Here is a 72,089-nt window from a genome sequence, read left to right on the forward strand (position 1 = left end):
GTGGGCTCAGATGGCCTACCGGCAAACCTGCGTCCATATCTTTGTCCCCCCTGCGTGGCATTGATGATCTCTCCAGGCCCAGAGTTGCCCAGTGACATAGTCTTTAATTTGTTGTCCATGACCTCGGCTGCAAGGCAGATCATGATTGCCTGATCCAATTTGAGATAATTTTCTCTTAGAAAACGACGTCTGGCGCCCTCATCAGCAATGCCAAGGACAAGCTTGTCCTTTATGAGTTCATCTTTAATAGCTCCGTATTCACAAGAGGCAGCCTTTTCTCTCAGCCTTGTAACAAAAGCATCTATGGGTTCTCCTTCCTTTTGCTTTAAGTTTCCAAAAACGTACCTCTTGAATGTGACGTTCTTCGCGGGAGTAAAGTATCCCTCCAGTGCCTCCAGAATAGCACCGGCATCTTTCTGTTGGTCTCCAGTGAGTCCCAGGTTGTATTTGTAAACATGGAGGCAGCCGTTCCCCATTAGCCGTCTCAGCGCCGCTGCTTTGACGGGCTTCTCCTTCTCGTTGAGCCCGGTTGCCAGCAGATAATCCTCAAACTCTGCTCGGAAGTTTTTCCAGTTGCCGTGAGTGTCCCCAGCCATCTTCATGGGCTCCGGAGGCGGGAATGGTCCGATTGTATTCCACTAGATGATGAAAGTGATATATTAAGAGCCATTTCTTTCGACGCACTTTTGTTTTTTCTCTGACTTTATTACTTTTATGAGCCACTTCTTTCAGTACTCTATGAAAGCTCCTTCCTATCTCTCTATTTGAATGACTGGAACACCCGAGAACAGAACAGCAATACGTTTTTTTCTGCTCAAACTCTACACTCCTTCCCACTTGCTTTAATGCTATGTTCAAGCTGGTTGACAATCATGTGAATTAAGCCGCAAAGAAGAAAAACAGACTTGACATCATATGCAAACCAGCAATTCTACATTAATTATATTAACATTTGTATTATCCCAATTTTTTGTTGTTGTAATTTCTGTTATTGTTTACAAAGTCAGGAAATATGAGTCAGTTGTCATTTTTGTTCAATTAGGCTGCGCTATTGGCTTTACATGTAATAAAAGGTAATAAGGTAATAATTCAAATGTAAACTGATATTGTCGGATTACCGATAAAAATGTAATTGTTCAGGGCCCTATTCTCCCATTTGTGTTTAAATATTTATCTACGCGTTTGAAGTTACGTACATTTCTCTTACTTGTAATCTCCCTTCCAGCCTATGGACCAGCCCACCAAGTTAGGCTAAAATCGTAAATGAAGGCGGTTTATTTACTAATGGGGCTGATTCTCTGTGACACATTTTTTTTTTCCGGGTGTGAGAAAACAATACAACATGGAGTTTTACTGACACTTGTGAATGTCAGTGAAATCTATGAAAAAGATAAGACTTTCAATTTGAAAAGGCAATCAATGAATTCAGGCAGGGCTTTGAACGTGTGTTGCCATGGTAATACACAGCCTGTATGCGTGCTACAACAGCATCTTCTTCATGGCTGGACGTGAATAATAATCTGTAGAAGAAACGTTGTTTCACTTGTTATTATAACCACCCTGACATTTTTGGGATATTAAGAGTTCTGTTTAGTAAAGAAATGACTGTGAAGGCATGATGCGTCTGAGGGGCTTGACAGCTGTTTGTGTGTGTGTGTGTCCTTGCAAGGGGGAGCCTGACAGTTTGAACTGTCAAAAAATCAGTTGAATCAATTGATAAATATGTTCTAATAAATATTGATACACACTACATTTATTTTCTGATAAATAGTTACATATTTCAATGATCACAGTCAGGGCTGTAACTAGGATTTGACAAATACAGAGATCAAAAATTGGTAGTCCAAAAGGAATTTGAAATGCTAAAATCAGCACCATATAAATATTACCTTGAGCAACACAATGAATTTCCAGAATAACAAACACTTACATTGAGGGAGAACTATCACGTGTTATACGGACCCCTCTGTGTACCAAGACGGATAGACCTATTTATTAGGTGGTGTGATACCAACCATCTTATTCTAAATGTGACCAAGACACAGGAAATGGTTTTGGATCCGAGGAAAGTGACTGACCATGAGCCAGTGGTCATCAAAAATCAGGAAATCACCCAGGTATCCTCATATAAATATTTAGGGGTTCATATTGATAATCTTCTCTGCTGGAAGACACATATTGACAAACTGTGCAATAGACTGCAACAGAGGTTATATTTTTTGCGAAGATTAAGATTGTACGGCGTAAGCAGCCACATCATGATGATTTTCTACAGTGCCATTGTAGAGATCATCGTTAGATACGGGATCACCTCATGGTTTGGCAACCTAACCGTTAAGCTAAAAAGCAAACTGGCCGACATGCATAAAACGGCAATGAAAATCGTAGGGAGGAAAGAATATGAGCCTATACAAAGCACCTATGAGCAGGCAGTTAGGAAAAAAGCTAAGAAAATTATTTCCAACTCACAACACACACTCTTCCCTGAATATGGAATCCTGCCATCAGGGAGAAGACTCCGGGTCCCACTAGGCAAATCTAACCGCCTTAAATTATCATTTGTCCCAGCCTCCATTAAGCTGACCAACAATGTGCAATAGAATGTTAATACATAGGTTAGCACTTTTTTAGCACATAGCACTTTAGCACATAGCACTTTAGCACATAGCACTTTAGCACATAGCACTTTATCCATGAGCTCTAGTGCAATGCACACTGGTACTTTATCTTTATCTCCATGTTGTAGATTTTATGCCTCCATCAAAGTGCCACCTATGTCTATCAAGCTCCATGTTCTGATGTGTAAATGTTAGTTGTCTGGTTGTGGTTGTGTCTGTGCTTGTGTTTTTGTTCTGTTGTTTTTGTGTATGTTAAGAAAGCAATGATGCACTGTGCCCAAGACAAATTTCCCCGCGGGGACAATAAAGTTGAACCTTGACCTTGACCTTGATATTATCTTGGATCTTTGACAATCAGCATGATTTTGTAACAGTCCATTTTTTTTTAATATGCTAAAGTGCACTGTTTTAAACTGCAATATTGTTAATTTAAGGCAGTGCTTCTCAATTATTTTCTGTTACACCCCCAGGAAGAAGAGAACATTTCAAGGCTCCCCCACTCTCTGGACGCCTCTGTATTACATTGTATACTTAACAATAAAGGAAGAAAAGAGAAAAAAGAAAGAAATGTAGATGAACTTACAAGATAAAAATAAAATTGTTATTTAGTTCGTAATAGAACATATTTAAAGCGCATTAATTTACCTGAAATAAAATACAATGACATCCTTATTTAAATAAATAAAAATGTGTCCGACTTCAACTATACGATACTGAAATATTAAAATTAACCAAACTCAATGAATAATAATAATAATAATAATAATAACACATTCAAATTGATCTCAACATTAACTAAGGAGCACAATAAATATGGTAAATGGTAAATGGGTTGTACAAACCAAGTTTCCATATGAGTTGGGAAATTGTTTTAGATGTAAATATAAACGGAATACAATGATTTGCAAATAATTTTCAACCCATATTCAGTTGAATATGCTACAAAGACAACATATTTGATGTTCAAACTGATAAACTTTTTTTATTTTGCAAATAATCATTAACTTTATAATTTGATGCCAGCAACATGTGACAAAGAAGTTGGGAAAGGTGGCAATAAATACTGATAAAGTTGAGGAATGCTCATCAAACACTTATTTGGAACATCCCACAGGTGAACAGGCAAATTGGGAACGGGTGGGTGCCATGATTGGGTATACAAGTAGATTCCATGAAATGCTCAGTCATTCACAAACAAGGATGGGGCGAGGGTCACCACTTTGTCAACAAATGCGTGAGCAAATTTTTGAACAGTTTAAGAAAAACCTTTCTCAACCAGCTATTGCAAGGAATTTAGGGATTTCACCATCTACGGTCCGTAATATCATCAAAGGGTTCAGAGAATCTGGATAAATCACTGCACGTAAGCAGCTAAGCCCGTGACCTTCGATCCCTCAGGCTGTACTGCATCAACAAGAGACATCAGTGTGTAAAGGATATCACCACATGGGCTCAGGAACACTTCAGAAACCCACTGTCAGTAACTACAGTTGGTTGCTACATCTGTAAGTGCAAGTTAAAACTCTCCTATGCAAGGCGAAAACCGTTTATCAACAACACCCAGAAACGCAGTCGGCTTCGCTGGGCCTGATCTCATCTAAGATGGACTGATACAAAGTGGAAAAGTGTTCTGTGGTCTGATGAGTCCACATTTCAAATTGTTTTTGGAAACTGTGGACGTCGTGTCCTCCGGACCAAAGAGGAAAAGAATAATCCGGATTGTTATAGGCGCAAAGTTGAAAAGCCAGCATCTGTGATGGTATGGGGGTGTATTAATGCCCAAGGCATGGGTAACTTACACATCTGTGAAGGCGCCATTAAAGCTGAAAGGTACATACAGGTTTTGGAGCAACATATGTTGCCATCCATGCAACGTTAACATGGACGCCCCTGCTTATTTCAGCAAGACAATTACAAGCCACGTGTTACATCATGGTGGCTTCATAGTAAAAGAGTGCGGGTACTAGACTGGCGTGCCTGTAGTCCAGACCTGTCTCCCATTGAAAATGTGTGGCGCATTATGAAGCCTAAAATACCACAACGTGGACCCCGGACTGTTAAACAACTTAAGCTGTACATCAAGCAAGAATGGGAAATAATTCCACCTGAGAAGCTTAAAAAATGTGTCTCCTCAGTTCCCAAACGTTTACTCAATCAATCAATCAATCAATGTTTATTTATATAGCCCTAAATCACAAGTGTCTCAAAGGGCTGTACAAGCCACAACGACATCCTCGGTACAGAGCCCACATACGGGCAAGGAAAAACTCACCCCAGTGGGACGTCGGTGAATGACTATGAGAAACCTTGGAGAGGACCGCATATGTGGGTAACCCCCCCCCTCTAGGGGAGACCGAAAGCAACGGATGTCGAGTGGGTCTGACATAACATTGTGAAAGTCCAGTCCACAGTGGATCCAACACATCAGCGGGAGTCCAGTCCACAGCGGGGCCAACAGGAAACCATCCCGAGCGGAGACGGGTCAGCAGCGCAGAGATGTCCCCAACCGATGCACAGGCTAGTGGTCCACCCGGGGTCCCGGCTCTGGACAGCCAGCACTTCATCCATGGCCACCGGACCTATGCAACTCCCCCTCGCAAGGGACAGGGGAGAAGAGGAGAGAAGAAAAGAAACGGCAGATCAACTGGTCTAAAAAAAGGGGGGGTCTATTTAAAGGCTAGATTATACAAATGAGTTTTAAGATGGGACTTAAATGCTTCTACTGAGGTAGCATCTCTAACTGTTACCGGGAGGGCATTCCAGAGTACTGGAGCCCGAATAGAAAACGCTCTATAGCCCGCAGACTTTTTTTTGGCTCTGGGAATCACTAATAAGCCGGAGTTCTTTGAACGCAGATTTCTTGTCGGGACATATGGTACAATACAATCGGCGAGGTTTACTGAGTGTTGTTAAAAGGAAAGGCCATGTAACACAGTGGTGAACATGCCCTTTCCCAACTACTTTGGCACGTGTTGCAGCCATAAAATTCTAAGTTAATTATTATTTGCAAAAAAAAAAATAAGTTTATGAGTTTGAACATCAAATATCTTGTCTTTGTAGTGCATTCAATTGAATATGGGTTGAAAAGGATTTGGAAATCATTGTATTCCGTTTATATTTACATCTAACACAATTTCCAAACTCATATGGAAACGGGGTTTGTACTTGTATAGCACTTTTCTACCCTTTTTAAGGAACTCAAAGCGCTTTGACACTATTTCCACATTCACCCATTCACACACACACATTCACACATTCACACACCGATATAAAACACTTTCACCTACAAAACAAAATTAATGACACCTATTACATATGTAAAGCTTGTGTGCTATTGTGTCGGTGCTAGCGCCTAGTAGCCTACATGTTTACCTTTTTGTAAATGACTTGACTAAAATAGAAAAAAAAAACCTTGTGTGCTTATTGGAGGACATTAAGCTGTTGACTGGCGCAAGTAGGACTGCTTGTATCGGAGACTTCAGATGCAACCCAATAGGGATGTGCGTATCGATCCTGTGGTATCGATATATAGATACTCACACGCTACTCATTTGGCATCACTTTTCTGAAAAAAGTATCGATATAAACCAAAAAACGACGTGTGGGGGGTGCAAACATCACTTTCAGATGTTTTTGATGACTTACTTAACTTACTATGTGCTGGGACACCCCTGTACCTGGCAGAGTATAGAGCTGGCCCAGTCACGTCACAAGAGACAGCGAATGAGCGTCGTCAACGTGCAACACACACAGCCAGCCGACAGCGATGCAGCCAGGCATATCCAGTGTCAGGCATTGTTTATTTTATTTTTTTATTGAATATTTTTGTTTAAATGATTATCCTAAATTCAAATAATTTCCACACAGGGGAATTTACTGTTAGTTGAAAATTGCTTGAGTATTTAAAACAAGATAAGAAAGAAATACAATTTGGAGATTCTTCATCTTTGCATTACAGTTTTATTTTTTTCCAAGAAAATCTTGAAATATATGATTGAATGTGATTTTGGTTTTAATCTGTAACATGATTTCTTACATTTCGAAAACATTAGCCTATTTCATATTTCATTAATTGCTAATTATATCACAAACTTTAAAAAATAACTGCAGCTTCTTGCGATTCGGATTTGACATTTAATTGGAAAGCCCTAATATCTAATTATTATTATATATCATATATAAGTATTATTATATATAATATTTAATTTATTTTTCATATTTATGTTATTTATTTTAATTTTACTTTTATTATATATTGACCATAATACATGTGGTATAAATGGTCAGTATTTGTCTTGTGATTTGTCTTAAATAATAATAGTAATAATATTTTTGACTGACAAAAATTGCCAATAAGAAATTAATGGTATCGGTATCGGTTTCGATGAAAATGCAAGAAAAAGTATCGGTATCGTATCGAATCCTAAAAGTGTGGTATCGCCCATCCCTACAACCCAATGCTTGTGTTTCTGCTGGTATCGGGCCAATATCCGCCGATATAAATATCGGATTGGGGCACCCCTCCTAAACACCCCCACCCCTCCAAAAAAAACAAAAAAAACAAACAGAAATGGAGAGACATGCCCACAAATACAGTCCAAAGTCTTGGAGGAAGCCATTATTGTCATGATCTGTTGTATCAGATCATGCTTTCTCCTGAGTTTATTGGTGTTTTTCTGTGTGTAGTTTTAGTTCCTGTCTTGCACTCTTTTTTTGTGTTTTTTCCACTTCCTGTTTTCTCCTTTCCTGCAGCAGCTTTACACCTACCTTTTGAGCACTTTGCCCCGCAGCTGCTTTGTGTTAGCAATTAGGTCTATTTAAGTTGAGTCTGAGCCATCATGTGTAATTGTGACCCAAGTGTCGCAATTATTGTTGCAATAAAGGCCAGTTTTTCCTACTTCCTGTAGTGTAATGTCCAGTAGGTGTTCAAATTCCTTCTGTATGACTGTATTTTTTTGTGTGTGTAATGTAACTCTTCCACTTCTGGACCACTGCACACAAAAGAGTGAAAATTGGTCAAGACTTGCACGCTTGCTGTGTTACCTGTGCTATTATATTTCTGACAAATACACCACAAGGTAGCACTGTTATTTAACCTTGAAGTTTAACTTGTATTCTGAATTAATCACACAGCCCCAAAACACATCCATTTTAGTGTTGTGGGATCTGAGCCGAGGATGTCGTTGTGGCTTGTGAAGCCCTTTGAGACACTTGGGATTTAGGGCTATATAAATAAACTTTTTATTTGATTGATTGATTGAGTGTTATAAACCGAATCGCTGCAAATATTTGTATGCACCTTTAGGGGCCTGACACGCATGTGTGGAACATTTAAGCAAGCAAAACATAGCTGCCATCAAGGAAAATGTTTGCATGGGCACAGGTAGTGGTTAGCAACTAATTGTCCGTGAGTCAATTGTGAAAATGTCAACATATCATGTGTAAAACCCATAAAGTTAGTTCGGTGGGCATTAAAGGGGGACTGCACTTTTTTTTGGAATGTTGCCTATCGTTCACAATCATCATTAAAGGCATGACAACGGATGGATATTTTTAATGCATTCTAACTCTTAAATAAACATGAATACAATTCTGCTTATAGAGGAGCCAATGGGAGCTCCTCTATTCCGCCCATCAAATCCAATAAATAACCATTCAAAAAGCGGCAACAATACTCCATTTACATTTCATGACTTGCATATTAACCAAGTATTAATGATATTGTTATCATAAGTGCTAACGCAGACAAACTATTTATATCACTTCCGTGTGTCCCTATGTTTACATCATTGAGTGGTCTGCTTCTTTCTCGCTTCCTTGCTCCCTGGAAGTTTATTGTAGATAATAAATAATGTCTCTCATCTGGACAGAAGAAGTTTGAGGAGGCATGCCGACAAGTTGGGACACTTTGAGGGCCTGGAAATGGTGAGAATGACACGAAAAGACGCTTGGTTCCTCCACCGGCTACTTCCACCCTGTTTCTCCTTGAGGATTATGGTCATTCTTCATCTAAATGGGAATATATGAACATCCTAGCAGTCGGCATCCTAATGACAGCAGACATCGTACAGTAAATGATGAGTTATTGAAATTAATGCACTGCGTATGCTTAAAATGAACAAAATACAAAACCTAAAACCAGAGAAGTTGGCATGTTGTATTCATCGTAAATAAAAACCGAATACAATGATTTGCAAATCCTTTTCAACTTATATTCAATTGAATAGACTGCAAAGACAAGATATCTAATGTTCGAACTGAGAAACTCAATTGTTTTTTGCAAACAATAAATGATAAATGGGTTATACTTGTATAGCGCTTTTCTACCTTCAAGGTACTCAAAGCGCTTTGACAGTATTTCCACATTCATCCATTCACACACACATTCACACACTGATGGCGGGAGCTGCAATGCAAGGCGCTAACCAGCAGCCATCAGGAGCAAGGGTGAAGTGTCTTGCCCAAGGACACAACGGACGTGACTAGGATGGTAGAAGGTGGGGATTGAACCCCAGAAACCAGCAACCCTCCGATTGCTGGCACGGCCACTCTACCAACTTCGCCACGCCGTCATTCACTTAGAATTTAATGGCACCAAGAAATTGCAAAAAAGTTGGCACACTGGCATGTTTACCACTGTTTTACATGGCCTTTCCTTTTAACAACACTCAGTAAACATTTGAGAACGGAGGAGACCATTTTTTTAAGCTTTTCAGGTGTAATTTTTTCCCATTCTTGCTTGATGTACAGCTTAAGTTGTTCAACAGTCCTGGGTCTCCATTGTGGTATTTGACGCTTCATAGTGCGCCACATATTCTCAATGGGAGACAGGTCTGGACTACAGGCAGGCCAGTCTAGTACCCACACTTTTTTACTATGAAGCCACACTGTTGTAACATGTGGCTTGGCTTTGTCTTGCTGAAATAAGCAGGGGCGTCCATGATAACGTTGCTTGGATGGCAACATATGTTGCTCCAAAACCTGTATGTACCTTTCGTTATTAATGGCGCCTTCACAGATGTGTAAGTTACCCATGCTTTGGGCACTAATACACCCCCATACCATCACAGATGCTGGCTTTTGAACTTTGTGCCTATAACAATCCGGATGGTTCTTTTCTTCTTTGTTCCAGAGGACACCGTTTCCCAAAACAATTTGAAATATGGACTTGTCAGACCACAGAACACTTTTCCACTTTGCATCAGTCCATCTTAAATGAGCTCGGGCCAAGCGAAGCCGGCATCGTTTCTGGGTGTTGTTGATAAATGGCTTTGGCTTTGCATAGTCGAGTTTTAACTTGCTCATACAGATGTAGTGACAAACTGTAGTTCAGGGGTCACCAACGCGGTTCCCGCGGGCACCAGGTCGCCCGTAAGGACCAGATGAGTCGCCCGCGGGCCTGTTCTAAAAAAATAAAATAAAAAAAATAAAAAATAAATAAAAATTAAATTAAATCTACATAGAAAAAACACAAGATACACTTTCAATCAGTGCATCAACCCAAACAACCTCCCCCATGCACACTCATCCACACCCACTCACACAAAAGGGGTTCTGCTACCAATATTCTGGTTCCCACAACATAGACAACACATCTGCAAGGGACACAGTCCCTAAAGCACACATGATTGTATAGGCTGCTGGTCCACTAACATTTTCATTAATTACTATTTTTTATGTAATTTTTTTTTTATATTGTTTTACTTTCTTTTTTATCCAAGAAAGTGTTTTTTTATTTATTTATCTTATTTTATTTTATTTTTTTAAAAAGGGCCTTATCTTCAACAGACCAGGTTGTCAATGAAATTAGATTTGTTTAAAGGGTTTTTTAAACCAGGCCCAGTCCAGATAATGTCCAAGTCGGACTCAGCAACACACACCTTCATTCATGTACACAGAAAAAAATTAGGGAACACAACAGATTGCATATAATTTATAAACAAAATTACATTTTCAAAATAAGCATTTATGTACAGTCCAGATTATGTCCAGGTCACTGAAATTAGGGAACACAACAACAGATATCATATAATCTATAAACATAATTCTACTTTCAAAATAAGCCTTTGAGGACTTCTCATCTTTTTTTAAATGTTTTTTGGCATCATTATCGTTTTCAACCATGTAACTTTCTAAAGTTAGAAAATACTGAATAAATGTTTTAAAGAAAGTAATACTAAGTGAATATCTGTTTTTGGCCTTAAAAATAAACATTTTACAGAGTTCTATAATTAAATTGACTAAATCATGATTGTCAATGAACTCTCCTAAAATAACAGAAACCACATTAAGCTTCATAAACAAACCAATCCTTAAACACATTTTTTCAACTTCCACCCAAAACAAAGACACAATATGACAATACCAAAACAAATGCAGGGTGGATTCAGGCTCCTGGCAACAAAATTGGCAATCATCTGATTCTGTCATATTCCATAATTTTAACATTTTCCCTGTGGGTAAGAAGTTATAAATAATTTTAATTTGAAAATAACGATTTTGCACATCGATAGTGGTTTTATAGATTAGTTTGAATATGGCATCCCATGGCAACGGGCAGTCAAAAAAGTCCTCCCATTTTCCATTTGTGTTGTATGAGGCAGCCTTCAAAGATTTCTTTATTAAATAAAAATTATATATTTTTCTATTTATTTTAGTTCGTTTTTGCCAACTAGAATTTCTTATTAGAGGTTTACAAACTAATAATTTAGTAGTTCCATAATTAATTATTTGTTTCCATCTTTTCCCAATTACTCCAGTTAGTTGATAAAATGAAAAGCTTGAGCAAGCATCACCATACATAGCTCTAAATTCATCATACTTCATAATTTTACCATTCTCATTGATAATATCATTGACAAAAATGATTCCTCTTTCAAACATATTTTTCCAAAAGAAAGGCTTTCCATCTATTACAATATTAGAGTTCATCCATATTAACTGCTGCAAAATATCGTCTCTTTTTTCTGGCACATAAAATTGAAAACACCACTATGAGTGGATTGTTTCCTTTATGAACCCCGCCATGTTTCCCAGCAGACTCTCTGGGAGGGGATCACTTGTAAAAAAGGATACAATTTCTTTTGATACAGTACATGTTTTTTGTCCAACAGGACATTTGTGTACCACTCAATGTTTAAATACATCTTTGGAACAATTGATGCTTTTAAAGACAGACACATAGCTTCAAGGTTGAGAAGTTTCAGGCCCCCATATTCATACTCTTTGTACAAAACCTTTCTTTTAATCTTTTCTGGTTTGCCGTTCCAGACAAAATCGAAGAACCTCCGCTCATAAATCTTAAAAAAGTTTTGTGATGGAGCTGGTAACGACAAAAACAAATAAATAAATTGAGGAATAATTAACGAGTTGGCAATAGACATTTTACCATACAAGGTTAGGGATTTCCCGTTCCATAATTGCATAATTTTGTCCAGCTTTCTTAGTCGATTATCATAATTTACTGAGCCTAGATCTTCCAGATTTTCTGGGACAACAACACCAAGTATGTTAACTGGTCCATCTGTCCACAAAACAGGCACTTTGCATTCCATTCGAAAGGATGTTCCCTTTATATTTCCGATCCTTAACATTTTACATTCATCATAATTAAGCTTAAGGCCAGATTGCTGTGAAAATATGTCCAAAAGATTAAGAAGGTTCCGCAAACAATGAGGAAAAATCTTATCTTTGTGAATCAGCCTTTTCTGACATGAACTTCATCAAGAACACGCCTCACTGATGCACATCTGCAAGATTCACTCAGAGTTGCAGTGTCAAGTTACACACCAGAGTACAACACACTAGTTAACAGCATGCAATGCCAGGCTTCCCACTAACTGACAAAGAAACAGATAACAGATTTGGTGTCTAGTTCAAAGTGTGACATGATTTAAAAATTTGAGAGTTTACTTTTGGATTTTACATGAGTTATTATTTGTACAAACATGGTGCAAAGTAATTCATGATTTGTTAAAAAATGTTAGTGGCTAGCTAGTTAAAATGGGATATTGTGATTTCACAAGACTGTCTTAGAAGTGATCATTTGAAAATGTTCAATTTGAAAAATGTGCACTTAGAGAAAATATAAAAATAAAGTGTTGCATATTGATATTTATCTGTTTCTATATATATTTATTGTGAGAAATCATTAAGATGATCAGTGTTTCCACAAAGAAAAATATCATTAATTATTAATAATAACAGAGTTAAAGGTAAATTGAGCAAATTGGCTACTTCTGGCAATTTATTTAAGTGTGTATCTAACTGGTAGCCCTTCGCATTAATCAGTACCCAAGAAGTAGCTCTTGGTTTCAAAAAGGTTGGTGACCCCTGCTGTAGTTACTGACAGTGGTTTTCTGAAGTGTTCCTGAGCCCATGTCTTGATATCATACGCACATTGATGTCGCTTTTTGATGCAGTACCGCCTGAGGGATTGAAGGTCACAAGCATTCAATGTTGGTTTTCCGCCTTGCTGTTAATGTGCAGTGATTTCTCCAGATTCTCTGAACCTTTTGATGATATTACGGACCGTAGATGGTGAAATCCTTAAATTCCTTGCAATAGCTCGTTGAGAAATGTTGTTCTTAAACTGTTGGACAATTTGCTCACACATTTGTTCACAAAGTGGTGACCCTCGCCCCATCCTTGTTAGTGAATGACAGAGCATGTCATGTCTGTGTGATCATGTTTTGTTTTAGTCATGTTTTGTTTTGTTTAGTTATTGGACTCTTTAGTTTCTGTTTACGCTCCATTGTTTTTGTTTCCATGACTACCCATTAGTTTTCACCTGTCCTCGTCACGCACCTGTCTCACGCTTTGCCCTCGCACACCTGTCACTAATCATCTCACTGCTATTTAAGCCTGTCTGTTTCTGTTGTTCGTCCTGGTGACATCATCCTTTCATGCCATGCTATCTACCTATCCATCCATGCTACTGCTACCCATGATATTCATGTCCACTATCATGCTTCATGCAATGCCACAGTAAGTGTTTTTGTTTCGTGTTAGTAGTTAATTGCCTTTGTGCTAGTTTTTTGGTTTCATAGTTTGTTCTCCGCCATTGTGCGCGCCATTTGTTTATACCTTTTTGAGCTTTTTGAGTTACAATATTAAAGATGTCACTACCTTCACGTCAATTCCAGTCCAAGTTCACTTGCATCTCGGGAAAACAACCACTCCATAGTCCACGTCCTAACAGAGCATTTCATGGGAGCTGCTTTTATACCCAATCATGGCACCCACCTGTTCCCAATTAGCCTGTTCACCTGTGGGACGTTCCAAATAAGTGTTTGATGAGCATTCCTCATCTTTCTCAAGTCTTTTTTGCCACTTGTGCCAGTTTTTTTTAAACATGTTGCAGGCATCAAATTCCAAATAAAGTTAAAGTACTAAAGTACCTATGATTGTCACACACACGAGGTGTGGCAGAATTATTTTATGCATTTGACCCATCACCCTTGATCACCCCCTGGGAGGTGAGGGGAGCAGTAAGCAGCAGCGGTGGCTGCGCCCGGGAATCATTTTTGGTGCTTTAACCCCCAATTCCAACCCTTGATGCTGAGTGCCAAGCAGGGAGGTAATGGGTCCCATTTTTATAGTCTTTGGTATGACTCAGCCAGGGTTTGAACTCACAACCTACCGATCTCAGGGCGGACATTCTAACCACAAGGCCACTGAGTAAGTAAATAAGATAATATTTGCAAAAAAAACAGTAAGTAAGTTTTCCAGTTCGAACGTTTAGTATCTTGTCTCTGCAGTGTATTCAACTGAATATAGGTTGAAAAGGATTTGCAAATCATTGTATTCTGTTTTTATTTACGATTTACACAACGTGCCAACTTCACTGGTTTTGGGGTTTGTACGTAAATATTAAATGTTATTATGAATGTGCCCGTTACTACATTACATATATACTTACATCTAGGGTTGGGTATCGAGTATCGAGTATCGATTGGAACCGGGACTAACTTTCCAATTCTCCCGGAATCGTTCAAAAGTTTAAATTTCGATTCCTATTTTCGATGCTGTCACGCCAATTTAGTCTGCCGACCGGAAAAAAATATGTCCGCCGAACCAGAAGAAGAAGCCGCTGAACACCAACGAAAAAGCACCCACCCCTGGAAGTGTTAGCATAGCCGAGCGAGTCAGTCAAGCTCAAGCATCGGCGGTCGAAAGTGTGGCTTCACTTTACAAAAAAAATTGAAATAACCGCGAAATAACAGAGCTCCATGTCCATCAAGAAACAAGTGGAGAGAGAGCTGCAGATGTACCAGGACGTTCCACCGATACTTATGTCTGACGACCCTGCAGCGTGGTGGTGGTCCGGTGGAACCAACAAAAGACTTATCCTTTGCTGTCGGATCTAGCTTTCTCCTATTTATGCGTTCAAGCTTCTTCCACACCCAGCGAACGTGTATTTTCCACAGCAGGAGACACTATCTGTCCAGAACGCTCACGCATCCTGCCTGAGAAGGCGGATATGGTCATTTTCCTAAACAAGAATTGTCTCTGATTTTATACTGTACCTGCTGCTAATCTGGACTGGGTTTTGCAAGTTGTTTCTTATTGTTTATTTGCTTTTCTGCACCAGGTTAGCCCATCAGTGGGAGCACGGTAACATGTTTAAGTACCTGCAGCATCATACACTTGTGTGTGTAAATGTGTTTTCATGAGGTTTTCAAAAATAAAGCTCTCTTGAGGAAAGTGTACCCCTGGGAAAATGTATTCATAATTTATAATATTTATATTCAAGTTCATAGACTTGATATTTATATTCTAGTTGAAAACAGCCCTGTGAGGAATTTATAGTAAAGTTCATAAAAAGTTAATAGAATTAAAATTGATGGAGAATGTCAGACTATTTCATTCAGAAAGACTAGGTTAGCTAGCTCATTTAAAATATCCTAAACTTTTTTTTGACCCTGCCTCTTAAAAGAATCGGAACCGAGAATCGACAGGAATCGGAATCGAAACCGAAACAAAGAATCGGAATCGGAATCAGAATCGTTTGAATTCAAACGATACCCAACCCTACTTACATCAGGTATATACAAGCTCAATGGAGGTATTTTGGATGTTTTTTTTGCTCGGCTGAGGCTCCATTGTAAGAAAACTTTTGATCACATTTATTTAATATTTAGAATGTAAAAAAAAACAAAAAACATCCATCGCCATGTTCCTCATAATGATTGTGAACGATAGGCAAAATTCCCCCAAAAATGCAATTCTCCTTTAAGATGCATGCTGTTGACAATGTAACAATAATTGTTTGTCATGCCCACGCCACAAAGAGTTTCCTTCCCGCCGACTGAGCGGGAGGCCCAAGGCGTAAACAATGTTGTTGATTAGTTGTAATTTTTCCAACACTTGATTTAAAACATTTGTCTCTTCTGATGAATTCAATCCGACAAGCCATCACATCCTGTTCTGTTTCTGCAATGACTTGTGTTGGGTCTGTAGTCTGCCAGAGTCGTGCTTCCTCCGATATAATAACTCCATCATTTCACCTGACAGTCTGATTGTATTCAGCTTGACAAGCAGCAGATGTTAATACCCACAACGCGTGTAAGTCGGCGTGTCATGGCGCCCAAACCCTGAAGCCCACACGAGCACCTTGAACTTACACCTTGCAATATTTGCCAAACACGATTAGAGCAATTTAATTAGACAGAAAGCTTCACTAATAAAGCTATTAAATTTGTCACCGGCGTAGGGCGACAAGAAAGGCAAGGCGAGGAATCCCGGTAATTAACCCGCCCAGCTCACAGTGCGACGCCTCCACTTGTCATTTTAGGCGAAGGCGCCCTACCACACCACGATGACCCAAACGTTCCGACCTTGTCCAAAGCGCTTAAAATCTCATCTGTTTGCAAAATGACTCACTTAGAAAGTCTTGCTTCTTTCCCTTCACTGACTACATGGCAGGTCTCGTACACTTTTTAGACATTTCATCACTTACAGACACAGACTTGTGACTGCAAAATACAAGCTTTTAGGGACTGAAAGGTCCTTGACAATGCCATCTTGGGGTCACGATCATGGATAGCACCGGATAACATTTAATGGGGTGCAAAAATCAAAGGTTTGTCAATACAGTTGTACCTTAACTAAAGATTGTTCTGAGATAAGAGCTGTCTTTCGTTTTTTTTGCAAGCATACATTTTAGATACCCACCGCTAGTTGGCGTTGCAGAGGTCACAGTGAACCCGGTAAGATACGACCAAAACATCCTGTCTTACTCGCTAGCATTAGCTTATAGCTAGAGATGGACATCATTTTGTTTTTCCAAGCATAGAAAGGATAAACCGTGGCCCCCCGGGAAGTCCTGTGGGGAGTGTTAAGAGAGTATGGGGTACCGGACTGTCTGATTGTAGCGGTCCGCTCTCTGTACGATCAGTGTCAGAGCTTGGTCTGCATTGTCGGCAGTAAGTCGGACCCGTTTCCAGTGGGGTTGGACTCCGCCAAGGCTGCCCTTTGTCACAGATTCTGTTCATAACTTTTATGGACAGAATTTCTAGGCGCAGTCAGGGCATTGAGGGGATCCGGTTTGGTGGCTGCAGGATTAGGTCTCTGCTTTTTGCAGATGATGTGGTCCTGATGGCTTCATCTGGCCAGGATCTTAAGCTTGCACTGGATCGGTTCGCAGTCGAGTGTGAAGTGACTGGGATGAGAATCAGCACCTCCAAGTCCGAGTCCATGGTTCTCGCCCGGAAAAGGGTGGAGTGCCATCTCCGGGTTGGGGAGGAGATCTTTCCCCATGTGGAGGAGTTCAAGTACCTAGGAGTCTTGTTCACGGGTGAGGGAAGAGTGGATCGTGAGATCAACAGGTGGATCGGTGCGGCGTCTTCAGTGATGCGGATGCTGTATCGATCCGTTGTGGTGAAGAAGGAGCTGAACCGGAGGGCAAAGCTCTCAAATTACCGGTCAATCTATGTTCCCATCCTCACCTATGGTCATGAGCTTTGGGTTATGACCGAAAGGACAAGATCACGGGTACAAGCGGCCGAAATGAGTTTCCCCCGCCGGGTGGCGGGGCTCTCCCTTAGAGATAGGGTGAGAAGCTCTGTCATCCGGGAGGAGCTCAAAGTAAAGCCGCTGCTCCTCCACATCAAGAGGAGCCAGATGAGGTGGTTCGGGCATCTGGTCAGGATGCCTAGGGAGGTGTTTAGGGCACGTCCGACCGGTAGGAGGCCACAGGGAAGACCCAGGACATGTTGGGAAGACTATGTTTCCCAGCTGGCCTGGGAACGCCTTGGGATCTCCTGGGAGGATCTGGACGAAGTGGCTGGGGAGAGGGAAGTCTGGGGTTCTCTGCTTAGGCTGCTGCCCCGCGACCCGACCTCGGATAAGCGGAATAAAATGGATGGATGGATGAAGGAAGGATAAACGTGACTGTGAAGGACAGTGCTAAAAAGAAATGTATTGGTATTCATTGATTTAAAGAAACAAATCATCAAAAACATGACAGAGTGTAGTTGGAGCGTGGCACTACTAGTCCGAACCATGCTGAAGCAGAATGAATCAATATCGCTAACGCCAAGTTTTTAAAACATTTTTTATGTTACATGTTAAAATCGTGCTTTTTTGAGGGACCAAGCACCGATTGTACAAAAGACTGTTTTTGTAACGCTCGTTTTTTCTTTGTGTCATTGGGTTGCTTGAGTGGTATTGACTTTTACGACACGGGAGGGGGCATTGGAGGCGTCATTGCATCAGCAAGCTCTGAAAGTTAAGGTGAATTTCGTTGTCAATTGTTTAATTGGCAGTGTGCGTCAATACAAAGCGAGTTACTTTATATACACTTTTTGCTATGTGCTTAAAACTGTATTGCAACTCATTTTGTCCGTTTTATTGTAGTGTAATGGATGTTTGGCATCAAGTTCAAAAGCTAACTGCTAGCTGAATATCATACCCTGGTTGGGGCCTGTTTGTAGCGTTGGACATGTTTGTTAGCCCCAATTTCCAATTTAGAATTATTGTTGTGATGCTATTTACATTCTATTAATCATCACATTACTTAGGGCTGGGATGTTCAAATTCTGTGCATTTATGCATATGTGTATACACAGCTAAGTGATGTATATTTCAACAGCCCTGTAGCAGGCTTGTGACTATATTTCATTGCATTGTGGTCACTTTAGTTGATTCATAATGATTGTATTTGTTATGTATAGGAAACCACACACACGCAAACGAACAACTCATGCATGTCTTCAATAGACCATTGAAACTACAAATCTGGACTTGGACAATCTATTATTTCTCCTGCACTCAACTGAACGCATAATTGCTGTCCTGAACCGACACCATGAAGTGATTGCTAATCCATATTAAACCAGTCATAGTCGTCACTACACCAATACAATTGATTTTAATTCATTTCAATTGCCATTGCTTTGAGATACAAGTGTTTTGAGCAAAGAGGTCTGTCACAGAACCAATTAAGCTCATAAATTGAGGTACTACTGTACATAATTTTAATGTGAATAACAGCCAAACAATACAGTAATTGTTTTGGTCACCTGTTTTTTTTTCTTAAAATGAGGCATTCAAGGACAGAGTATCATTCCTTGTGTTTCGAATGAATCGGTCACTATTCCATCACTAGAAAATACACCTCCTCAGGCTTCGCGACACAACTTAAACTAGGGCTTTGAGCTTTGCCACTTATTAGTCTGTCAGCCACTGACAAAGTAGCAGTAAGTTACAAAAAATATGCAAAAAAATCATCCAATGACAATGACACCACAAAGAGTTAAACTCCTTCAACAGGCTCTGCTACACATCTCAAAAAGAAGCTCAGCTGCAGGAGTGAGGGCTTTAAGTTTGATCATGGTGTTTTTCTTCAGTGAACAAGCTAAGAATATGTTGTTAATGTGAGTCGCTAACGTTTGTGTCCTTCTAACCCACTCCTAACATTATGTTGCTGTATGTGATATATGGAAAGTGAAAGGTTACACTATATATGTAAAAAAAAGAGGGCAAAGTACACACGAGCGCTTCGTGTTGGAGTAAGGCGTGAACAAACACAGCATTAAGCTACAGACACAAAATGGCATGTTCCCAGTAAGACTTGCAAAAAACACTTCAATAATCTATTAAGAATATATTTTGGATAACATACTTCTTTTTTTTATTTTGTATGTATATCTAATCAATGTATTTAATGTATGAATGTTTAATATTTAGTTTAATTATTGAATTGATTATTTTCAACACACTTCCAATGCAGATCAAAAGTATCAAGGGGACAAACAATTGCGCTGGTGGCCTGGTTTGAATATCACAGCATTGGGATTTTTACTACTAGTGCTACAAGCGGGTTAATGTACACGCGCGACAAACAAATATGGAGGTGGGTCAAAGAGATGGTCAAGTATTTTTGTTAGGGGTCAGTGAATCATTCTAAATGGAAAATTGGGTCATTTCACCTATTACACCAAATAATTGCTTCAATAACGTCACTTCCTGTTTCCCACGTCACTTCATGTTTGGAGTTTGCGCGCGTCTGACTGACTATTTTCGACGTGGGGCTGTCGAGTTTGACGATCACCTTGTGCAAAACCAGCACATCTTTTTTGTACTTTTTTGTACATTATTGTACTTTTTTGTGCCTTTTTGGCTTCGCTGTGTCACTGTGCCATGACACTTGCAGTTTGTGTCGATCGGTGCTGCGGGCTAGCACACCGAAGCCGGCTAGCATAAGCAGCCGGAAATACGGAGGTGGGATTTTTTTCTTCTGTTGCTGGATGCTTCGACATATAGACCATCATAATGCCTCCACCAAGGGAAAGCCCGACATCGGAGGAGTTCGAGGAGATGAGGAGGGGCGTCACTAGCTTTTAAGGACAGGGGGGCTTAGCCCCCAGGAGATGCACAGGATGCAAGCGAACGTAGCGCACAAGCACAAAACTTCACAAACGGCTAACAAAGACTTAGAAATTATTCATTGTTATTATTATTATTAAAAAAAATGCACAGGACGAAATAAAATGCTCCCCGGGACGATGGCTTTTAACCATTGTTTTTCTTTTTCTTTTTATGTACCGTAATTTCCGGACTATAAGCCGCTACTTTTCCCCCTCGTTATGGTCCCTGCGGCTTATACAAGGGTGCGGCTTATTTACGGCCTGTTCTTCTCCGACACCGACGAAGAGGATTTCGGTGGTTTTAGTACGCAGGAGGAAGACGATGACACAATGATTAAAGACTGACTTTTCATATACCGGTAGGCTGGTTATTTTGATAACGTACAGGCGAGCACTTTGTATTACTTTGCACCGTTGTATTATTTGTACTCTGCACAAATGCTGTTCGCCATGTCAAAGATGTGAAAGTTTGATTGAATGATTGAAAGATTTATTGTTAATAAATGGGACGCTTTGCGTTCCCAAACAGTCATCTCTGTCCCGACAATCCCCTCCGTAGTAGCAGGAACCCCTATATACTACGGTAATTACACATCAAAACCCTGCGGCTTATAGTCGGGTGCGGCTTATATATGGAGCAATCTGTATTTTCCCCTAAATTTAGCTGGTGCGGCTTATAGTCAGGTGTGGCTTATAGTCCGGAAATTACGGTATTTATTCATTTTACATTTTATATTAAATGTCTTGATTTTTCCTCCCTATGAAAATCCTATGAAATGTTTAACAAGCCATCCTATAATAATACAACAGCTATTAATGGAGCCTGCAATGCCTCAGACTGGAAGTCTCTCCAAATAGTGGTGAGGACGGCGGAAAAGATCATCAGGACTCCTCTTCCTCCTATCCAGGAGATCGCAAAAGGAGACCGCAAAAAGCCGCTGCCTGACCAGGGCTCAGAAAATCTGCAAAGACTCCTCCCACCCCCACCAAGGACTGTTTTCACTGCTGGACTCTAGAAAGAGGTTCCGCAGCCTCCGAAGCAGAACCTCTAGGTTCTGTAACAGCTTCTTCCCTCAGGCCATAAGACTCTTGAACACATCATAATTAAATTATCCCCTCAACTCCCCCCAAAATGGATTAACTCGCTGGAATAAAAAAGACAATATAAAATACATCCATAAACGTGGATGCATGTGAAAAAGTGCAATATATTTATCTGTACAGTAACCTATTTATTTATATATATATGCACCTTATTGCTTTTTTATCCTGCACAACCATGTGCTTATGTAACAAAATCTTGTTCTTATCTGTACTGTAAAGTTCAAATTTGAATGACAATAAAAAGGAAGTCTAAGAAGTCTAGTCTAGTCTTTATTACTCCGGTACTTTTGTCTGTTCCGTATATTCAAGATTAAAGATGCTTTATTATTGTCCATTCTTTAACATGTACAAGACACATAAGAACTGAAATTTAATTTTCGGCACAGTCCCACTCAGAGCAGACATACGTTACAGGGGGACAAGACGGGACCGCCAACGGATCAGCCACTTACAGCGCTCCTTAAAAAAGGTGGGAAAAAGGTGATATTTGGAAAGGGGGGAAGAGTAAAAAAAATATCAGTCTAAGGCTGGACCCTCGGCAGGGGTCCAGACTGAGTCCAAGGAAAAAACCTCAAATAGCATAGCACACATAAACATGATACATATAATCACAACAACTCGCAAAAGGGGGGGGGGGGATTTGGGACCCTGGAGGCCGGCTGCTGCTATAAAGCGCTACTCAGCCGTCCACAACCCCGAAGAGGAATTAAGCAGTGGTGAAGGCGTTGATTGGGGAAGGGGCGGGTGCGTGCATGTATGCCCAATTAACTTGGGTGATATGTTGAAATGTTTTTGTGGACTGGGGCCGATCTCATAGTTCGACACCAGGTGTTATTGAAAAAAAGGAAGGTCAAAAGTGTCCATCGTTGAGGACTCCACGGGGGAGTTTTTCAGAACAGCCTGTTCCTGCGTCAAGGCCATTCGAGGGAGTCAAATCGTAGATTAGGATGTTGTTTTCTTCGAGCAGTCAGAACAATGACTTGCCTGCTCTGTGTCTGTGCTGGTTCTCTCAAATTCAATTTAATTCTCCTTCTCAGCAAGCTTTTCCATGATGAGATCTATTTTGCGATTCAGATCAGAAATCGCCACAGTCTGTGTTCCCACAGCCCGACCCAATCCTTCCATTGCGACGAACAGCCGTTGGGCTCCTTGAGTGGCTGCGATCGTCTTCCGAATTTGACGATACACCAGAGCAATGCCCAGCCCAATCAGCTGGTGCCCCACGATCACGGTTCCAAATAGGTAGATGTCTTCCACGCCCTCGATGGAAAGGACTGAGAGACACATGATTCTCCATTTATCCCAGGAGTCTCTCACGTACCCCGCAGCAATGGTTCTATCAGGGCAGCCAGGCTCCCCCGAACCTCTTTTCCTTGTGGAAAATACTTTTTCAATTGCGTCGAGAGTCCAGCTGATCATATCCATGTTTGATGTTTAGATTTGAGGACAGCGCAAAGAAAGAGGCTTCAAAAAAGTTCAGACAGGACAAAACGAAGAAAGCAAGCAGGGAAGGAGGGAGCGGAGAAAAATGCATTTTACTACAAGCAGTGATGAATACTTACTTTCTTGTTCACGTTCTTGTTCTGTAGCACTGTGTGCTTCAAAACTGCACACTTGCAGGACCGCAAGCAAGGTAGCAGAGAAAATGTGGACTGGATTTTGAGTGATGTGGGCATTTTCTATATGAAGAAGTGGAATGGATTGGATACCGACGCACTAAAGGGGCTCTCTACCTTACGCTATGAAGTGAGGGGAAACTGAGTGAATAATGACAGGTAATATGATTATTTATTTAAACTCATATTCGGGCCACTTTATAATGAATATGTCGGCATGTATTTGTAAAAAAAATAAAATAAAAAATAAATAAATCAAATATAACACCAAATTATTTAGGGGGGCTTAAGAATATTATAAATAGGCCTAACAACGCCAATGGGTCAGAGTGCAGCAGGAGCAGCTTCTTGGCTACTAGAGGAGGTGAAACAGCTACGCGTCCAGAACGTGGAGAAGGACCGGCACATTGTGGATCTGGAGCGGTGAGTGGACGAGCTCGAGCAATACTCCCGCATGAATGATGTGGTCATCACTGGCATCAAAATTAAGCCGCGCTCCTACGCGCGTGCGGTGGCCGCGGACAGCGGGGAGCCCAGCGAGCAGGAGACACAGTCGGTGGAGCAGCAGGTGGCTTCCTATCTCCAGAGCAGGAGGATAGAGATGGACCTGGAGCACATCGAGGCTTGTCACCCACTGCCCATGAGGAACCAGAGACCACCAGCTGTCATGAGATTCACAAACAGGAAAAAGAAAATCGCACTATTAAAGCAAGGACGCAAACTTAAAGGTACAAATGTTTTCATAAATGAACACTTGACAAAGAAAAATGCTGACATTGCAAGGATCGCACGGCAACTTAAAAGGCAAAGCAAGATTCAACAAACCTGGGTAACGAACTGTAAGATCTTCATCAAACTAAATGGGACGCTGAAGGAAGCAAAAGTCTTGGTGGTGAGGAAAATAGAAGATCTTGATAAGTATTGACATTGATGCAGTACTTGGTATCAATGTAGCTTTGTGACTTGTACATCATCTCAATGCTACTCACACCAAGAACACAGACCACACCAAGTATTGATATGGACATGTTACAGACGATCCTACAAAATCAAAAAAATAACTGTAAATGTGTGAGTATCAAGAGCACGCCACAACAGAGACTGATATGGAGGTAGACCCTGATAATAATTGTTTCTCTGCGATGGTAAAAAACTGTAATTATTTTACCTGTGAACAATATGAAAGCAGTGTAAAATCAGAAGATAGTCTGTCCAATAATACATTTCAATAGTTGAAGCATGTACACTAACTTTGAGGCTACCAAGGATTACTTGAAAGAGTTTTGTCATCCATTTACCATTGTTGCAATTACTGAAACCTGGTTCAACAATGATAAATCCAATCCAATCCAATCCACTTTATTTATATAGCACATTTACACAACAAGAATGTTTCCAAAGTGCTGCACAGCCATGTTAAAAACAATATTAAAAACAATATTATGCTACACCAATGACTGAATAAAAACAAAGAATAAATGAATAGAAAACCAATGCAAAAACAATATAAAAAATAAATATGATTAAAAACGATTTTAAAGGGTAAAACCAATTAAAACAGTAAAATAGACATAAAAAAAAAAAAAAAAAAACAGAGGACAACAGAGGACAGAAGACCACACAACTCACATAGTGTTAAAAGCCAAAAAATAAAGGTATTGATTTTAGTCTGAATGACTATAAATTAAGTGCTCTACTGACTGCCATGATATCAACATTGGTTCAAAAAGTTATACTGAATATTGTAAAACCCTTAACTTATATATGTAACCTATCATACCAGACTGGCTGCTTTCCAAGTCAAATGAAAATCGCTAAGGTAACTCCGCTCTTCAAAAGTGACAGCAAACACACTTTCACCAATTACAGACCAATCTCTCTTTTGCCTCAGTTCTCAAAAATCTTAGAGAAACTATTTAACTCTCGACTTGAATCTTTTCTTGAGAAGCATCATATAATCAATGACAGTCAGTATGGCTTTAGGTCCAAACGAACAACCTCAATGGTGATAACTGTAGCTATTGAAGAATTTACTAATGCACTGGAGCATAAAAGATATGCAGTTGGTATTTTTATTGATCTAAACAAAGCCTTTGATGCCATTAATCATTCAATTATACTAGATACAATGGAAAGATATGGAATTAGGGGGCTGGCTGGTGACTGGTTAAAAAGTTATTTAACAGGGAGGGTACAGTTTGTAAAAATGGGTCAATTTTTATCTGATACTCTTGGCATTGCTTGTGGTGTCCCCCAAGGGTCCGTGTTGGGGCCAAAACTGTTTAATGTATATATTAATGATATGTTTAATACATCCAAAGTACTGAAATTTATACTATTTGCAGACGACACAAATATATTCTACAGTAGTGATGACTATAATGAGCTCATAAATACAGTAAACACAGAACTAAGCATAGTAAAAAAATGGATGGACACAAATAAATGATCTTTGAATTTAAATAAAACTAAGATAGTGATGTTTGGAAATCGCAACGTAACGCCTGAACAGAAAATAAGTATTGATGGTACCCAAATTGAAATCGTAAATGAGAATACATTTTTGGGAGTAATAATTGATAGTAAACTATCATGGAAACCTCTTGTCAGACACATTAAAACAAAAATCTCCAAAAGCCTCTCAATTATAAACAAAGCAAAACTATACCTCAATGAAAATGCACTCTGTACTCTATACTGCACCTTGGTACTCCCATACCTTACATACTGTGGTGAAGTATGGGGGAATACTTACCACAACACAATTCATCCTCTGATCATATTACAAAAAAGAGCAGTGCGGATCATTCACAACGTTGGTTATTTAGAACATACTCATAATCTGTTTATGTTTATGCAATCAAAGTTGCTCAAATTTGATGACCTTGTTAAATATAATACATTAATAAGCGTATATAAAGCATTTAACAAATTATTGCCGCCTAATCTACAACGTTTTTTTTTATAAGACGAGTGGAGGCTCATAACTTGAGAGGCTTTGGATATTTCTTATTGCTGAGAGCTCAAACCACTTGTAAACGTTTTTGTGTGTCTGTATGCGGAGTAAAACTATGCAACAAACTGGATTTACAACACAAGCAATGCCAAAATATTAATCAATCAATCAATCAATCAATGTTTATTTATATAGCCCTAAATCACAAGTGTCTCAAAGGGCTGTACAAGCCACAACGACATCCTCGGTACAGAGCCCACATACGGGCAAGGAAAAACTCACCCCAGTGGGACGTCGGTGAATGACTATGAGAAACCTTGGAGAGGACCGCATATGTGGGTAACCCCCCCCCCCCCCCCCCCCTCTAGGGGAGACCGAAAGCAACGGATGTCGAGTGGGTCTGACATAACATTGTGAAAGTCCAGTCCACAGTGGATCCAACACATCAGCGGGAGTCCAGTCCATAGCGGGGCCAACAGGAAACCATCCCGAGCGGAGACGGGTCAGCAGCGCAGAGATGTCCCCAACCGATGCACAGGCTAGTGGTCCACCCGGGGTCCCGGCTCTGGACAGCCAGCACTTCATCCATGGCCACCGGACCTCTGCAACTCCCCCTCGCCAGGGACAGGGGAGAAGAGGAGAGAAGAAAAGAAACGGCAGATCAACTGGTCTAAAAAAAAGGGGGGGTCTATTTAAAGGCTAGATTATACAAATTAGTTTTAAGATGGGACTTAAATGCTTCTACTGAGGTAGCATCTCTAACTGTTACCGGGAGGGCATTCCAGAGTACTGGAGCCCGAATAGAAAACGCTCTATAGCCCGCAGACTTTTTTTTGGCTCTGGGAATCACTAATAAGCCGGAGTTCTTTGAACGCAGATTTCTTGTCGGGACATATGGTACAATACAATCGGCGAGATAGGCTGGAGCTAAACCGTGTAATATTTTATACGTAAGTAGTAAAACCTTAAAGTCGCATCTTAAGTGCACAGGAAGCCAGTGCAAGTGAGCCAGTATAGGCGTAATATCATCAAACTTTCTTGTTTTTGTCAAAAGCCTTGCAGCCGCATTTTGTACCAACTGTAATCTTTTAATGCTAGACATAGGGAGACCCGAAAATAATACGTTACAGTAATCGAGACGAGACGTAACGAACGCATGAATAATGATCTCAGCGTCGCTAGTGGACAAGATGGAACGAATTTTAGCGATATTACGGAGATGAAAGAAGGCCGTTTTAGTAACACTCTTAATGTGTGACTCAAACGAGAGAGTTGGGTCGAAGATAATACCCAGATTCTTTACCGAGTCGCCTTGTTTAATTGTTTGGTTGTCAAATGTTAAGGTGGTATTATTAAATAGATGTTGGTGTCTAGCAGGACCGATAATCAGCATTTCCGTTTTCTTAGCGTTGAGTTGCAAAAAGTTAGCGGACATCCATTGTTTAATTTCATTAAGACACGCCTCCAGCTGACTACAGTCCGGCGTGTTGGTCAGCTTTAGGGGCATGTAGAGTTGAGTGTCATCAGCATAACAGTGAAAGCTAACACCGTATTTGCGTATGATAATCGATTTCAACTATTATACAAACATGGGGTCTGGTTCAAATATAGAGATGAGGGTCTTTAAATTGACCTGCTGTTGTACTCTGTCTCAAAGTGTTAAAATGTGCTCAATGTTTCCTTACCATTATTGCTATCTTGTCTCTTACCATGGTTGCTATGTTGTCTATTACCATTGTTGGTATTTTGTCTATTACCATTGTTGGTATATTCATTATTCCTACATTGTTGATACAAATTATTGTTACAGTGTAATAATTATTGTTACCTGTGGTAATGCCACTATGATACAACATTTGTATTATAATCCTTGAACAAAGTAACAGTGAAACTCTTGTGAATAATCACTGAATGGAGAACTGGGGGTGGGATTAAATAAATTATCTTCTTCCCTCTCGCTTTCAGGCAAAACTGGACAATCATGCATTACATACTATACATTACCTTTTGCACTATATTAATTTATTTTATTATGTGTTGTCAACTTTGTACTTTTTTATGTCATTGCCTGAAATAAATAAATAAATGAAAAAATTAAAAATTAAAATGGCTGTAGTCGGTGTTGTGTGCCCAACTTGTCACTTATTAGTTAGTGCACTCTAAGATTAACAATCCACAAAGAAAATGTATTGTCTTTTCCGCCTTTTATTCCCTCTCTTCGTTCCTTTACTTCCCGGTGTGGAACCCATAACACATGTCCTCATATCCTGTGTCCCCCGCCCTTAGGTTCCCCCTACTATGGTTCCGGTATTGTCCCGTGACCTGAGTACCAATACATGACAGTCAGCCCTTTAGTTTTTATGATTCCTCAAAGGGCTTTAATTTGACTTGGTTGAGTAATTTTTGAAAAAATAAATCAACATGATAATGTAATAGCAGCTTGCAACTCGCTTGTGTTACTTTGGATAGCAAGCTCAAGAGCCCACATTTTAATAATGAACTCTTTCCGTCTCGTCTTTGTGTGTTATTATTAGTTGATTCTTATGAATAAATCATCTTTAGTAAGCTTTTAATGGAATTGTCAAAGTGGTCTTGGAGCAAGAATGAGCTGCCACTAATGGAAGCACAAAGCTCTGGATCATATGTAAAAAATGTTTCTAGTTGAAGCATCTTGTTGTCAGCTGTTTAAGAGCAGCAAAGGTCTGTTGTCCATAGATACACTCTGGATTCTGGATTATTTTTATTTTTATTTATTATTTCATAACTTATGTATGTCTTAAATGTTTTTATTTAACATTTAAGTGTAGTTTATGCAAACCCTGAGGTGAGAAAGACTCAAACAATAGTGGATAAGACGAACTGTAACTTTAGATTTGTACGAATAAATGATGACATCACTATTATGATAGAGCTAATCCGTCTTATATGATGATGATGATGATGATGATGATGAAGTTGTGCAGTCTTGATGTGAAAAAAGGATGGCAATCAGGAAGTCGACAGGGTGAGATGGGGCGGGTGTGTTTTTGTTTCTGTTACATATTTGTGTTTTGGTGCTTCCTGCTGGCGTAGTCTCTCTGTGCCTTTTTATGTTTCAGTTGCCATGGTACCCAAGGAAAGGCGGAAGTGACGAGCACAGCTGTATCCTAGTTACCTCCGCCTATTTAGTCTCCCCTCTCACACCTGGTTGGTGCGTGATCTTTCTACTTGTGACTCCACGCCTAGTCAGTTTGCTTCCAGTTCCTCCAGCTGGTTGAGTATATTCCTGGGTTTTTTTTGTGGTTTTTTAGTTTTGTATTGGATTGCTCAGTCTTGCGTTTTTCCCCTTGTGGTCTTCTTTTGTTTGCTACTTGTTATATTTTTTCTTTTTTTCGTGTCACTGGCTGTTTCCTTTCAGTGACATTGTTTTTTGTTTCACTCTCCAAGCCTAGCATAATTTGCATGCTGTTATGATCCTGGCCTTTCCTTTTGTTATTGATCGCTTTTTTTAATTTGTGAAATTAAAAGCCATTTCCTTCGACGCACTCTTTTGTGAAATATTTTGTATTTCTGCCTTTCTGGTATTTTTTGCGCTCTGCTCTCCTGTGTTTTAAGTTTTTTTAATTACTTGCTCGGGCACCGTAGTAACACCAATTCAAAAATACCGGTTCGGTACTAATATTGGTAAAAATGTAAACGAGACCCATCACTACTATTTGGACGCATCGGAGGCGACTTTGGGTACAGCTTCTTTGGTGGCCCAGGTGTTTTTGTGACATTTCGGGTGGCTTGTGAGGTTCAATATGTTGAACCCAGGTGTTTTTTTTACCTTCCTCAGAGTGTTTGCAGGGCATTTGGTGCAGGATGTCTTCGTCTGAAGGAGTGAAGAAGTCCCGCACGATCGACGCCATGTTTGTTTACACTGTGAGCTCCGCTGCGTTCATGGGAAGTTAATGACCGTCTACCAGGTAGGAGCGCTTGATTTGTTCACCTACAGCACAGTCCGGGTATTAGTGCCTCATTGGAGCATTTTTTTATCGGTTATTGGAGCAATTTTTTTATATTATCAGTGAGACGTTATAATTCCTTATGAGTCAGATAATTATCGAACATCCCAATTCTGGATTGTATTCCACATTTTGCTAAAATACACCTAAGTGTGGTCTTGAACTTGTTTAGGACATAACCTTTTTTCTCCTGAGGAATCAAATTCTAATCCCAAAGCAGCTCTGATTTACACAGACGAGAGAATGAAAATAAATCTCGCCTCACAAATGAAAGGCAAGTTCAACAGCAGGAATACAATATATGGGCTGATCTTCTGGCAAGCCTTCATTTGTAGTCCAAAAATTACTCCTCCAAAGCCACTGGATGTTTTTTTTTTGCCTGCTCTTGGTGACTTTGCAAGATGTTTGTCATCCATCATTCACCTGAGCAAATGTTCCTCATACTGCATCTAGGAGCGAGCCGGGACAGGACGGTGAGACTGATGAAAATGTTCAAATGTTTGAAGATGACAGGTGACAGGTTTGTATGAACACGTCTTTTGACAAAATAAATGAAGGGAATTGCTGAATAAATTTGGCTCACACGTGCATATCCGCTTTGCACGATAAAAGCTGCCTTTTTTCCTATTTTTAAAATGACGGCGACTTGACAATTCACCCCGACGCTTAATCTCGGGGGCTTGGATTCAAAGCGCTGCACTTGCGAGCAACGCCGCAGCGAGAGTCAGCCAGACATGAAACACGAAATCTTAAAGATTCGACATGAAGGTCTGAGCGCCGCTTGATGTTCCTGTCTTGCTCTTTGACACCGCATCCGCTCTGGGTGGCTCTGGCTTCTGGGTTGTGCTGGAATGACTGCAGCGTCCCTAGGGAGTGCGTTCGACCTTCTTCATTGATCAGAGGCTAACAAAGTCTCCCGCTTCCACGCTGCGCCATGCCTCCTGTTTGTTAAAGCTCCTTGTTTGTGGTCACTGTCAGACAACAAGAGGGCTTTGTGATCGTGTGCTGAACGTAGATCACACAACTGAACTGACAGTTTTTAAATATAACAGATTTATGGTGGATCCTGTACAAGCAACGGCTGGGATTGGAAAAATAAACATTTTCAGGATGAAACCTATACTTCTTAATACCGAATCTTATGCACAGATATCAAAGGGCCCATAGCGTTCAGATAACCAACATTTCCCTAATAAGTTCTCGTTTGTGTATATTTGACTCCTGATAATACATTTGACAGTCGTTTCTTGCAATATCAATATGTTTTTGAGTAATCGCTAGATGACTAGCTGTACTTGAAACATCGCCCCCTCTTGGTGTAAAGTCATCTACAGAACTAGGGCCTGTTTCCCCCCATGGACAGTACAGATAAAGCCGTGTAAAACTATTTCCATCACTTAATTGCATTTTTTTTGTCGCCCTGGTCCATGATTATTTCAAAACTGATATGATTAACATGATGTGAAAAAAGAAATAGCCTATAAAAGAATCGCCATTTCCAGACTTCCCTGCTCTTCAATCAATCAATCAATCAATGTTTATTTATATAGCCCTAAAGCACAAGTGTCTCAAAGGACTGCACAAGCCACAACGACATCCGCGGTACAGAGCCCACATAAGAGCAAGGCAAAACTCACAACCCAGTGGGACGTCGATGTGAATGACTATGAGAAACCTTGGAGAGGACCGCATATGTGGGTGACCCCTCGCCCCTAGGGGAGACCGGATGCAATGGACGTCGAGTGGGTCTGACATAATATTGTGAAAGTCCAGTCCATAGTGGATCTAACATAACAGTGAGAGTCCAGTTCATAGTGGGGCCAGCAGGAGACCATCCCGAGCGGAGACGGGTCAGCAGCGCAGAGATGTCCCCAACCGATGCACAGGCGAGCGGTCCACCCAGGGTCCCGACTCTGGACAGCCAGCACTTCATCCAAGGCCACCGGACCTGTGTCCCCCTCTCTTCCATCTCTTCTTCTAAAGAGACAATAGCCTGTGCACTGCAAATTGGAATTTAGTAAAGTTTAATTGCAGACACAAGTTGGCACAATTTAATTAACAGTTACTACCATATGAACAATTTAAGGGTACTATAAGCGATTAATGAAACCTTACTTTTTACAAAGTAACGTTTGCTCCAAATAAATGAAACCTTACTCTTTGTATAGTTTACTTTGCAAAGAGTAAGGTTTCAGTAATGATTACGAGGAAAGTTCACACTAAGTCATTAATGAAGCCTCACCAATTATCACCTGATTAATGAAACTTGTAATACCTATGATAGTACTGAACAGTGTATATTGTAAAACTTTTTAATTGGTTAATATTTTCAGCTCAAAGAATGAAGAATGAGAGTAGGAAAAGAGTGTAGAGTTTCATATACACACCAATTTTTCCTGTACCAGCTGATCTGGATCTTCACCCATGGTGACACAGATTCCTTTGATGATGGACTCTCAGCCAACATCTACATCGCCACACTGCGAATACTTTTCACACTCTTAGGCCCTGTCTCCATTAAGCCGGATAACTCCTTAAACAAATAATTATTTAGCCTAAGCCCCATTTCAGCCACACTAAACCATCGTTTAAGGCCCCCCTCATTGGATAATTTTTTACACGGTAAGTGCGCCGTGTATTTCTTGAATCTCCGGCTCTTAGCTCTGTATGGACTCATTGATCGTTTACAAACTGAGTTCGGAGAAGAAGTTACATCAGAAAGACCACGCCCCACACAGGAAGTGACGTCAGAAAGAACACGCCATAACCAGCTTCGTAACAACCAGAGCTAACCACTGGAAAGATGGAGGCGAGTCATCCAGACATGCCCGTGTTTCTCATTCTTCTACATGTACAGACGCTTGTGGAAATCACACATGAATATCTTAAGAGAAGGAAACTCGCGATTGCAGCTATTTCGGATACAACACTTCTCAGACGGCAAGAGAACTTTCGAATGTCCGGGTCAGCTTTGATTCTACTTACCGAAAAACTTTTTCCATTTGTTGAAGGGGAGACAACGAGAATGCAGGCTCCCGTAGATGTGATAAAAAAGGTAGCGTGTGTTTTGTTGTACCTGGTCGACGAGGGAAGACTACGGAAAACATTGAATGCATTTGGACTGGCAAAGCAGACTGTATCGGTTATTTTCCGCCATGTGTGTTGCAGAACATGGACTGGAAGTGATTTGAATCGCCTTGTGGTGAAAAACTGAACTGCACATGCCACTTAAACTTACTCAAGTAATATCTGCATCATTTTGTTTATAAGCCTAAGTAAAATACTGACTTTACACTCATAATTTCAGTAGTTGCTGATACTTAAACACAATAAAGTATACAGTCTAGTACTCAGTAAGTGCAATAAGACCATATCAAGTAAAATTAAGTTTTTGACATGTAGGTGTTACCTTTGGTGAGTCGGTAAACAGAACACTTAGGAAAAAATAAAGTATAATCCATTTACTTATGTAAGGTTGGTATTAAGTTTTACAGTCTGTTACCTTATGCTCTTTTAGCATTTCCTCAAGCATTTTGAGGAAAACCGTAGATTGATAAAGATGCGACCAAAATACATACTATGAAATATACATTTGAGTCCCGTCTTCTGTAAGTGACATCAGCAAGCTGATGCAGGCCTGCCCACATTTTGGAGCCAAAAGTGTGTGTTCTAAAATGTGCTGAAACCCGTTAAGAAGTAAGCCTAAAATCACTACTGTATCACTGAAATAAGTGCCAATGTTGTCAGCATAAGAGAGGCTCTTTAAGGTTAGGGTTACTTGAATTCACTATGTTGGAATCTTCACATCACATCATGTTAGATCCGTTTTAAACAACTCTGAGTGGTCTCACAATAGTGTAATAGAACTGAGGTGGAATGGTTCATAAAATGCACAGTTTGGATTTTATTACTATTTTTGTGACACATTTTTCGGTTTAGGACAATGTACATTGTTGTTCTTTTTAACAGCCCAGAATAACATAAATCCCAATAATCTACCATCACCATTTATCCTTTTTTTTTTTTTAATCATTGTCTTTGGAAGGTACATACCTTTTAATTATTCTAAATAAGTATATGAATAATTAAGATAAATTAAGATTCATCTCTGTTATTAAAAACTGAACTTCAATAAATATTAAACATCTTGAAGTGCAGTCATCCCCCAGTTGGAAAACTGGATTGGTTGTTTTTTTGCCATCACTTTTCAACAAATTTGGCATACTCCGTCCGTGTTGATGGGCTTATGTTGCTCACTCGTTTGAAGCCGAAACATTTTGCTTTACAAGTATATCATCATATCCTAATTATTACCACCATGTAGTGCTTTTTACAGGCGGGCGAGTCGCGACTCCCGTGGCTCTGTTAGTGCATCTAGCGTGTGTAAGCTAGCGATCAAGCCTTCGCCCACTGAGAAAAATATTGTGGATGACTGACAAAAGGGTTCAATGTGTCATTTAATTCTGCAATTAAATGAACACATTCAGGTGCTGAGAGCGATGGACATAGTGAACCCTTTTTCACTCTGTTTGGAAGTGCCAAACGAAGAAAATAAAGACACAGGGACATAGCAATCTATAAATGCGGGCAAAGTTAATGAGTTCATTTTTATGTACTGTTCAATTAATTCAGTTTTTGACCATTTGCCTAGGCCAGATGTCGGCAACCCAAAACACTCAAAAGAGCCATATTGGACCAACAATACAAAAAAATAATCTGTCTGGAGCTGCAAAAAATGAAAAGCCGTATATAAATCTTATAATGAAGGCAACACATGACGTAACTGTCTATATTAGCTATAGTAGCCTACTATCAAAATGACTATGTGTCGCAGGCTGAAGCAAATCTTCCTTGACAGAAATGTTGAAATTTAATATTTATTCTACACACGTTTAAAACATTAGAAACCATTAGTAAAACAGAGGCTACTCAGAAGGTGAGATAACCCCTGGAAATTACTGTCTTTTAATGGCCAAAGATACAGATGTGTGTGTCCAAGTTAAAGGAAACAGCAGGCTGTCTTCTTCTAGTAGATTCATTACAATCTTTGGCAAGCTAGGTAATGTTTGCTGTGGTCTGGAACAACATGGCACACAAACAACTATGCAACGAAATGCAGCCAATATTACATACAGATAATGTGTCATGAGACATGCAAAACTAAATTATACACAAAGAGGATGAAAGTAAAGGATATTAAATGAGCTCAAATATACCTACAAATGAGGCATAATGATGCAATATGTACATACAGCTGGCCTAAATAGCATGTTAGCATTGATTAGCTTGCAGTCATGCATTGACCAAATATGCCTGATTAGCACTCCAACAAGTCAATAACATCAACAAAGCGCTCCTTTGTGCATTCACGCACAGCATAAAACTTTTGGTGGGCAAAATGAGACAAAGAAGGAGTTGAAGATTTTACATGTAAACAAACTGTTGCGTCACAGTCCACACTATGGTGAGTTCAAGAACCGCTGAAATTAGTAGGACAAAACAATGTTCACCAAATACTCTCATCAGTGAACCATACACACAAACATATTAAACAGTGGGCTTTCTAACAATTGGGAAGGTTTTTGTCATGTTTGTTCTCCAACAAAAAACATCCATCCATCCATCCATTTTCTACCGCTTGTCCCGTTCGGCCTCGCGGGGGTGCTGGAGCCTCAGCAGCATTCGGGCGGAAGGCGGGGTACACCCTGGACAAGTCGCCACCTCATCACAGGGCCAACACAAATAGACAACATTCACACTCATATTCACACACTAGGGCAAATTTAGTGTTGCCAATCAACCTATCCCCAGGCGCATGTCTTTGGAGGTGGGAGGAAGCCGGAGTACCCGGAGGGAACCCACGCAGTCACAGGGAGAACATGCAAACTCCACACAGAAAGATCCCGAGCACAGGATCGAACCCAAGACCTTTGTATTGTGAGGCACATGTACTAACCCCCTTTATCACCGTGCTGCCCAACAAAAAACATACTAAAACAAAACAAATATTTCCCCCCCATCTTTTTCCATTTTCAATAGGCCGCGGGTTGCTGACCCCCTGTCTAAACCAATTAAAATGTCACTAAAAGGGCACTTTTACATTAAAGTTCAAGTTAAAGTTAAAAAGTGGGCTTTAAGCCCAAAGAACATTTACAAGCAGCATATTTACTTATGAAAACGCTCTCAGATTATCAAAAATAATCTGCAGGGGATTTACAAAACATGATTGTACAGTTTCATGTCTTCATTCGAACAACAAACACTCTTAATTTTGCCTCCAATTTAAGGAACACTTTTATTCTTTGGGTTCTTCATGCAGATAAAGAGATATCTGCTAAAGCAAAGAGACTATTAGTCGGGGCGAAGTGCGATGATTTAGGCGGCGAGCAGCAAGCTCAGCTCATTAGCTTACCTCCACATCATCAGATCCAGCGCAATGATCTTGCCGCTCCTACCTGCAACCTGCATAGCAATCATCCCTCCCTCTGACCTGCTCAGCGACCCGTCGCTTGCCCTTTCCATACCTGCCGCCTCATTAGCGGCCTGCGAATCCTACAAGCACAAACCTTCATTTTTCCTTCTTCTTGTGCAATGTGTGAAAGTCACATTTTCCACGCTAAAAAGTATTTTAGCTTCACTGCCGCCGTGTTTGTTTGTTTCTCCTTGCGTCTTCACACGCTTCAGTCCCTCTCATCTTCCACGCACACACTCGTGAAAGGCCCAGAGAGCGCTCACCCACGCTGCCTCCCACGCAAAACATGCCGCACAGTGTGCATGTAAAATGGGCAAAAACGGCTGTTGGGAGATCTCTCGGCTGCTTGTGTCTAAATTGGCCGGTCCCGAACTTTAACAATGAGGAGAACGGCCTCCGGTGGCGAACACGCTTGCCACTCATGAGGATGGAGGAGGCGGAGAGTGTAATCAGCTGAGATGCGAGTGTTGAGCGCTACATATGTCTCATGTGAATATTTATGCCAAGCAGCCTTGAAATGAGTGCAGACGCGGCGGTGTCGCAGATGGCTGAGAAGCGAGGCATAGGGAAGCCTTGTTGGAAATCGGAGAAGTGGAGAGACTATTTAAAAAAACAGCTTGTTCACTGTCAGGAAGAAAATGTACAGCGAGTGTTCATGTTCACAATGTTCCCCAAGGTTACAGTATATCCACATGGATGTAGTTCTAATTATTGGACTCCAAGGGAGCTTGTTGTTCTTTTTCCAGCACACAAATAGGTAGAGAAAAAAACAACTACTTGAACACACATCTTAATTTATTTATTTGTCAATCGGGAGTATGGCTGAATATTTCCAGGAAATGTCTTCACGGGAACATGTAGGAAGAAAGAGGAATACCTCAATATTTGTTTAATAAATGATTCATTGTAAGGGCTTTTGTAAACATGTCCTGTAGCATCTATGGTTAAATGGTTATGGTTCTGGTCTATTTGGAACATGCATACAGTTGCAATGTGGTACATCACCTATTTACAATTTCATATTACAACATGTCCGAAAAGGAATAGGAAGATGTTAATGCTATTGTTAATGTTACCCCTTTTCTGTTTCATAGCAATTGCTATCACATTCGTTTGTCCACGTCCTGTACTCAGTCTGTAACACAAACAAACACATAAATAATCAATAAAGTTCACATGAATAAATAGTTATTAATAAGTTGTGATTCACTTTATTTCTTGGATATGTGATAAATGATAGAAGATGTCTCATTTATCAATATGTTATGATCCGTTGCCCGGATCACAGTTTGTTTACGTTTATTTAGGTTGTGATTCACTTGTGGTTTCAGTTCTGTTTTCAGCACCCTTAAGTTTGTGTGTTTAGGTTGTCATGGGTGCTGATTTTTTTCACCTGTCTCTGATTAGTGCCCGGCAGCAGATGAGCATGCCGAACACTAACTTTTTTTTCATTCTAACATGTAAAAATCGACACGTTCTAGGTAGCGAGCAATGCAGCCAGTGGGAAAAATCAATTCTACCTCCAAATCACTTTAAAAATGTATTCAGAAACTGTCTCCAATACTTCATGTACGTTCCATAACCTGTATAATAACAAAACTGTAGCAACATTGTTATTGTAAGAGCGAACACTGAGGAACTATTTTTAAATCGTAGTAACACATCGACGTGCTTTGGTATTAGCCGTAAAAAATAACTACGGCAAGAAATAACCTAGCTTTTACTTCAGCAAGAAACGCGTTTGAGTTTGTAATACACAACAATGCGACAAGACACCAATTTGTATTGACTGAAAAACATGAACAATCATATTACAGTATCTGTAAAGTATTAGCCCACATTTCATCTTTTGTTTGCAAACACACATACGCTACTCTCATAATATATAGATAACTCTCTCCCCTGCTGTGCACATGTAGATACGTAGACGCACACACAGCTGCTTGGCTTGATGCCAAATATTAACGGAGTTAAAACTGCCCAATTAATGTCCACTAATGCAACCATTTTGTAACAAATTCCTACAATTTGTGTTTTATCTTTACCAATGTGTGTTTTACCTGCTGCAAGTCTTATCTATGTACTATTAGCCATAGTTTAGTTTTTAGTATTTACTAATATGCACGGACCAGGAAAGGCAACCATAAATCATGAATAATTTAACATAATGTCAATAAAGCTTTTTATTCTATTCTAACCTAATCCTTGATTATGGCAGACTATATGTATAATGGAAAATTGTAAATTGTTCTTTGAGTGCAATAATAAAAGCCCAATGTGTTTAATGCCTTTTAATTTATATTTTAACCTTCTGAAATTGTTCTTTGAGTGCAATAGGAAACATATGTTTAACGTATTGTAAGATTTTCTATTAAAATAAAGCCATTATTAACATTTTTTATAGTTCCATTTATTTTGAAAAGTATCAATACACATTTTGGTATCGGTACCAAATTATTGGTATCGGGAGAACCATAACCCACATACATAGATAGGTACATACGCTCCCACATACAGTACATCCACATTCATCCACATGCACACTCACTGTACACACATACATTTACACAGACTGTGCATATACAAGCACATATGCATACATACACTCATGCATATAATCACATTTCATCAAACATATATTAACGTTGTTCCTCTAGGGGAAACTGGGTAAAACACGGCACACTGACAAACCTATTTCTACTATAACAATCTACAAGTAGGGCTGGGCGATATGGCCTTTTATCAATATCTCAATATTTTTAGGCCATGTCACGATATACGATATATATCTCGATATTTTGCCTTAGCCTTGAATTAACACTTGATGCATATTATCACACCAGTATGATGATTCTATGTGTCTACATTAAAACAATCTTGTTCATTCTGCATTATTATATGTTAATTTTAAACTTTTATCAATTAAGTCAATTTACCAAAAATGTATTTATTAAACAGTTATTAAGCAGTGGTACAAATATTCATGTAATTTCAAAACAGAAAGTGCAAGATTGTCAGAGACATTTTAGTGCACGTTTGTGCATGATGTCACTAAGATGACATACCAAAACAACACTAAATTAAAGTGCACTTTTTGTACAGAATGCCACTACAATATTTTAAAACAAATATAGTGCACTTTTGTGCATGATGTCACACAAGATATTTCAAAAAGTGTAAAATAAAAATGAGCTGCATAATAAGAAATCAAATAGTGTATGTCCTTCGCTATGTGGTAGGTTACTGCGGCACTATCTCCTTCTGTTGTTGACAATTTTTTGTTGATGTGGAAATGTAAGATGCCATGCTCAATTGGGTCAGTGCTCTTTGCTTCGGCATTTTGTTGGTGTGGCACCGGCCGAGATGTTGACATGCGGAGTTTCAAGCACTCTTCACTCTCTAGCGGGTGACTTTTTAAATGATGCTACAAATTAGTAATGCTGCTACTTTTTGTAGCAACGCTTTTGCCGCATTCTTGACATATTACAGTTGTCTGTTCAACATCTTCCCGCTTGAAGCCAAACCACCGCCAGATGATGGTTTTCTTGGGAATTAATTCTTCCTCCATTTGTTACCAGATTGGCATCTTTCTCTCTCTCGTATTACCACTCGCACCGCTCCGCTTGCACCACCTGCCACAGCTAACTTTACCCATGCAGCTACCTCTCTGCTCGGTGAGGGTGTATGACGTTGCACTCGCGACAGTATGTGACATATGTAACAAGGTGCGTTTGTTTTATCTCTCTGTGAGAAGGAGAGACAAGAAAGAGTGAGAAAAGCCTGTAGTGTAATGCCTGCAGCTAAAAGCAACTGCGTGAGAACGTATACTGGAATACTCACGATATAGTCATTTTCTGTATCGCACAGAGACAAACCCGTGATATATCGAGTATATTCAATATATCACACAGCCCTATCTACAAGGTTAATACATTTCGCTTCTCTTTCTTCCCCTCCATTTATCTGCTTTCTTTTGTTATTCAAGTTGTCATTACATGCACTACATGTATTGTTGCATTTGAAACAGATGTATTGTTGATAATAGAGATAATTATTGTTATTTATTATCAATAGTGCTATTTCTATTGATATTTCTATTGCTCCATTTGTAGTGCAATAATGTTCATTGTCATTTCAATAATGTTCATTGTCATTTCTGTGTTATTAATATTTACTTCACTAACTGCTTCTTTGCAATCACTTTTCGTATCATATTTGTACATATTGTATTTGCTGATGCTGTTCTGTTGTTGTTGTTGTTGTCTTTCTGTCTTATCCCCCTCTTGTCCTTGCAATTTCCCCCTCTGTCTTCCTTTGTTTCCTTCTTTCTATCCCCTCCTGCTCTGGTCCGGCTGCGGCAAACATTAATATAAATCCATTTAATAAAGTCAAAATACAAAGGCAACAAGAGAAGTGTCCCACACTTCTCTTTTGTAAAGCAAATCTGTACAGCATATGGGCATCTACATCAAAAATATGATTTGCCTGAGTGGCTGGACAGGACAAAAAAAAAAAGACCGTCCAATCACTGATCAGAAAACCACAATACACCAGTGGAAACATGAATGCCGACTGTTGTAAAATAATTTAGAAAATCACAACCGGATACGTTGTTATGGTAAGTTCATTGAAAAAGACTGTTTAACACAGCTACTGTCAAAAACATGCCAGAGTTGATTTATTTTTTAGATGATGTCTACTTGTGTCATATGCAATCTTCATAAACGTTGCCACGGGCGAGGTCAGCACCGCTTCATACGTCATACAAGCTATGTACTGTACAGGCGGGCAGTGGCGGCGACTGAATCGGCAACTTGAGTACAGTAGCACATGCGTGCAAGAGGAGGTCACCTCTGATAATGTCACTGCCAGGCAGAAATGTTCTGACAGTATTAAAAATGTTAACTCAAACACGTCGAAGCATATTTGATTTCTCCGCATCACACATTTTCTGTAACCCCCGTCCCCGGCAGCTTTTGTCATGCATGCACAGGAAATTTAAGTGGGAAACTGGGGGTATAATTTCCTTGCCTTTCTATTCCTATTCCCAGAGCACACATTGCTTGTACGGTAATTATAGCAGTGTGTTGTCAGGCATCGTCAGAAAAAATATTAATGTACTAATGTGAACAGAAAGCGGCAGTCAAAAGAGTTGCAACAAAAGCACATTTAGGACTCATCTCTGCACTTTCTTGGGAATCATTGTGTGGATTCTGACAAAGGCATTCACACATCATGCTCTAGTGTGTCCTCTTTTTTGCTTTTAATAGCACTTAAAGGTCACATATTCTGCTATTTATCAACAATAGTTAACTGGCCAAACTCAAACCTTGATGCTGGAATGAAATGGTTAAAGCAGTCTTTCAGTAAACTCTATTAAGACGATGCCTTTGTCTGTTTGAATGTTACCAAGTTGTGGTCTTTTCCACTTTTTCCACTTCTTACATATAGACTGTGGGTCTGATATACTTAAGGTTTGTGTGTATTTAAACAAAAAAAGCTGATTTACTAAGCTCTACTAAGTGTTGCTACTACAACTAATGATAAAAACCTGTGCGTAAAGTGTAAAATACTAAACCACACCTTATTCTTGGTGCACGCACTTCTGCACTAACTTACAACAATAGTGGAATAGAGCAGTGTTTTTCAACCACTGTGCCGCAGCACACTTGTGTACCATGAGATATTGTTTGGTGTGCCGTGGGAAATTATGTAATTTCACCTAATTGGGTTAAAATATTTTATGCAAACCAGTAATTATAATCCGCAAATAAAGTGCAGTTGTTGAGTGTCTGTACTGTCTAGAGCTCGGCATATCAGTAGGTGGCAGCAGGTAGCTAATTGCTTTGTAGATGTCAGGAACAAGGTTTGTCGTGATCACAAAATGCGGGAGGCAGCGTGCAGGTAGAAAGGTATCTAATGCTTAAACCAAAAATAAACAACAGGCAAGTGCCGCTAAGAAAAGGCATTGAAGCTTAGGGATGGCTATTCATAACGAAACTAAAACCGAACTGGCTGCAAAGTAAACAAAAACAGAATGCTGGACGACAGCAAAGACTTACAACGTGTGGAGCAGCAGGCGGCGTCAACAAAGTACATCCGTACATGACATGACAATCAACAACAAAATAGCAGAGCAAGAAAAAAACTAAAACCCTACACACAGGAAAACACCAAAAACCTTAAAATACGTCAGGGCGTGATGTGACAGGTCGTGACAGTACACCTACTTTGAGACAAGAGCTATAGTTATGCATGGTTGATTATGGTTGAATTGATATCCAACAATTGCGAGAACGTCTTTTTTACTGACAATAATGGCTGCGGAGTTTCATTTTTTAAAATGTTTTCTGCTGTTGGTGTGCCTCAGAATGTTTTCAATGGACTAAATGTGCCTTGGCTCAGAAAATGTTGAAAAACACTGGAATAGAGTACATGTTTCCACTCCAGCAAGAAGCACCTCCAACACACTGTTAGTGAAATTCTTATTTTTTTGCCGTTCTGCTCATTATCTTTGTGTTTTCTGACAGAGAGCAGGATCTCAGGCACATGGCTAAATTAAATCTGATTTGCATACTTAATAGGGCATGTACAGGGAGAGACCCAGCCACTCCAACATGTGCGCACAATTCCATGTTGATTGAGACACTTTATTGAATTTGTTGTTTGTGCGACCTTTTCTGGGTTTGAGTGTACACCATTTTTAGTAAGTCATCAATGCAAGTCTTAATACATGAGGCTCCAGGGCTCTAAACAAACAAAGTGTTCAGACTTTGATGTCCATCTTAAAATTTAAGATGTGTAGCGAAGCCTACACTATCAAATTCAAATGCAAACATTTGAGCGCCTCTGAGCAAACAAAGGAGGGATTTTTCTCACATTTGCTGCTCAGAAACAAGCTCTCGGGACACAAATTACTGTTAGATAATTGAAAAGTTACTCCTACAGGACTCACAGTGTGTAATCTGCCACGCCTCCAAAATCACCTGGGATAGGCTTCAGCTCCTAAGCACCCTGATCAGTATAAGCATTTTAAATATGGATGAATAAATTTCCTTTTTTTTGCAGACCTGGACAATTTTTTTGACTCGGGGGCTATACTCATAGAACAAAAATGTGCAACAAAAATGCAACAAACTCAGTAAAAAAAGAATGCAGAGGGTAAAAACATAATATCCAATAATCTGATATATTATCACTTTTCTGCAGAATTTTCTGCTACTGTGTCTGTTCATGACAATCACGTCACACGTGTCATAAGCCGGTTTGGCGGCGTATTTGGACCCCAAAGCAGAGACTCAAGCAAAAGTCAAAAATATTTATTTACAAAGGGACCACATGTGTGAAAAAACTCAAAAACTCAAAGTCCAAATGATTAACAAAAAGCGACGGCAACATACACTACCGTTCAAAAGTTTGGGGTCACATTGAAATGTCCTTATTTTTGAAGGAAAAGCACTGTACTTTTCAATGAAGATAACTTTAAACTAGTCTTAACTTTAAAGAAATACACTCTATACATTGCTAATGTGGTAAATGACTATTCTAGCTGCAAATGTCTGGTTTTTGGTGCAATATCTACATAGGTGTGTAGAGGCCCATTTCCAGCAACTATCACTCCAGTGTTCTAATGGTACAATGTGTTTGCTCATTGGCTCAGAGGGCTAATTGATGATTAGAAAACCCTTGTGCAATCATGTTCACACATCTGAAAACAGTTTAGCTCGTTACAGAAGCTACAAAACTGACCTTCCTTTGAGCAGATTGAGTTTCTGGAACATCACATTTGTGGGGTCAATTAAACACTCAAAATGGCCAGAAAAAGAGAACTTTCATCTGAAACTCGACGGTCTATTCTTGTTCTAAGAAATGAAGGCTATTCCACAAAATTGTTTGGGTGACCCCAAACTTTTGAACGGTAGTGTACAAAATACAAAAAAGGGAGTGAATCCACTGAACAAAAAGTAGTAAAAGGTCAAAAGAAAAAACTCCCTCGGCAAGTCAGTTAAACAAATCCACACAGGCAAAGGAACCAGATTTGGCATGGAAAACAGCAAGTTGAACAGGCATGGAAGAGAAACAATGCAGTGACCGGAGTAGCAACAGCAGGGCTTATAAAAACCTGATTGCAGAGTGTAATCAGGTGTGGGAGCAAGGCTTATGAAGGAGTTTGTTCTTGCTTTTTACATAAACTCGTTAATAATAATAATAATGATTGTTTGCTCCAAAAGAAGTGTTTGAAAATGCGTCAGATGCGTCAGTAATGCTGTAGTCTCGCGAGAGAGAGCGTACGTGACGCGGGAAAAAAGATAGAGTCAAGTGGCACACTCAGCTGCCAAACAATTCTGATTCATTCAGAAAATAAAGCAAACAAAACTTAAATATCAAAATCTGGAGGCACTTGAAGGCTACATCGAAGAGTGCTACGACCGTCTCGTCATGGGGAAGCCATCTAAGACGCCAACGTCTAAAAGAAGCCGCCCGGAGGACTCACCTGGCCATGTGTCACCACCCGGTACAAACTTCACCGACATCCTGGATTCCATCGACAAGAGGCTGACTTGTTTGGATGGCCGCCTCGCACTTGTTGAGGTGCTCCACAAGGAATTCCAAGCCATCCGTGAGAGTTTGGAATTCGGACAACAGCAGGTCATGTCTCTCGCCAAGGAGAACGCCGCTCTTCGTGAGACTGTAAAATCCCTCACCGACGGAGTGACGCAACTCACCCGGGACAACAGGAGCATGAAGGAGACGATGCTGGACCTCCAGGCGAGAAGCATGAGGGACAATCTGGTCTTCGCGGGGATACCGGAAAAGACAGAGGAAGATCCAGAGGAAACCATCAAGTCCTTCATGGAACATCAGCTCAAGCTTCCAGCAGACACCATCAGGAACATCACCTTCCATCGCGTCCACCGGCTTGGAGCCAAAAAGCCGGAGAACAGGAGGCCGAGACCCATCATAGCCAAATTCGAACACTTCAAGCAGAAGGAGCGAGTGAGGAACCAGGGTAGAGAGCTGAAAGGATCCAACTTCAGCATCAACGACCAGTTTCCAAAGGAAATTCTCGACCGGCGACGCCATCTGTTTCCGCTTCGCAAGAAGTTTATCACCGAAGGATGCCGTGCAGTCATCGCGGTGGATAAACTTTTCATCAACGGCCAACTTTACCGTGATCCGGAAGCCACGCCGTGGCTGTATTATTAGCGTCTGAAACACGGTAAATGTTGTATTTTGTTTTTGTTATTTCATTATGCTTCAATCCCTCTTTTTTTTTTTTTTTCCCCCCTCTTGCTCACAATACACCTGTGCGTCATCATAGCGCACACGTAAACACCATACGCTCTCTCTCTCTCTTTTGGTAAACCAACATGTTTACTGTTTTACTTTTTTGTTTTCCTTTTTATACTTATTTCACTACCTGTTTAATCCACCACTCTCTTCTTTTCTTTTTCTTTTATGTTTTTTGTTTTGTTTTTCTCTTTCTATTTCTCCACCTGTTGTGTGTGTCCCCTTGTCGTCATCAGCATTTACACTCACAGCTAATACATGCACAACTATACACACTATACACACCTACATATATGCATGATAGGCTTACGTTTAGATACAGACATGCATTATTTACACATAAAGTACACACATACATCCACACACTTAGTTACAGTCTAGTTTAGTATGTCCACTGTGCAGTTTGTCACTTGTAATGTGCGTGGAGTCGGGTCAAAGGAAAAAAATATAAAAATTCTTAATCATTTGAAGAGTATGCAAGCAGACATTGCTTTACTACAAGAGACTCACCTCTCCAAGTCCGATACCTCAAAACTGCATTCATCGCAATACCCACACACATACTTTGCTAGTTACAACTCCAAACAGAGAGGCGTAGCCATTCTCATTAGTAGAAAGGTCAACTTTACATTCCATAACTCCATTACTGACATAGAGGGAAGATACATCATTCTTAATATTTCTGTTGACGGGAGAAACTTATGTATCGCCAACATTTATGGTCCAAATGTTGATGACCCTTCCTTTTTTCACACTTTCTTCTCTTCACTTTCTCCTCACTCAAACCACTGCTTGATTCTAGGAGGGGACCTCAACTTAGTATTTAATCCAAATATAGATCGGTCCAGAGTAACTGGGAGTCACCGTGAGTCTCAATCAGTGGTAATACTTAAGCAATATATGAACGATTATGGTCTTTGCGATGCCTGCCGTTCTTATCACCACACTCTTAGGGAATACACTTATTTTTCCCCAGTTCACCACTCATTCTCTCGCATTGATTACTTTTTAACTAGTAGCTCAATTTTATCTGATATCGCAAACATTCACATTCATCCTATCATCATCAGTGACCATGCACCTGTCTCACTTTCCCTCACTAACAAAACTATAACTGCACCTATAAAACAATGGAGACTTAATACATCATTACTAAAGGACCCAGACTTCCTCAACTATTTTGAGAAAGAATGGACAGATTTTTTAGATTTTAATGATCAACCAGAAATCACGGCGTGCATTCTCTGGGAGGCCGCAAAAGTAGTTATGCGAGGAAAAATAATTTCTTATTCATCATACAAGAAAAAAAAGGAACGTTTACTAGAGCAGGAACTTGAAAATGAAATAAAAATATTAGAAATAGCTTATGCGAACTCACAAAATGAACATACTCTGAACGAACTGAGAAAACTCAAATTAGATTTAAGAGAAATCATTGATAAGAAAAGTCAATTCCTGCTCCAGAGGTTACGCTTGGAAAAATTTGAACATGACAATAAACCAAGCAAATATTTGGCTAACCAACTAAAATTAAACAAAGAAAAAAACTCCATACCATCCATTAAGGATTCAGCTGGGAACATTACTCACGTTCCTGAGGAAATTAACTCCATATTTAGAGACTTTTACAGAAACTTGTATACACCCCAGATTGACCCATCTCTTTCAGACATTGAGACATTTCTCAATGGTATAGATTTACCTAAATTAAATACAAGGCAGGTATCAAATTTAGATATTGCTATTTCTGTAGATGAACTTCACGATGCTCTTCAACAGATGCCAAACAATAAAGCACCAGGGCCTGATGGGTTCCCTGTGGAGTTCTACAAAACATTCTGGTCACTGCTAGCTCCGATATTTACGAAAATGGCTTTAGAGATTAAAGAAAACTCATTCCTTCCTCCAAATATGAACTCTGCCACAATCAGTCTCTTGCTAAAACCTGATAAAGACCCAACACTTCCATCCAGTTACCGGCCAATCTCCCTGATTAATGCTGATCTTAAAATGATCTGCAAAGTATTAGCTCAAAGATTAGAAAAAGTCACTCCATATATAGTACATCCTGATCAAACAGGTTTCATCAAAGAGAGACAATCGTCCAACAATGTTCGCCGTCTACTCAATGTGATAGACTATTCTGTTATTCATAATGCAAAAACAGCTGTTGTTTCATTAGATGCTGAAAAAGCATTTGATAGAGTGAATTGGAATTTTCTTTTAGCTACTCTACAGAAATTTGGATTTGGTGACTCATTTATAGAATGGATCAAGGTCCTATATAGTTTCCCTACAGCCTCGGTTAGAACGAATAGCCAAATCTCCCCAAGGTTTAATCTTATGAGGGGCACAAGGCAAGGGTGTCCACTTTCTCCGTCACTGTTTGTTATATTTATTGAACCTCTTGCAACCGCAATTCGACAGCATGCAAATATTAAAGGCATCCATACCGCAACCGTTCATCATAAAATAAGCCTTTATGCTGATGATGCATTACTTTTCTTACAAAATCCACATTCTTCTCTTCAAGATACAATCTCACTTATCAATAAATTCAGTTCTATTTCAGATTACTCAATCAACTGGTCCAAATCTACTGTGTTACCAATTAATTTTGACTTTCAGAGCACCTCATCGATTCCACTGCATAAAGGGAACATTAAATACCTGGGAATCAAAATTTCCTCCACATTGTCAGATCTGAATTGCTTGAATTACTCCCCAATCTTAAAATTGATTGAGGATGATCTGGCGCGTTGGAAAGCACTGCCAATCTCACTTATGGGAAGGGTTTCTACCGTGCAAATGATGGTCTTGCCTAGGGTTAATTATCTCTTTTCAATGATTCCAACCAAACCTTCTCAAATCTGGTTTAAATCACTAAACTCACACATCAATCAGTTTCTTTGGAAGAGTAAACCAGCACGAATCCGCCTTAAAACTTTACAAAAACCAAAAAATACGGGGGTCTAGAACTCCCAAACTTTTCATATTACTTCCTTGCAAATAAACTACAATATATATTAAAATGGACCAATCCCACTTTATTAGATAGTTTATGGTTAGAGATTGAACAATCACTTAGCCAGGAGATCCCAATTTCTAACTTGCCCTTTATTAGCCAAATTCTCCGAAAACACAACTGCTTCAAAAGTATTAATATACGCACTACCTTAACAGCTTGGTGGGAATTTTTGAAAATAACTGGATCCCCGCTCACTCCCTGTCAATTTACGCCTATTTGGAATAATCCTGATTTTCTTTTAAACAAGAAGCCATTGAACTTTCCAACATGGTATGATAAAGGAGTCAGATGTCTTGGGGATATCATCAATGCAAACAGTTTTATCTCTTTTAAAAGTTTAATAACACAATATGCAATCAATCCTAATAAATTCCTAGAATATATACAAATCAAATCTGTAATTAGCGCAAGATTCAACAAAACAACATGGGAAAGTAATCCTACGACCGTTAAATTCTTCAAAACATCTTCCCCCAAAGCTTTATGCTCTCTTATCAAAAATAGATAACACAATAAGTATCCCAACTTCCAAATGGCACTCAGACGTATCCACAAGCCTTGACCCAGAATTCTGGAAACAAATATGCCTCAATACTTCTCGTTTGATTAAGAATCCGAATTTACGACTGATTCAGCTCAAAATACTTTACAGAATACATTACACCGGTCTAAGAATGTACGGGTGGAGCTGTTGGGGGCGACCGCCTTGGGTTGGGTGGGGGGCTGCCCCTCTCGTGGGTGGTTGGGCGGGGGGTTGCGCCCGTGGGGCCGGGGCCTTGCCGCTGTCGGGCGGGGGTCGGCTCGTGCCCCTCTGGCTTCGGGTGTCCGTGGGCTTCCTCCTTCCCCTGGGGCGCGGGGCGGGGTCTGCCCGGGGTCGCCCTACGCTGCGGCTGTGCGGGCCCGCCTGGTGCCGGGTTGGGGGGGCTGCTTGCCTCCCTTGTTGGGGCCCCGGCGGTGCTGCCCGACTGCCCTGCGGGGGTCTCCCTCCTGTGTTTTACTCCGCCCTTATTTATTTATTAATTTTATTTATATATATACTTATATATATTTTTTTAATTATCTATTTAATACATTTTATTTATTATGTTAAATTATTTATGTGTATATATAGGTGAGCGTGTGTGTGTGTGTGTGTGTGTGTGTGTGTGTGTGTGTGTGTGTACGTTTGTATGTATGTATGGTGGAATCTGTGTGTATGTATGTAGGTACATGTGTGTGTGTCGCTGCCCCGGTGTGCATTGCTGATCGCGGCACCAGGCCTGCAGAGATGCCATGGCATGCCGGCTGTGGGCGCGGGGCTGGGCCCTTATGGCTTTTTGCCGGATGGGGTGCCTGGTGGGTGGTGGGCGGGGGGGCCTGGCCGTAGTTCCTGGTTGTCGGCCGCATGGACTGGGGGGGATGTCCGGGCCCTCTACTCCTCCTACTTATAGCACACACAGTCACACAAATATAGGACTTTGGGGGAGTGTCCTGCAGGGAGGCATGGCGGGGGGTTGAGGATGCCTCCTATGGGGCTCCAGTCCTCCTGTCTTGTCCCATGCTCGTCCATCCCTCAATCTTAGCTGCATATCAGACACTTAGGATTTGGAGGGCTCGGCTTGGTTGGGACCCACCAAGACCTTGATGTCCCCCAATTTTAATCGCATTATTAGTTCCCACAAGCATACATATCTCACTCACGCTACAGTACACGCATCAATAGGGACTGGAGGTCGGCTGTAATGGCTGACCTCCTAATTTTAACTACACAGTAGACACTCTGGGGGCCTTGTACACATGCATGTGGGGGGGTTGGGGTTCGGCGCACCCCTCATTGCCTCGTCGGCCGGCGCGGATTCCGGGGACTGCGTTCTGGTGGCCTGCCAGGCTTTTATTAATTTATTATTATTATTATTTTATTTTTATATATATATATATATATATATGTGTATATATATGTATATATGTGTGTGTATATATGTATATATATATATTTTTTATTTTTTATTTTTTATTTTTTAAATAATTTTTATTATTTACTTAATTTATTTTATTTAATTATTTGTATTTGTTATTTTTAATTTAATTTAATTTGTATTTTATTTTATTATTATTATTATTTTTTATAAAATTATTATTATTTTTGTTTAATCTTATTATTTATTTGTGTGTGGCGTCGCGCGGGTCTTGCTTCCTGTTGGGTGGGGTCCGTGCCCGTGTGGCCCGACCTTGCGCTGTGGGGTCTCTGTTGGCGACTTGATGTGGTGGCGGCGCGGCGCCCCTGTCTGGTCTGGATACTGTGTCTCGGTTTTTTGGGCGGTGGTGTGTTTGTGCGGGTTTGGGTTGGGGTGGTGGGGTCTTTTGGTGGGGGGTGGGGGGGGGGGTGTTGGTGTTTCTTGTTTGCATGTTGGCATTTGGGCTTGCTGGTGGGCTGGCGCTGGCTGGTCTCTGTGATCCTGTTGGCGTGTGGTTGCCGGTCGCGTTTTTTTTTTTTTTTTTTTTGATCGCTTTGATTTGATTGGGTAGTGCTGGCTGTCTGGGGGTGTTGTGGCTGCTGTTTCTGCTGCCGTTTGTTTGTGGTGTGGGCGCCCGTGGCTGCTGGGTCTGGTGCAGGGGGGTGGCTGATGTTTTGACTGGTGGCAGCGCGCGCTCGCGTGGTGGTTGTCGGGGCTGACAAACTGTGTATATGTATGTGTATGTGTGTGTGTGTATGTATGTATGTATGTATGTATGTATGTATATATATGTGTATGTGTATGCATGTGTATGTGTACATGTGTATGTTTATGTGTATGTATATATATATGTATGTATATTTCTGGGGGTACGTTCTGGGCCTGCCTGTCGGGTGGGGTTCGGCGCCTCAGGCTACTGCATCCGGACTGCGTGTCTGGAGCTCCTGGGTCCCACCGTCCATCCCTTCCGGGTGCCCGTCTTGGTTGGGGCCTGCTAGGTCTGGTCCCTGCGTCTACTGTGGTAGCTTGGTGCTGCAGGGTATTCCGAGGTGCTGCGAGTCGGCCAGTTGTTGGGGTAGCGACCTTGTGTGTCAGCATGTCTGTGATCTTTTAATTCTTTTTTTTAATTTATTTTTTTATTTTTATTTTTTATTTTTTTATAAGTAAATGTAATTATTTATTTATTCTTATTTTTTAATATATTTTATAATATTATTATTATTATTATTATGTATTTATGTATTTAATTATTCCCCTACCTCAGGGGGGACTCGGCGGGGCGGTTGCTGGTTGTTCCATCTCCATCGTTGGGGTCCCTGCGGGTGGGGTGGGTGGTCCCCGTGGCCCTGTGCTGGGTGGTCCTGTAGCGGCCGACTTGGGTGGGGTGGCCGTGGGCTAGCCTCGCCGCGCTCTCCGGGGGGGGGGGGGCGCGGGGTGGGGGGGGGGGGGGCGCGGGGTCGTGGGGGACCGGTTGCCGGTGGGGCGGGGGCGGTCTTCCCGTCCGGTTGCGGGGGGTCTCCGGGCCCCTCGGGCGGGGAATCCCGCCTTTCTGTCCGTGTGGGGTGTGGTCTCTCGGTGGCTTGGGGTCTGGCTGCCCCCTGCTTTTCTCGTGCCTTGTCCTCTGCCGGGTGCGTCTGTCTGCGGCCTGCTGCTGGCCCTTGTGGGCGGTGCGGTGGGCCAGGCTCTGGGGTTCCTGTCGCTGTCCGGCTTGGCTGCGTGGGGGCGGTGGCCCCTGGTTCCCTGGGCACCACACCTACTGTTTGTGGGATGGGCTCTCCGGGAGGCACATAATCACGTTTCATCAAACATATATTAACGTTGTTGCCCTAGGGTAAACTGGGTATAACACATGGCACACTGACAAAGCTTAACCTATTGTTACTATAACAATCTCCAAGGTTAATGTAGGTTGCTTCTCTTTCTTCCCCTCCATTTTTCTGCACTCTTTCGTATCTCAAGTTATCATTACGTATATGTATTGTTGCATTTGAACAATTGTATTGTTGATAATAAAGGTAAAGTATTGGTATTGTTTATTATCAATTGCACTATTCATATTGGTATTCATATTGCTCCATTTTTAGTGTAGTTATGCTCATTGTCATTTCTGTATTTTTTTTAAATTTTCGCTAACTGCTTATTTGCTAATACTTTTACCATCATATTTGTACATGTCGTATTTGCTGATGTTGCTCTGTTGTTGTTGTTGTTGTGTTTGCTGTTGTTGTTTTTGTCTCTCTGTCTAATCCCCCTCTTGTCCCCACAATTCCCCCCTCTGACTTCCTTTTTCTCTCTTTCTATCCCCTCCTGCTTCGGCCCGGCTGCACCAAATGATAATATAAATACATTTAATAAAGTCAAAATACAAATAAGGCAACAAGAGAAGTATCCTACACTTCTCTTTTGTAAAGTAAATCTGAACAGCCGATATGGGCATCTACATCTGCTGTATGATTTGCCCGAGAAGCTGGGCAGGACATTATTAAAAAAAAAAAAAAATAATAAAATTTAAAAAAAAAATAAAAAAATAATAATAATAATACCTGGGATTCATATAGCGCTTTTCTAAGTACCCAAAGTCGTTTTACATGTAGAACCCATCATTCATTCACACTTGGTGGTGGTAAGCTACTTTCATAGCCACAGCTGCCCTGGGTAGACTGACGGAAGCGTGGCTGCAATTTGCGCCAACGGCCCCTCCGACCACCACCTATCATTCATCATTCAATTCACCGGTGTGAGTGGCACCGGGGGCAAGGGTGAAGTGTCCCGCCCAAGGACACAACGGCAGCAATTTTTTTTTTGGGATGTAAGAGGCTGGGAGCGAACCTGCAATCCTCAGGTTTCTGGCACGGTTGCTCTACCCACTACGCCATGGCTGTGGCCTTCTTGTTGTCAAGGTTACATGGATAAATGAAAATTAAGTGGGTTAAAGTGACCTACATAATTTTTTTTACCTGCTGTTAAACTGTAGTTGCTCTAATAAAGATTAAGCTATGATAAGTGCATTTAATTTGCTTTTTATACTCTGCCTGCCCCTATAACACTCCGAGTAGCTTTCCTATTACTTTGCACTTTTTATGTTGTGTATGTTGCCTGATATTCTCCCTCAGCGTTGAGTGTTGCTGGGATGTCATTTTTTAAAAATATCTTTCCACTTTCTACACTCTACTCTGTCAAAAGTATACTTCTTCTACATTGGTGTGTCCGCCCTGAGATCGGTAGGTTGTGAGTTCAAACCCCGGCCGAGTCATACCAAAGACTATACAAATGGGACCCATTACCTCCCTGCTTGGCACTCAGCATCAAGGGTTGGAATTGGGGGTTAAATCACCATAAATGATTCCCGGGCGCCGCATCGCTGCTGCCCACTGCTCCCCTCACCTCCCAGGGGGTGATCAAGGGGATGGGTCAAATGCAGAGGACAAATTTCACCACACCTAGTGTGTGTGTGACAATCATTGATACTTTAACTTTAACTTTAAATTCATTGTAACGATTGTTCTTGGGAAATACATTTTTGTCGAGAGAAGTTGCATCATGTAAAGCTGTGCAAAGATGGCTTCTCATTTTGTTGTGTTTTCAAGAAAAGCTGTAAAAGTAGAGTGCAGTACTGAACTAAGGGGGGCTTTGTGTTAGTTTATCACCACCCGAGGGATGTGCTCCAGCACACGCAGGCCATATGCTGTATCCTGATGGCTGTTTGTTTCTCCACTAGATGCCCTCATGAGGACACCATGTCTCTGGAGGATGAACGTGTGTCAAAACCACAGCTGCAGCAGGGCTCACCCGGCCAGGTCTTCCCACGGGAAGCTCGTACATCAGTGTTATATGCCAGCGTGACCCAGCTGTGGACGAGTGTAAAGTGACGGTCCCTGTGGAGGTATAGCTGAATACTTGGGGATGAGCCCCTATTGGACAAGGAAGATCTCCATCAGCCACGAATGACCACACACTTCTTGAGTCTTTGGTCCCTCGAGTGTTCAATTGAACTGTAATGATGCAACTCTCTTCCTTGATCCATTTTCTAGACCAATTATGTTGTCAGGGCCACAGCCGGCAGTCCATTCCAACTGACTTGGAGACCCAACAAAGTGCACTATTTGGTTGAGATCCTTCAGAGGTGCAATTGATTCAGGCCTTGTCCACACAAACAATTATACTACTTATGTACAGCTGCAACGATTGGTTGATTAAAACATTTATAAAAAAGCTTGCATTCGTATTTTGTTGCTTCGATGATTTGTTTAGTTAATAAATAAATATACAATCCAAACCGCATAGATTGCCCAAAACTTAAAATATGCCAACATTGTTTCTGCAAGACTGCGCTATGGTAGGCTCTTTATTGTCATTGCACAAGTACAACAAAATTTCATTTTCACCACAAACCTGTTGAAGATTTGACAAAGAAACATTGTACAGGTCGACAGAACATGAACGGTGTGGATAAGGGTAGTGTCAGTGCCTCTTTCGTTCTCAATATGCTGATACGCTGAGGAAATGTGTTTCAACATTAGCACGGCTAATTGCGGTTTCTGGTACTGTATGTGCATCAAACACATATGGGGGTTTTTTGCTTGGCACAATATAATGCATTACATGTAATGATTTTCTACTTTGTGTACTGACATGGTAGTAGGCTATATGACTTATGCGTAACGTGGTTCATGCGTAATGTGGGTTGGCTCATTGAATTGCACCCTACACTGAAAGATGGTGATGTGCGTACATGGAAGAGAATGCAGTGTGTCAGGTTGGATTCGACATGGAGTTATGCTGAATGAATGTGGCCCTCTGAAGGCAGCCATAACTGGGATGTGGCCCTCAACGACAATGAATTTGATACCCCTGGTCTATAGTAACACTGTATATATTTCTGGAGCCTGTTTATGAGCCCCAAATGGGAGAAAAAACGATTATGTTTCCCTTAAAATGTATTAGTGGCGGTCTATGGCGTGACTTAAATGCTTGACAAAAACAGCTCGTTAGCATTTAAGTTACAGACACTCAAAAGTGTTCCCAGTCAGACTTACAGTACTGTAATATTTTTTAAAACTGTCTAAATTCCAGCATCAAGGTGAACACTCTTCTAATACACTATTGTGGCACCTCTGAATTTTACCATAAAGAAAATTGTTGAAAAACAGTTGAAAATGTGACCTTTATATGACACCATGCAATATTTACAAACACTTTATTGTGCAGTTTGCATGATGTACCAATACCTACATTTGGGCTACGTAGTTGTACTTGTGGCTTACAAGACAAGACTCAAGAGAAACGGAAATAATTCTCCTCTCTTGTGCAGCAGGAGGTGTGCTGCCAGCGGGACTTGCTTCCTGCTGCAACTTAAATCAACGACTCCGACTGCTATGACATCTAAGTCTTAACGTGCGGGACCCTGCCTGCCGTGAAGGCGAACAAAGAGAATGGTTTATGTTTTACGTAACAGCAAAGTGCACCAGAGGACAGGATCGCAACAACAAAACAAACCAGGCGAGAGTGTCAGAGTTTTCACCATGGCAACAAGCATCTTCCCACCTTCAAGAGAGCGCTAGCCTACCTAACTGTATTTCCTCTTCTGTGAAAAATGTATCACCATCAGATCCATAGAGGACCAAATATCAAAGTGCCTTCTTTGGCTTTCAGAAGGCCCATCTGATGATTCTCTTTCTACCCTTTCCTATGACGCAACCTCCTTACACATACTGTACAGTACTAGCACGCTGCTACACATGCTGAAATCGTGGCTTCAGTCTAAACAGGCCAAGATAACACAGCATAAGTTATTTATTTTTGCCGATCGATTAGCCGCCGATCTGTATCGTGAAAAAGTATGTGCCGATTAATGCCTTCTATCAGAATGACCTCTGGCTGACACTGAATTTAGTTTTAGTCCCCCGGCTGACAAGTGGCGAGCAGCTAATCATGTGTCTCACAGTGTGGTGCCGCTCCCCTAAGCTAATAATTATTACCCCCATTACAGCAAATAAACTGCATTTTGTAGTATCTTAAGTATTGTTATCAAGTGCCATTATCACTGTAGGTCCAAGCTAAACATGTTACAAATCGGGAGCAAGCAAAGAGCAGGAATGTCTATAACTAAGTTAACCGCTAAGATCTTTTTTGTTGTTTTTGTTCATGTTTACAAACTCAGGGAATCATTTCCTGGACAAAGGAGAAATTTGAGGGCAAAAAACAAATGAATTAAATGAATAATATATAGTACCGTAAATTCCGGACAATAAGGCGTGACTTTTTTCCTACACTTTGAACCCTGCGGCTTATAAAAAGGTGCGGTTACTTAATGGATTTTTCTTCTCTGACGGCCATAATGCAAATGGTCTTCAAATAACCACAAGAAAATACAATGAAAAGGTGTGTTATTGTTTGTGTTATGTGGTCATCTTTCATGGCCCGGGCGAAATCATCCGTGAGCTGCGCTGAAAGCGCATCTCCAAGCGCACTCAGGCACGCCGACTGCAGCGGTCAGCTGTTTTCCATCTGCAATCAACACACTGATGAGAGAGACGCCTATTTAAACCACCGCTACCAGAGATCCAGTGCCAGAACGTAGCAACCTGTACATCGTACCGTAAGCTCGTCTCAAGCTTCCTAGTTGCCTTTTGATCCTGCTCTCTGTGTTTTCCCTGCGTTAATTGTCGTGTCCTTCCTCGCCCCGCAATTCCTTGTGTGCGTCCCCGAGTCGAGCTGTGTGTCTCGTGCTCTTGGATCTTCCCTGTCTTCTTCGTGCTTCCTGGATTCCGACTCCTCGCTTGCCCCTGAACTACGACACCTCACTCCTGCCTCTCGACCACTCTTCAGTCCCCGGACAGCCCTGCATGCCTAGCCCTTGTCGGACTGCACCTCTCCTCTCAACACGCACCTCCAACAAATACGGTAACACTCACCAGTTAAATACTACACATTTACACCCATTCACTTTTGGTTAAATAAACACTTTATTATATATAATATAAACATACATATAGAATTATAACTGTGGAGGGGGCGTGGTCCACGCGTCTCCTGTGGGCAGAGCATGTGCGGAAGCTGCAGGTGAGTAGATAACCCAGCTGGAACAGGTTGTCTGATCACCTGTCTGTTTATTTAAAGCAGCTTGAGGAGCCCGGAGAGGCAGACAAGCCAGGAGAGGCGGAGAAGGAAGGAGCGTGAAGCTAAGAGAGACCGAGAGACTGAGAGACAAGAATAAAAAATAACTGAATATTCTGAGAAAACAAGCCTGCTTATTCCCGAGCACTGTGAACCCTAGCGGCGCCCAATCGTCAAGTGACGGGTAAGAGAAAATGGCTGAACAAAATCCCCTGACAGCGTCGGGGCAAGTCCTGTTGGAGGTGGCGACCGCCAACCACCAGCAGATGGACACGGTCCGCCAGCAGATGGCGCAGCAGGGGCGGATTCTGCAGGCGATGCCTGACCGGATGGGGGCGACACCACCAGCGGGGCCGACGACCAACATGCAGAGGATGGCGGAGGTGGAAGACCCGCAGGCCTACCTATAATTCTTCGAAGCCACGGCGGCAGCGTGTGGGTGGCCCGAAGAAGAGTGGGGGGTGAGGGTGCTAACGCTGCTCGCGGGAGAGGCACAGCGGGCGGCGTTGTACCTACCGGCGGCCTCCCAGGTGATATTCCCAGACCTGAGAAGGGCCATTCTGGACCGGGTGAGCAGCTCGACAGAGGACCACCGGCGCCGCTTCCGGGCATTGAGGCTGGGCCCAGATGACCGGCCGTTCGCACTGGGGCAGCAGTTGCGTGACGCGGCCACAAGATGGCTGCACCCGACCAGGTACGATAGTACCATGTTTGAACTAATAGTACTGGAACAATTCCTAGCGGCCATCCCGGAGCTAACCTCGGCGTGGATCAAGTACCACTGCCCACGCGATCTGGCAGCGGCGGTGACCCTGGCTGAGGACCACCTGGCTGTCCACCGAGAGGCAGGGCGGGAGCAGGCGGCCCGGAGGGAAACAAAGTGCCCGGTACCAGCGCCGCGCCAACGGACCACACCAAGGGTAAAGCAAACACCAGCGATGACGGGACCCCGGCCAGCAGATGGGGCCGTGACCCGCAGACAGGGCCAGAGCGCTGATGGGGTGGGGTTCCCCCCACAGACGGCGCTTCGCACACCCGAGCAGATGTGCTGGAAGTGCGGGCAGCCTGGTCACGTACGGTGTGAGTGCCCACTGATGGAGGTGGGCCAGGTGATGCAGGTGGTCGGCCTTCCAGCACCCTCCTCTGATCCGGGAGAGGCGTACTGCGTCCCGGTAAGGGCACAAGGGAGTACATACCTGGCTATGGTGGATTCAGGCTGTAGACAGTCCATGATCCACCCAGAACCTGGTTCGACCCGGGGCTTTGAGGCAGGCGATACGGGTAAAAATTAGGTGTGTTCATGGGTATGTGCATGAGTTTCCGATGGTGCCAGTGGAAATTTGGTATAATGGGCAAAAGCATAATGTCAAGGTTGCTGTAAGTGCGCACCTTACGCCCCCTGTACTTTTAGGCACAGATTGGCGGGGATTTAATAGTTTAGTGACACAATACATGGGGGTGCGTTCACGGACCGTTCTCAGTGGCGACGCGAGTGCATCCGAAACGGGGGGGGTGGGGGGGGGGGGGGGGGCTTCCCGGGGGCTTCCCGGTGGACCCCCATGGAGGATTTCCCCCTCAAGCAGTCTCGCGATGAAACTTTGCGCGTGAATTACATCGACGGTCAGCTGGTGTGCCTGGGAACAGCGCGGCTATTTCCTTATTTTTCAATTATTAGGGACAGGCTTTACTGAGTGAGACGTGACACTCAAACAGGCGAGGAATCCACCCAGTTGTTGGTGCCAAAATGCCGCCGGGAAATGGTTTACCAGGCCGCACACTATAATCCCATGGCTGGCCACATGGGGTCTGAGAAAACACTTAATCGGGTCATGGTCCAAATCTATTGGCCGGGCATCCGGGCAGACGTGCGCCGTTGGTGTGCTGCTTGCCAGCTGGTGAACCCAGCGGCCACCCCGAAGGCGCCCTTGCGCCCATTGCCGCTCATGGAGGTCCCCTTCGAGAGAATTGGTATGGACCTCATCGGACCATTCCATCCGAGCACACGGGGATATCGCTTTGCGCTAGTCCTGGTGGATTACGCAACGCGCTATCCCGAAGAATTTGCTCCGCGCCCAGGAATAGCAATAGTGCGCGTATAACAAGGGGTCCCAGCTATCTACCATCTGAACCTGCTTCCATGGTAACGCTGGTGGAGGAACAGGAGGAGTTCGGGCCCGAGATCCTGCGCTCGGCCCCGCCCCCCTCCCTTCCCTGTGACAATCTGCTCACGTTAGCGCAGAGGGCCGATGTTGCTAAGCTGCAGCGGCGCTTCTCTGACGTGTTCTCCCCTCGGCCCGGGCGCACGAACCTCATCCAGCATTCTATTGAGACTAGCCCGGAGGTTACGGTGCGGTCTCGGCCATACCGGCTTCCCGAACACAAGCGCAAAGTAGTTCGGGAGGAAATTAAAAACCATTCTGCAATTGGGGGTGATAGATGAATCCCACAGTGCAAGGTGCAGCCCCATTGTTCTGGTAGGGAAGAAGGATGGGTCTGTGCGGTTCTGTGTGGATTACCGCAAGGTGAATGAAGTGTCACGTTTTGACGCATACCCAATGCCTCGGGTCGACGAGCTCCTGGATCGGCTGGGCACTGCTCGTTTTTTCACGACACTGGATTTAACCAAGGGCTACTGGCAGATTCCCTTATCACCAGAGTCCCAGGAAAAAACGGCCTTTTCCACTCCGGAAGGTTTGTACCAGTTCGTGACGCTTCCCTTTGGCTTGTTCGGTACACCTGCCATGTTCCAGCGCCTCATGGACCGGGTGCTGCGCCCTCATGCGGCATATGCAGCTGCCTACCTGGATGATGTCATAATCCAGAGTAGCAGCTGGGAGGCGCACATGCGGCGGGTGGGGGCAGTGCTCGAGTCTCTGAGGCGGGCGGGGCTCACCGCCAACCTGGCAAAGTGCGCAGTTGGCCGGAGGGAGGTACAGAATTTGGGGCACCACTTAGGAGGAGGACAGGTGCGACCGCAGGTGGACAAGACGGCGGCGATCGCGGCCTGTCCATCCCCCAAGACGAAAAAAGAGGTGAGGCAGTTTTTGGGACTGGCGGGCTTCTACCGCCGGTTCATTCCCCGGTTCGCAGACCTGACCAGCCCACTGACTGACCTCACCCGAAAGGGTGCCCCAGAGCTGGTCCAGTGGACGGAGCAGTGCCAGCAGGTGTTTGTGAAGGTAAAGAGAGCCCTCTGTGAGGAGCCGGTTCTGCACATGCCTGACTTTGCTATCCCCTTCTGTCTGCAGGCGGACGCGTCGGGCAGGAGACTGGGGGCGATACTGTTCCAGGGGGTGGAGGGCGTCAACCACCCCGTATTGTACATCAGCCGGAAGCTCTCGAACCGGGAGGCGAGGTACAGCACGGTGGAGAGGGAGTGCCTCGCCATCCGGTGGGCGGTCGGGGCCCTCCGGTACTACCTGCTGGGGCGCGCCTTCAGTCTCTGCTCGAACCACAAACCACTACAGTGGCTCTACCGCATGAAAGATGCCAACGTGCGGATCTCCCGGTGGTACCTCGCGTTGCAGCCCTACAACTTCCACGTGGTCCACCGGCCGGGCACGCGGATGGCGGTGGCCGACTTCCGGGGGGCGGGGAGAGTGGGCGCGGAGGCATGTGGAGGGGGCGTGGTCCACGCGTCTCCTGTGGGCAGAGCATGTGCGGAAGCTGCAGGTGAGTAGATAACCCAGCTGGAACAGGTTGTCTGATCACCTGTCTGTTTATTTAAAGCAGCGTGAGGAGCCCGGAGAGGCAGACGAGCCAGGAGAGGCGTAGAAGGAAATTATATATATATATATATATATATATATATATATATATATATATATATATATATATATATATATATATATATATATATATATATATATATATACATGATATATATATATATATATATATATATATATATATATATATATATATATATATGTATATATATATATATATATATGTATATATATATATATATATATATATATATATATATATATATATATATATATATATATATATATATACTGTGTATATATATATATATATACAACCTTTCGGGGTTTCGGGGTTTGCTGGAGCCTATCTCAGCTGCATTCGGGCGGAAGGCGGGGTACACCCTGGACAAGTCGCCACCTCATCACATATAGTATATTGTATATATATATATATCTTTAATAAATACGCTCAAGGCTAAACGCTCTCCCAGCCTCAGTGCCGTCTTCTTCTCCCAGGTACATTACATCATCTTTTCGAAGAGTCCGCTCACTGCAGGTGCTGCTGTGCCCTTCTGTTTAGAGCTTTCAAATGAAAGTATAAGTGCTGTTCCGTTTTCTAGCCGTCAATAACATTTCTACTTGTATGGATTTGTCATTCATCACTCCAAGCTACGTTTATAAGTTTTACAATATAACTAAAACTTTTTATTCTTACTAAACTGTCCCAAGTGTGATGTCTTTAGGAGTGTTGTCACACATATTTGTACGTGCTATTGTAATTAAATCAAGCTGGCGTCGTTAGCATTAGCTAATATGCTAACAAGTTTACAGGTGAAGTGAATATTTATATCAATCAATCAATGTTTATTTATATAGCCCTAAATCACAAGTGTCTCAAAGGGCTGCACAAGCCACAACAACATCCTTTTTACAGAGCCCACATACGGGCAAGGAAAAACTCACCCCAGTGGGACGTCGATGTGAATGACTATGAGAAACCTTGGAGAGGACCGCATATGTGTGTAACCCCCCCCCCCCCCCCCCCCCTCTAGGGGAGACCGAAAGCAATGGATGTCGAGTGGGTCTGACATAATATTGTGAAAGTCCAGTCCACAGTGGATCCAACACATCAGCGAAAGTCCTGTCCATAGTGGGGTCAGCAGGAAACCGTCCCGAGCGGAGACGGGTCAGCAGTGCACAGATGTCCCCAACCGATGCGCAGGCTGTCCATCCCGGGTCCCGACTCTGGACAGCCAGCACTTCATCCATGGCCACCGGACCTGTGCAACTCCCCCTCCACAAGGGAGAGGGGAGCAGAGGAGAAAAGAAAAGAAACGGCAGATCAACTGGTCTAAAAAGGGGGTCTATTTAAAGGCTAGAGTATACAAGTGAGTTTTAAGAGGGGACTTAAATGCTTCTACTGAGGTAGCATCTCTAACTGTTACCGGGAGGGCATTCCATAGTACTGGAGCCCGAATAGAAAACGCTCTATAGCCCGCAGACTTTTTTTGGGCTCTGGGAATCACTAATAAGTCAGAGTTCTTTGAACGCAGATTTCTTGCCGGGACATATGGTACAATACAATAGGCAAGATAGGCTGGAGCTAGACCGTGTAGTATTTTATACGTAAGTAGTAAAACCTTAAAGTCACATCTTAAGTGCACAGGAAGCCAGTGCAGGTGAACCAGTATAGGCGTAATATGATCAAACTTTCTTGCTCTTGTCAAAAGTCTAGCAGCCGCATTTTGTACCAACTGTAATCTTTTAATGCTAGACATAGGGAGACCCGAAAATAATACGTTACAGTAATCGAGACGAGACGTAACGAACGCATGAATAATGATCTCAGCATCGCTTGTGGACAAGATGGAACGAATTTTAGCGATATTACGGAGATGAAAGAAGGCCGTTTTAGTAACACTCTTAATGTGTGACTCAAATGAGAGAGTTGGGTCGAAGATAATACCCAGATTCTTTACCGAGTCGCCTTGTGTAATTGTTTGGTTGTCAAATGTTAAGGTGGTATTATTAAATAGATGTCGGTGTCTAGCAGGACCGATAATCAGCATTTCCGTTTTCTTAGCGTTGAGTTTCAAAAAGTTAGCGGACATCCATTGTTTAATTTCATTAAGACACGCCTCCAGCTGACTACAATCCGGCGTGTTGGTCAGTTTTAGAGGCATGTAGAGTTGGGTGTCATCAGCATAACAGTGAAAGCTAACACCGTATTTGCGTATGATGTCACCTAGCGGCAGCATGTAAATACTAAAGAGTGCAGGGCCAAGAACCGAACCCTGGGGAACTTTGCACGTTACCTTGACATAGTCCGAGGTCACATTATAAATGATAAATGATAAATGGGTTATACTTGTATAGCGCTTTTCTACCTTCAAGGTACTCAAAGCGCTTTGACAGTATTTCCACATTCACCCATTCACACACACATTCGCACACTGATGGCGGGAGCTGCCATGCAAGGCGCTAACCAGCAGCCATCAGGAGCAAGGGTGAAGTGTCTTGCCCAAGGACACAACGGACGTGACTAGGATGGTAGAAGGTGGGGATTGAACCCCAGTAACCAGCAACACTCCGATTGCTGGCACGGCCACTCTACCAACTTCGCCACGCCGTCCCCACATTGTTATGGGAGACGCACTGCATCCTGTCAGTAAGATAAGAGTTAAACCAAGACAAGGCTAAGTCTGACATACCAACACGTGTTTTGATACGCTCTAATAAAATATTATGATCGACGGTATCGAAAGCGGCGCTAAGATCAAGAAGCAGCAACATAGATGACGCATCAGAATCCATCGTTAGCAATATATCATTAGTCATTTTTGCGAGGGCTGTCTCCGTAGAGTGATTTGCCTTGAAACCGGATTGAAAAGGTTCACAGAGATCGTTAGACACTAAGTGTTCATTTAGCTGCTGTGCAACAATTTTTTTGAGAATTTTGGAAATAAACGGAAGGTGGGAGACCGGTCGGTAGTTTACCATGAGGTCAGGATCGAGGTTAGGTCTTTTGAGCAGAGGATGAATAACCACTTTTTTGAATGCTAGGGGAACAGTGCCAGAGGAAAGTGATAAGTTTATAATATTTAACACTGATGGACCTAATAATACAAACAGTTCCTTGATAAGTTTCCCAGGAAGTGGGTCAAGTAAACATGTTGTTTGTTTTATCCCACTTACACGCCGTAATAATTCCTCTAATGTTATTTCATCAAAAATAGAGAGACTATTTTGGAGGGCGGTATCCGTCGGATTTATATAGCGCTTTACTCTAGTGACTCAAAGCGCATTACATAGTAAAACCCATTATCTAAGTTACATTTAAACCAGTGTGGGTGGCACTGGGAGCAGGTGGGTAAAGTATCTTGCCCAAGGACACAATGGCACTGACTTGGATAGCGGAAGGAGGGATTGAACCTGGAACCCTCAAGTTGCTGGCATGGCCGCTCTACCAACTGAGCCACGTCGCAAGTGTCTGTCTTACAATGGCATTCGTTTGTATTGTTTCAGTTTCACAAATCTCTCAATAAATTCACCAAATCGAGTTATTGAGTCTGCTTAGCTAATTGGATAGCTAACTTCCGCATCTAATGGGTCCATGACGATGACTTCTGTTTTGTTTGATCAGCAGTTTTACTGCCGTGTTACAGACACCGTTTGGAAACAATCAAAGTATTTAAATAAAAAAATAAAAAAACTCCTTTCGCAAATCAAACGTTTACATACTAACGTACACTAGTAAAGAACATAATGTCATGGCTGTCTTGAGTTTCCAATATTTTCTACAACTCTTATTTTTTGTGATAGAGTGATTGAAGCACATACTTGTTTGTCACAAAAAACATTCATGAAGTTTGTTTCTTTTATGAATTTATTATGGGTCTACTGAAAATGTGACCAAATCTGCTGGGTCAAAAGTATACATACAGCAATGTTAATATTTGGTTACATGTCCCTTGGCAAGTTTCACTGCAATAAGGCGCTTTTGATAGCCATCCACAAGCTTCTGGCTGTCAGGTTTGTCACTGACAGTTTAGTTATGTTTTGAGTTTTTCCTCTGTCTGTCTTTATTTCCTGTAAGCGCTCTTATTTTGGTTCTATTTCCTGCTTGTCTCCCTGAGTGCCATGTCCCCTCAGCTGTGGCTGATTGGCACCTGGCCACACCTGGTGTCAATCAGCCAGCTACTATTTAGTCCTGCTTTTCCCTCCAGTCAGTGCTGGAGTATTGATTGTCAATGTCATTAATACTTGTCGTTGTAGCTGTGTCTACTTCCGTTCACTCTGCTCATGTCATAGTTCCTTCGTGTCAAAGTAAGTGTTTTTGTTTCTTGTCCACAGTTAGCCTTTGTGCTAGTTTTTGTTCATAGCCAAGTTTGTTCTCCGCCTTGTGCGCGCCTTTTGTTTGTACCCTTTTGTTTGTTCTTGTTTTAGTGTTAAATTAAATCATGTTTTCCTGCACCAAGCCTGCCGTCTCTGCATCTTGGGGTTCGTCGCCTCCTAACACGAATCCCGCAGAGACTTCGATGGCGGAGAGGCTTGACAGGATTCTTGGGATAATAGCTAAATTAAAGAAACGTTTGGCCGCTTTTCAAGCCCTCTCCCACCCACCCCTGTCGTCTGTGGGCCTATCTGGGGACGTCTGGGATCCGTCCCTTGACGCCACCATGCAGTCCGGTGGGCCGGCAGACGCCACCATGCAGTTGTTTCTTCAGCACTGTCCACACGTTTAAGTCAGGACTTTGGGAAGGCCATTCTAAAACCTTAATTCTAGTCTGATTTAGCCATTCCTTTACCACTTTTGACGTGTGTTTTGGGTCATTGTCCTGTTGGAACACCCAACTGCGCCCAAGACCCAACCTCTGTGCTGATGATTTTAGGTTGTCCTGAAGAATTTGGAGGTAATTCTCCTTTTTCATTGTCCCATTTACTCTCTGTAAAGCACCAGTTCCATTGGCAGCAAAACAGGCCCAGAGCATAATACTACCACCATCATGGTTGACGATGGGTATGGTGTTCCTGGGAGTAAAGGCCTCACCTTTTTTCCTCCAAACATATTGCTGGGTATTGTGGCCAAACAGCTCAATTTTTGTTTCATCTGACATCACATGGACAAAGATAAGACCTTCTGGAGGAAAGTTCTGTGGTCAGATGTAACACAAATTGAACTGTTTGGCTACTGGTGCAGCTAATTTAGGGAAAGGTATATATTTTTTCTTTTAAAATTTAGTGGGTGCGGTTTATATGCTGGTGCTCTCTATAGTCCGGAAAATATGGTCGCTTTTGCTTTTGTTTAGTTATTGTGTACTACTGACTTTGTTTTGATCAAAAAACTGCATGCAACAAAAGAAAATAAGGAATGAGTTTGAATATCGTGTTATAATTGTTACACTGCCAATTGTACTCAGCATAAATAACTATACATTTCTCACTCATGGATGATCAGTATCACAATCCACAGCATAAAACCCTCATCAGAACATCCTTATAAATAAATAAATGATAAATGGGTTGTACTTGTATAGCACTTTTCTACCTTCAAGGTACTCAAAGCGCTTTGACACTATTTCCACATTTACCCATTCACACACACATTCACACACTGATGGCGGGAGCTGCCATGCAAGGCGCTAACCAGCAGCCATCAGAGGCAAAGGGTGAAGTGTCTTGCCCAAGGACACAACGGACGTGACTAGGAAGGTAGAAGGTGGGAATTGAACCCCAGTAACCAGCAACACTCCGATTGCTGGCCCAGCCACTCTACCAACTTCGCCACGCCGTCCCTTACCCTTGATACTTAAATGAGGCTTTTATCTCAGTTATGAGAGCCTGTCTCTTGTGATTGTGACGTTGTTGCTAAGAGAGCGGCTAAGATCATCCTGGAGAGAAGACAACGATGCGTCACTCCCGTTTTTCTTTTTTATTCTCCGCCACAGGAGACCCAAGACAGACGAGACAGTTTTTGCAGCGTCTCATCGTTTTCTGCCATTGGCCTACAGGGACATGTCAGTTTGTACTGTCGGCCTACGTTTAGCGGCAGCACAGGCGGTTCGGTTCGTTGAGCTCACACAGAATGATACACAGACCAGCATTAAAATGACGGCTTGCAGAATTGACAAATATGTAAGAAAAATGTGTTTGAATAGCTCCCTCCCTCTGTGTGAGACAACGACACTATGTAAAGGTATATTTGACAAGTTTTTGGTGAAATCTAAGCAGGTGAAAGTATTAGAATATTAAAAAAAAGATATGTATTCAATATGGCTTGCCTGATCCGATATTGACATTAGGTATCGGTCTGATATGATCTTTTGTTTTATTTTAGTCAAGTCATTCACGAAAAGGTAAATATGGTAGGCTATAGGCTTCTCAGAGCTAGCAGGGAGTGAAGAGTAAGTTACTCTTGTGTCTGTGTGGTAATTGTGAGTACAAATATTGTATTTATTTATTTTTTCATGTTAAATATGTTTTTACAATTATTATAGTTATGACAGTACCATGTACAGATATACAAAACCGGTTTTATTGATTTGTAAATGCGCCGGAAAATAGCCCTGGTTGTGAGGTATTGAGGTGTTTCAATACCCAGTAGTGCGCGTGTGTGTTTCTTTATAGTAGTTCTCCAGTCGTGGTCATGGTGACATACATTATGGTATTATAAGAGGTATTTATGAAAGTCAGACTAAGTAGGACATCATAGAAGACCTAGATGTGAAATGCATGGCCCGCCACTGCATTTGCATACACCCTGGTCAAGTCGCCACCTCATCACAAGGCCAACACAGACAACCATTCACACGAGAGAGCCAATTTAGTGTTGCCAATCAGCCTATCCCCAGGTGCATGTCTTTGGAGGTGGGAGGAAGCTGCAGTGTCCGGAGAGAACCCAAACAGTCATGGGGAGAACATGCAAACGCCACACAGAAAGCCTGGGAATCGAACCCAGGACCTTCTCGCTCTGAGGCTAACCTCTCGCTTTAATTTGTTAAGTTTTTTGTTTATTATTTGTATTAGGTTATGTGTTTATTTTCTGCAAATAATACTAACTTCAAGGACTTGTAACCTTACACATGTCGCTGTTTTTGAGATCGAACAATTTTGGTCCCATTATCGATCCCTGGAATACGCTGCAAGATATATTTAGCGCTGTAGACGTGTATTCGCCTAGCTTCACGTATTGCTTCCTGTTGGTAATGTGTTTTTTTAACCAATTTAAGACCAACCCTCTGATGCCATAAAGTTCTAACTTGTTGATTAATATATTATGATTAATTGTGTCAAATGCTTTTGTTAGATCCATAAACACTGCAGCTGCACACTGTTTATCGTCTATTGCATTGGTAATGTCTTCCGTTATTTTGATTAATGATGTTGCGATGTCGGCTCTACGAGTGTTGCACTTTTATTTATGAATTGTTCCAGTCTGTTGTCAAACAATTTTTCAATGATTTTAGAAAATTGTGGAGTTCAAAAAGAGGTCTATGGTTTATAAACTCCCCAGTCGTATTAATACAACTTAAACTATTTTCATCTTGTTTGGAAATTTGCCTGTTTAAAATGATAGGTTTCTGATACGCATTAATGGGGAACTACATGTACTTTTAATAAAAAATGTTGCCTATCATTCAAAATCCTTATGTAAGACAAGCATACATGTTTTTCTTTTTTTATGCATTGTAACTAGTAAATCAATGTGACTGAGCCTATGGAAGTTGCTCTCTTCTGGCTAACACGCTTAAAACAACATCCAAACACCTCCAGGGTAATCCTTCAAGTTGCTTTGATTGATTGATTGATTGAAACTTTTATTAGCAGATTGCACAGTGAAGTACATATTCCGCACAATTGACTACTAAATGGTAACACCCGAATAAGTTTTTCAACTTGTTTAAGTCGGGGTCCACTTAAATTGATTCATGATACAGATATATACTATCAAATATATACTAACATCATAATGCAGTTATCACACAAGATAATCATCAGAGTATATACATTGAATTCTTTACATTATTTACAATCCGGGGTGTGGGATATGGATGGGGGGGGGGGGGGGGGGGGGTTAAGTTTTGTTGGTATCAACACTTCTGTCATCAACAATCAGCATCAACAGTTGCATCATCAGAGAAATGGACATTGAAACAGTGTAGGTCTGACTTGGTAGGATATGTACAGCAAGTAGTGGACATAGAGAGAGAGAGAGAGAGAGATCAGAAAGCATAAGAAAAAGTATCTACCTTAGATTATTAACATTTGATTATTTGCAATCCGGGGAGGGTGTTAGTTTAGGGTTGAAGTTGCCTGGAGGTGTCCTTTTATTGCGGTTTTGAAGGAGGATAGAGATGCCCTTTCTTTTACACCTGTTGGGAGCGCATTCCACATTGATGTGGCATAGACAGAGAATGAGTTAAGACCATTGTTAAATCGGAATCTGGGTTTAACGTGGTTAGTGGAGCTCCCCGTGGTGTTGTGGTTATGGCGGTCATTTACATTAAGGAAGTAGTTTGACATGCACTTCGGTATCAGGGAGGTGTAGTGGATTTTATAGACTAGGCTCAGTGCAAGTTGTTTTACTCTGTTCTCCACCCTGAGCCAGCCCACTTTGGAGAAGTAGGTAGGAGTGAGGTGTGATCTGGGGTGGAGGTCTAAAAGTAATCTGACTAGCTTGTTCTGGGATGTTTGGAGTTTAGATTTGAGGGTTTTGGAGGTGATAGGGTACCAGGAGGGGCATGCGTAATCGAAAAAGGGTTGAACGAGAGTTCCCGCTAGAATCCTCATGGTGCTTTTGTTGACCAGAGAGGAGATTCTATAGAGAAATCTCATTCGTTGTTTGACCTTTTTGGTTACCTTGGTTGCCATTTTATCACAGGAAAGATTAGCCTCTAGAATGGAACCTAGGTAGGTGACCTCATCTTTCCTGGTGATAACAATGTCACCCACTTTTATAGTGAAATCATTGACTTTCTTAAGGTTGATGTGGGACCCAAACAGGATGGATTCCGTTTTACCCAAGTGTATGGATAGCTTGTTGTCAGCGAGCCAGGTGCAAGTTCTACAGAGTTCAGCACTGAGGATTTTCGCCACCTGTGACTTGTCCTTGTCTGATACCAGCAGGGCAAGGTCATCTTCAAACAAGAACAATTCACAGTCGCATGCCGATGACAAGTCGTTTATGTATATTAGGAACAGTAAAGATCCCAATATACTGCCTTGGGGGACTCCACAGCTTACTGAGAGGGGGGGGCACACGGTGCCGTTCACGTCTACCACCTGTTCCCTCCCCTCCAAGTAAGATTGCATCCAGCTCGATGAAGTTTTGTCAAATCTGATTGCTCTGAGCTTATCCAACAGTATAGCATGGTTAGCAGTGTCAAAGGCCTTCTGAAGATCCAACATGACCATGCCGCAGTATTTGCCTGCGTCCACCTCATGTTTGATGTGGTCGGTCAGATAGAGAAGGCATGTGTCAGTGGAGTGGTTAGTTCTGAAGCCTGATTGGAATTTGTACATGAGTTTATTGGTGGCAAGGTAACCATCGACCTGTTCGTAAACTATTTTTTCCATTACTTTAGAAATGGAACTGAGAATGTAAACAGGTCGGTAGTTGCCAGGTTCCAATTTGCTTCCTTTTTTAAAGAGGGGAGTTACTCTTGCTATCTTAAAATCTTTTGGTACTTGGCCTTGTGAAATTGAGAGGTTTATTATGTGCGAGATGATTGGGGCAATGATGGTACCAGGCTACCCGGTGCTTCCAGTTATTCCTTCTACAACTTGGAAACACCACACCCTGCCAAAACATCAAAATAATATTATTTCTTACATGTTTGTAAGAAGCTACTTAGCTTGTTCTTGTAAGTTTTGTAGTCATTGTTTGTCTCTATTGATCTTTGTGTTATTAATGTTTTAAATAATGTATTGTTCTTGTTACAAGAATTGTTCAGCTTTGATTTGAAGTTATAAACTCAGGGTGTACATTGTATCTATGAGGTATTTGCTTATTAGGGTTCAAAAGGTCAATGTTGAAGTCTCCACATAAGGAAATTACTTTCTGACTGATTTCAGTGAAGATTGCCTTAATCCAGTCCACAAACATTTCAATACTTGACTTAGGTGTTCTATACAAACAGCTGATCATTATATTTTTGCTTTTTTCATGCCATATTTCTAAATAATTCTAAAATATTATCAATAGCAAATGAGATGTTTTTTTACCACTTGGTTGTTCAGGTTCTCCATCACGTACACAGCTACTCATCCTTCATTCTTATTGGTTATGTTGATGTAACTTAGTTCATATCCTTCCAGATCAAAATCTATTCCTTTTTTTTAATCATTGATCCATGTTTCTGAGATAGCGATCACTTTGAAGGATTCGT

General features: G+C 41.7%; 1 protein-coding gene across 1 annotated transcript; it reads left to right on the forward strand.

Moving 5' to 3' along the window:
- Nucleotides 1-44,941: 44,941 nt before the first annotated feature.
- Nucleotides 44,942-55,018, forward strand: LOC133647863 (uncharacterized). The gene is made up of 2 exons (XM_062043589.1): nucleotides 44,942-45,842; nucleotides 54,594-55,018. Exon 1 carries the CDS (start codon nucleotides 45,062-45,064, stop codon nucleotides 45,827-45,829), a length of 768 nt encoding a protein of 255 aa, XP_061899573.1. The 5' UTR covers nucleotides 44,942-45,061; the 3' UTR covers nucleotides 45,830-45,842; nucleotides 54,594-55,018.
- Nucleotides 55,019-72,089: the final 17,071 nt, after the last annotated feature.

This window comes from Entelurus aequoreus, linkage group LG04 (assembly GCF_033978785.1).
Source record: "Entelurus aequoreus isolate RoL-2023_Sb linkage group LG04, RoL_Eaeq_v1.1, whole genome shotgun sequence".
NCBI lineage: Eukaryota > Metazoa > Chordata > Actinopteri > Syngnathiformes > Syngnathidae > Entelurus > Entelurus aequoreus.

Coding starts and splice junctions, on each gene's coding strand:
- LOC133647863 (XM_062043589.1), top strand. CDS start 45,062: ATGGGGAAGCCATCTAAGACGCCAACGTCTAAAAGAAGCCGCCCGGAG.